This window comes from Leptodactylus fuscus, chromosome 1 (genome assembly GCF_031893055.1).
Source record: "Leptodactylus fuscus isolate aLepFus1 chromosome 1, aLepFus1.hap2, whole genome shotgun sequence".
NCBI lineage: Eukaryota > Metazoa > Chordata > Amphibia > Anura > Leptodactylidae > Leptodactylus > Leptodactylus fuscus.
In genome coordinates this window covers 241818671-241890759 of record NC_134265.1, presented here as the reverse complement: position 1 = coordinate 241890759, position 72089 = coordinate 241818671, and the positions used below count along the sequence as shown (strand labels likewise).

Below are 72089 nucleotides of genomic sequence, written 5' to 3'. Positions count from 1 at the left end.
TAAGGAGGTTGGGAGCTGAAGTTACACCTCTGAGTAATAGGAATATTGTAAGGTTACATTCATATGTCATATTAAAATCCAATGTGTATTTTCATGAGCCTGTAGCTGCAGATATACGTTGCAGAGTTGCTGTGGATGTGTTACAAGTTTGCAACAAATCTACAGCAGATTTGCACAAGCGACTAATCCACTTTGACATGATGGTAGCAATATTGGGTGGTTACCTTGTTGGAAGGTAGTCATGGAGTCTGTGAAGTTCTCTTAGAGTGAGATAGAGTTGGTATAAGAGCTCAGAGAGTTGCTGGCGAGGGCTATGGTTAGGGGGTGGAAGCTGACAGTCCTGCTGCTCCGAGACCTAAAAGGGAGATAATATATTCCAGTGATATGAAAGAAAAGTATGTAATGGAAGAAAACAACATACCGCAGAGTTATGGACTATTCTAATATATATACCAGCTCCTCCAATTCCTCAAAGGTCGGGCTGAAAACATCCACCTTAATAGTACTGAAATAAAGGTGACACAAAGTAAACAAGAAAAATATAGATTATACTGATATAAAAAGCACATAACAGAAAATCATTATTCCATTACTCCCTGAGCACCGGTTCTGCGTCACAGACCATGTGACGTCACATTCATCAGTAACATGATTGCAGTAAATGTGCCGAACTGCGATACCAAATGTACGGCACTGTGCTTGCTCAATATTTTAGATATAACATTTAAGCCTCTATTCACACAGACAATGATAACAGCCATGTGACTGCTGTTTTTTATAGGCCACCACATGTCAACTGTAAAATCAATTCAATTGAATGAACGATTCTTTTAATGGGCCCTCATAAAAAAGGATATGTCCTATTTTTGCCCATTTTCATTGATCCCTCAATAGACCCAAGTGGAGGCAAAACAGCCTTGAAAATCTCCCTTTTTCACGGCCAATTTGCATTGTGGTTGTCTGAACAGAGTCTTAGATCTCAACTGTTATTCCAATAAAGGACCAGAAATCCCCCCCCCCCCTCATGCAACATGAAATACAACCTGTAGTGTTTTTTCTTTCCTTACTTGTCAAAACACTTGAAAGAATTTGGCTTTGAAATTCTTGAATGCCCCACGAACAACTATTTCCAGTAAAGGACACCACTTCTGGCATGAGCACGTGAAAATGGAGACTCTTACTTAAAGGGGTTGTCCCATCACAAGGATCCTATCTATACTGCTTGTTAATGTGGATGTAAGACTTTTCCTAAATACATTGCTTCAGCAAAACTGCTTTGTTTGTCCACTATCTTACTTTATTCAATTCATTGTTGACACAGCCCTTGACTTATCTGCTCAAAAGTCAAGTGATGTATCTGCCTGCTCTCAGGGGGGAGGGAGGAGGGGCTAAGTGCACAGGAGCGAGCCTGTGTATCTAGCTATTCCTTTGTCTACACCATATGACCTAGGTCCTGCATTCAGATAGGGGAGAGGAGCTGCTTTCATTTCTTCTGTTCTCCCAGTTATCAGGCTAGCTAATTCAATTGTGTTCATTATGGCAGAGACAGGCAGTCTCTGTATGTAACACAGAATGGAGTTGCTCCTGCCTGTACTTCATAGTCCAACATTGTGCATATAGTGTTCTTTGAGGACATTACAGGCCCTTCATCCAACCTATAGGATTACGCTATGCGGTGGGCGGAGCTACACACTAATTTGGGTCAGAGATAAACATCAGGTTGCATGTGAAACCCCGCCCACCAAATGACACAAGAAACCAGGAAGAAAGAAGATTTTACAGCAGTGAAGACTGGTGAGTATGCAACGTGGGAATACCCCTTTAAGACGTCTTCCACTGTCTCTCAGCTGTGTTTAGTGGTGAATAACATTGAGCAGCTGCGGCTGGTGGTGCGTTCTCTACCCCAGAAATTGAATTGGGCAGCTCTGGAGGAGCAAACACATAAGATCATAAGCGAGGAGCAGTTTCAGCACACGCTCTATGACCAGCTGAAGAGTGCTGTGGCGTGCCTGGATCGGGAAATTCGAGGTGTAGTGCAGGCTCTTGCTCAAAAAGTAAGTTCCAGCTTGCATTGATCAATTTTATTCCTTGTCTTCTACAATTTTTTTTATTTATACTTTTACTTCATTACAGCTGGACTCCGGAATTGCCAAACACCTTCATTCCATAGCGAACGAAAGTGATTCGCGGGATCCCAAAGATGTGAGTCTCTCTTCTAGCTAGCTCTTCTTATGCTGGGTTCATATTTGCACTGTGTGTCTTTCCACCACAAATCCGTCAGGAATCGCCCCAAGCCTGATGTTTTGTCCAGTGATTCCAGTTAAAACTAACGGACACCCGACAGATTATTGTCAATGGGATTTCTTGGGCCCCGGTCGTGTCTGCTCTTTGTGAACCTAGCCTTATTAATGTATCTGTGCGTCATGTCCTTATTCTACCAGAGTATACTTTAGCTTGTATCTAGTGGAATGTATTACAATGGCACACCGTACACTGATTTTAATATTGTCAGCCATAGCAGCAGCTGCACCAATAAAGAGGCTTTGACCTCCTAACAATTCTGGTGCACTAGGGGAGGTTCCTTGCACCAGAATCGAAATCTACAGTGGTCAGGGACTGACGTATATATCTTAGGTATAATTGGGTCATGAAAAACTTCCAAGTAAAAATACAGACGATGTGCACAAGGTAGAAAAAACACATAGTGACAAAAGATAAAAAGACGCATCTGACGCGTTTCAGGATAGTTAATCCCTTAGTCATAGGATGGCTGAAATTTTTTTTTCAACCATGCTATGACTAAGGGATGCGTCAGTTGCGTCTTTTTATCTTTTGTCACTATGTGTTTTTTCTACCTTTTACACATCGTCTGTATTTTTACTTGGAAGTTTTTCATGTAATAAAAGTTAAATTTTAAGGAAGCCGGGATGTGGATACGTACCCTCTTTATCCTGCACTATATATCCAGCTTTGTGGAGTCCCAAAGCAAGTATCGTACACCCCGAAGACTTTCTCCAGTTCATGGTGAGTTACAACCGAAACAATATTCTATTTATAACTTGGGTCAGTTTTCTGGCATGACTAAATCTATCGGGCTAAAGCTTCCCCACCCTGACCGGCTTTCGTTTCTGCTCTGCCCCACACAAATGGCAAGCAGGTCGGAAAAGAGAGACAGTGGCACATTTCTGGCACAACTTGGCAAGCTTAATAAATTCCCCCAAATATGTTTTCTGTCATACAGAGTATTGTGCCAATGATGGAGTTCTTGGAATCTGAGTTACAATATATGAACCAGAACCTAGTGCAAGAAAACTTTAACTGGTGAGTGAAATACATTCAATTACTTAAATAAATTGTGCTATTTTCTTGAAAGGGTCGTCTGGTTACAAATAAAAGTCAAACACACTATTAGCGAGTCCTTTACTTTGGACCTGACCTCAGATCGGTTACTATATTTGACTCTCTGAAGGGCTTCTTCTCTCCATGCAGCACACAAACAGTTCATTGGTTTCAACGGACACCATGTAATGCTTTATTTCTCCCGTGGTGGCACTACAGGAAAATGAGACACTTGCTGCCATGTTCTCCCACAGACAGGGAAGGGGGCAAACTGGGCAACTGCCCAGTGCCCCACCACTATTGTCGCTTCCTGTACTTCTATCCTATAACTACCATAATGCTTTGCTCTCCCCCCTCCCTCCCTCACACCCCCCTCCCTCACACCCGCTCCCCGTCTCCCTAGCTAGCCCACCCATTATTAGCCCTTCCATCTGGATTTTTTACTTTCCTGATGGAAGAATGCATGGAAAAGTAACACACATGACAGAAGAAAGCGTCTGCCGTGTTGTTTCCATTATAGTCAATGAGAAGAGGCCCACAAGGAAGGGGCTCCACCTGAGTCCGTCACAATATCGCTGGTAGAGTCTGTTACTTTCATCCTATGACGAATGTCAGTAATGAGCATTCACAACAGTAGTGTGAACATCCCCTTATTAATGTGTGTAGTGAGCAGTCCTGCAGGTGGTGTCACCATCACAGTCACTTTCCTCTGGATTTCAGACCACATTGAGGAAATGTACTCATTTATTAGACCACCACATGGACATCCCATAGGAATAAAGACATGGACACAAAGATATAAGTGGGAAATTAACATTTTATTTCTAGCTAATACTGGGGCAAACAGGGAATTTACCTAATGTACCTGGTTATTTTATCATTCTATATTACTATAAATCTGTTCTAATACTATATTTATAGATCTGTTTCTAATCTATAGACTTTATTTTATTACTCTAAACCTATTTTCTGCCATGTATTGCTATTATATTAGAAGTATATAACATTTCTATACAGTATATGTAAGTACATGGCTAATGCCAGTATCTAATCTATCTAGTAGATATTTTTTTTTAAATATTAGTTTTACATTTTTTTTCTTTTATACATATATACTAAATTACTATATTTATATGTACAGTATAAAATGTGCCAAACTAAACTTATTTTTTAATGTATTTATATTATTTATGGGTGTCCCTAGCAAAAATCAGTATCTATCCTATGTATTTTTTTTTCTTTTATAAATGTATACTATATTACTGTGTATATGTGTATAACATAAATTGTGTCATACTAAACCTATTTTTAGACTGTGTTGATACAGAGGAAGGCGAAAACCCCCCTTGAGGAAAGAGCCAATTGTCCTCATGTAAGGGGGGAAATTCCTTCCTGACCCCAAATATGGCGATCAGAGCAAGTCCCAGGATCAAAAGCCAGTCTGGTGTGAAAAAAAGTTTATTATTAGTATATAAGCTTTACATTATATGAAACTAAAACTATTTTTTCTTTTTTTCTATTTTTCTATTCTGTTACAGTCCTATGAAAAAGTTTGGGCACCCCTATTGATCTTAATCATTTTTAGTTCTAAATATTTTGGTGTTTGCAGCAGCCATTTCAGTTTGTTATATCTAATAACTGATGGACACAGTAATATTTCAGGATTGAAATGAGGTTTATTGTACTAACAGAAAGTGTGAAATATGCATTGAACCAAAATTTGACCGGTGCAAAAGTATGGGCACCTCAACAGAAAAGTGATATTAATATTTAGTAAATCCTCCTTTTGCAAAGATAACAGCCTCTAGTCGCTTCCCGTAGCTTTTAATCAGTTCCTGGATCCTGGATGAAGGTATTTTGGACCATTCCTCTTTACAAAACAATTCAAGTTCAGTTAAGTTTGATGGTCGCTGAGCATGGACAGCCAGCCCTCAAATGATCTGAAAACAAAGATTGTTCAACATAGTTGTTCAGGGGAAGGATACAAAAAGTTGTCTCAGAGATTTAATCTGTCAGTTTCCACTGTGAGGAACATAGTAAGGAAATGAAAAACCACAGGGACAGTTCTTGTTAAGCCCAGAAGTGGCAGGCCAAGAAAAATATCAGAAAGGCAGAGAAGAAGAATGGTGAGAACAGTCAAGGACAATCCACAGACCACCTCCAAAGAGCTGCAGCATCATCTTGCTGCAGATGGTGTCACTGTGCATCGGTCAACAATACAGCGCACTTTGCACAAGGTGAAGCTGTATGGGAGAGTGATGAGAAAGAAGACGTTTCTGCAAGCACGCCACAAACAGAGTCGCCTGAGGTATGCAAAAGCACATATGGACAAGCCAGCTTCATTTTGGAAGAAGGTCCTGTGGACTGATGAAACAAAGATTGAGTTGTTTGGTCATACAAAAAGGCGTTATGCATGGCATCCAAAAAAAACAGCATTCCAAGAAAAACACTTGCTACCTACTGTAAAATTTGGTGGAGGTTCCATCATGCTTTGGGGCTGTGTGGCCAATGCCGGCACCGGGGATCTTGTTAAAGTTGAGGGTCGCATGGATTCCACTCAGTATCAGCAGATTCTTGAGAATAATGTTCAAGAATCAGTGACGAAGTTGAAGTTACGCCGGGGATGGATATTTCAGCAAGACAAAACACCGCTCCAAATCGACTTACAATTACAATGTTCTGGAATGGCCATCCCAGTCCCCAGACCTGAATATCATTGAACATCTGTGGGATGATTTGAAGCGGGCTGTCCATGCTCGGCGACCGTCAAACTTAACTGAACTTGAATTGTTTTGTAAAGAGGAATGGTCCAAAATACCTTCATCCAGGATCCAGGAACTGATTAACAGATACAGGAAGCCACTAGAGGCTGTTATCTTTGCAAAAGGAGGATCTACTAAATATTAATGTCACTTTTCTGTTAAGGTGCCCATACTTTTGCATCGGTCAAATTTTGGTTTTAATGCATATTGCAAATTTTCTGTTAGTACAATAAACCTCATTTCAATCCTGAAATATTACTGTGTCCATCAGTTATTAGATATATAAAACGGAAATGGCTGTTGCAAACACCAAAATATTTAGAACTAAAAATGGTTAAGATTAATAGGGGTGCCCAAACTTTTTCATAGGACTGTATATGAATTATTACTTATCACCTTAGGATCTATTACACTAAACCTATTTAAAGCTTAGTTGATCAAGAGGAAGGCAAAAACCTTTTTGAGGAGTGAGCCAATTGTCCTCAAGGGAAAAAATTCCTTCCTGACCCTAAATACGGCGATCGGATCATGTCCTAGGATCAAAGCCGATATCTAAATCTAACTTCTATCTATCTATCTATCTATCTATCTATCTATCTATCTATCTATCTATCTATCTGCCTACTTGTATCTGTGTGTATCTATACTTATCCGTCTACCTATCTATATGTCTATAAGTGGATCAATGTGTCTATAGGTCCAGGACAACAGCTTGATGGAAGATCTGCAGCCTTGAGATGGTTAGAGAGGATGTTGCAGGCAGCCGAGGTCTCTTCCAGCAGCAGAGGTATGGGTCAGGAGGCGCAACGTTCTGGGCATTAGGCGCAGGCTGATCCGGGTCCAGCTTGGTGACTTGTATGAGAAACTGGACACATGGTGAAGGGTCTGTTCCTCCGGCCACAGAAGATGTTGGTTCTCCAGAACTGACTTGGGTGGTACAAATGGCGGTTGTGCTCTCCTCATCTCCAGATCCTCCCAGCAGATGATGTTAAAAAAGGGATGTTCTCTGATGTTACCGTTCACACCCAGCGGCTTCTTAGGATTTCTCTGCAGCAGTCCAGTGAGCAGGTGTTGTAAATTGGTGCCCAGCAATGTTGAATTTTCTGGTTTGGCTTCTTTGATGGATAATTTCACCTCGGGGAAGCATCCTGATGACATTCTGGATACAATAATCCCCAGGCTCCACCAGTCCACTGCTGCGTCATAATCCTCTCCTAGAAGTATCTCTGGAGCCAGATAACGTTAATGTGCCCGCCGCTCCACGGATCTTTTTGGAGGAGGTGACATCATCTCGGGCAAGCCTCAGGTCAATAATCCGGATGTGGCCATTCCGGTCCAGCTTGATGTTGGCTGGCTTCAAATCTCTGAAATAAAAGAAGACACATGAAGTGTAAATGAAAGAGAATGGGAAATCTGTCCAAGGTTGTAGTGATATAAAACACACGGCATATACCTCAGCAAAACCAAGCATCATTCAGGACTCTGGAAAAACTGGGTACATTATTCCACCATTTCAAATGACATCTGCTTACCTGTGGATGATGTTCTGTCCATGGAGGAACTGGAGGCCGCATACCATCTCTGCTGTGTAGAATCTGAGAGAGAGGACAGAGTGTAGTATCAATGACATGAAATCGTTCCCTAGTAATCCCCTAATATCCTGCTATTATCAAAGCGTGAACAGCAGTAGGAGGCGCTGTGTATGGTCGTCTGTATTCCCTCCAGTCTCTTCTAGATCTGACCTGACATGTCACCACATATTTTCCACCCTTCAGTCCACTGTCACTCGTTTCCCATGTCATTCACGTACCTTGTAGTTTCGATGTTCAGACTGCTGCACTTTCTCAGTAAATCCTCAAGGCTGCCGCCGGACAGATACTCCATGATGTAGTATGCTCTGTCCTGAGACTGATGTGCGGCATATAGATGGCAGAGGAATGGGCAGTCTTGGACCTTGAGGAGTATCCGTCGCTCTCTCATTATAATTGCTGCGTTGTTCCTTGTTCTGTTGACCATCTTGACAGCCATGAAGATGTTTTGGCCGGGGACTGATGCCAGGACCACCTGAAGAAAAAGATGGAAAAGTCATTGAAAGTGGTCACAGGGGAAATTCTTACATATTTATTACATGGGGGATTTTATCTACAGGGGTTTCTGGCTATACTGCCGCCTGTGACAGAGGGGTGGACCGAGTGGTCAGTCAGCTGGATCCAGACCCTACAGATCAGAAGAATATAATGTACCATATACACAGGCATAACTAGAGGAAACTGTAGATAGGAACAGTGAAATAATGGTCAAGTATATTTACAGATCTAGGTGGACATTGGTTGTAATACGTGTACAGACGTCAATATATACATTGTGTTCTTACTGCAGCCTACGCAGACCAGGGCAGGTAAATAACAATGCACATTTTCCAATCTCTTCAGTCCCTGAGACCAGTGCACCATCCCACGGGATATCCCTTTCCATGAGAATAGACTATGTCAAGGCTTAATACACTGCAGCTCTATAGAAGGAGTCACATATATATATATATATATATATATATATATATATATATATATATATATATATATATACTGTATATATATATATATATATATATATATATATATATATGGAGGTCCTCAGCACTAGAGATACAGAGGAGTTATCATGGAGGATGGGAACTTTCTGGATATCATGTCATTTACTTCATTAAAGGAAAATGCAGTTTACCTAATTGGCTGATAACAGAAAACAATAGTTTTCCAAAGGGAAATAAGAAGGAATTTGGTTCACTGTCCTATTAACAAAAAATAAAAAGTTTTAAAACTTACTTGGCCAAAGGCGCCCCTACCCAACTCCTGATGGATGAGGAAGCTCTTGATGTAAAAGTCAAGGTAGGGGATGGATGTTCCGGGGTCCTGGCTGCTGCCTGGTCTTGAGCTGTCATCCTTCAATATACTGGCCTCCCCTCCTCTCTTCTTCTTCATACATCCGCTCTCTCCATCATCTTCTCTCTTCCTCTTTTCATCTTTCCTCTTCTCATCTCCTCTCATCTTCTTCATCCTCATATATCTGCTCTCTCCATCCTCTTCTCTTTCCTTCTTTTCATCTTCCCTCTTCTCATCTCCTCCTCCTCTCATCTTCTTCATCCTCATAAATCCGCTCTCTCCATCCTTTTCTCTCTTCCTCTTCTCATTTTCCTTCTTCTCTTCTTCTCTCTTCCTATCACCTCTTCCTCTGTGTCCAATAAAAGGCACTTTCCGCAGTATTGCTGAGATCCAGTGGAACAATATAGTTGCCGCCATCTTCAGTGAATACTAAATGACAGTTGGTCGTGTGCAGGTCGCATGCTGTCAGAGGTCACAGAATCCTCAGGTGTCACCTGCCTGCCAGTACTACATGTACCAGCTCTGCCATATGTGATGTGGGCATTATGGCTGATAATCTAATGTCCAGAGGAATGGAGGATGTCATGGCTGGTTCTGCTAGTGCTCTATCATCTGTAGATGGGCAGGAGATGTGACTCTATGGCTAGGCTTGTAGTGGTGTCCATAGTTCACCAAAATCTCAGCTGTTATTGTAGAATAAGTACAGTTGTGTAGAAATTCAATGATCCAGGTGAAGGAATGTTAGGAAGGGGTCATCTAGAAATTATAGGAGTGGTTTTAGCTGTAAAATGTTTCAGTCCAGTGGCCCCCTACCCCATCCCTAAGACATATTCTTGATAGCAGCAGTTATGGGGGCTGCAGCGGCATCCAATAGACTTGAAAGGGATACAGGTATAGTACCCAAAACCAGTATTATCAAGAATACAGGGAGTGAGTAGCCCATGCCCCGTATGTAAACATTACTGGGAAACAGCTGATTTGCGGGGGTCCTAATAGATTGGTCTCCACTGATCTAAAATATTAATGTTAGGCCATCAAGTTTTAAAAAGTTGATTACTGATTTAAAGGGGTGTTCCAATAGATTTGTATTTGCGACCTGTCCTCAGCGTTGTGATTGCCACAGTTCCTTCAAGCAGATGATCAGCATGGGTCCCCACTGATTTTATATTGATGACATATCCCAGGCTGATGCTGAATAATTTTCTATTCTACATTGCACCTATTGGTTGACTATGTTTGAGGAAGAATTATTTTCTGAAATTTGAAGTGTACACTAGTTTATTTCCTAGGGGTTGTTGGAGGGTAGGCCATTTTAGATTGCGAGCCCAGGATACCTCAGTCTTACACTGTCTGCTCACTTATAATGATATGTAAGCTGAGGGTAGACCTAATTTCCATTACAGTGAGGACAGATTGCATGTGAATAATAAGACTTGTCTGGTACTTGATATACACCATGCACTAAATAACACCTGATCAGGTTGGCCATACATACAGTATAAGATAACATTCAGTCTCAATCTCACCATGAACATATCCTTACTGCTGGGCTGGCCTAACCTGTTTATTTCAGTGGGAACATGAAAATAAGCTTATGTTCTTCCCATGTAAATAAACTATTTTATAAACTGCCTCGGATGACATTTCTGACCACATTGAAATTTTTATACTGATGACAACCCACAGACCATACATGTCTGATCTATGATGGTCCAACACCCGAACCCCGTGAAAATCCGCTGATGCGGCTATCTCTGGGCACCAGAAGTTATAGTGTTCAAGCAATAGGTGCAGAGCTGCAGCATCGTCCACTGTATAGCAGTGGCTCCAGGGAACTGTATATCTGCTCCTATTACTGGAATACGAGCATGGCTGATTCTGTTCCCCAACCACTGCTCTGTAGTATCTGGTGCCCAGAGGCAATAGGGTCTGGGGATGGACTCCCACATATCAGACACTGGTGACCTTTCCTGTGTATGAGTCAATAGTACGAAAGATACACCTAGGGCGAGAAATGTCATGTGGGATCTAAACAAAGTTTACTTAGATGTGATATATAAGAATGCGTTTGGGGACACAAACTGATGAGCTGTTTTAGACACTTTGGGAGGGATTCATCATTCCCTATATACCAGTTTTCTGGCACTGAGGGAAGATACCGAGGCATACATTTGGTGCAAGGCCCTCTGTGCCAGTTTCTTGGCAAGACTAAGAATGCAAATCTATGCCAGGTCCGACCTAACATAGACTTCCATTCTGGTGCCAGGACGCCACAGCCTCTTCATAAATCTCACATTCGCTTCGCTTGTCAAGCTGTTTATTAAGACTGATATACTATATCAGTATAAAATTTGCCTCTTTGTGCATCATCTAACAAGTTTGCCTTGGCTTCATATGAAATAACGTGTTCCACAATACCCAGTGTAGGTTTTAGACAAACTGTGGCCCTGGGTAAACTAAAAGCAGGGACCCCATATCCTGACATACCAACACTATCATATTCAGTCATTTCAGAAGTCAGGGCTGCACTTCCAGCGGCAGTGATATTGTCTCAAAAAATCAGGAATCCAAAAAAATTTGTAAACATGTATATGGTTATGAAACTGCTATTTATGTACCGCTATACTGGGGAGAATTATTACTACTATACAGACAATTACCAAACAAAACACATCATGTATAGACCAACAGAACCTCTATACAGGCAGTATACGACCTCCACACTGTGACTACCTCCATTACATTACATAGTGAATCAAAGTCCATAGCCGGGCACTACACAGACTTCTAACCTAATAAACATCACATCAATTAAAGTGTTTTCTGGCCCCAAATAGATTTTTTGCTATTCTCATAACACAGGACAGCTCATCAGTATATGATCTGTCAGGGTTCAACCCCCGAACCCCACACTTATCAGCTGTACTAGCAGCTTCCAGGTACCAGGATGCTGCACCGTTACTATCAGGGGAGGGGGGGGGGGGTCAAACTGCGCAAATGCCCAGAGCCCCGGCTCCAAAGGGACCCTGGGATCCACAGCACCAGACCTTTATTTACCTTTAGGCTGTATTCACTGAGTAACGCTGGCGGTTTTTGTGCTTATTTTTGCACGTAGAGCCGCGTTAACGCCGCGTATACGCCGCATTAACGCCGGGCAACGCCACCACAAAATAGTGCGGCGTTAACGCGGCGTACACGCGGCGTTAACGCCGCGCTATGTGCAAAAATAAGCACAAAAAAACGCCAGCGTTACTCAGTGTGAATACAGCCTTATTATTTACCTTGGTTTATTTAGAAAAACAGGAAAATAAATTAACCTTGACTTGATGCAGCACCGCAACTATTCAATTAATAGGACTGGCACAGCAGCGACATCCTCTGTATAGTGGTGGTTCTGGGTAATTGCAGCGCCGATCCTATTTCTTGAATAGTAGCGGTGCGGCATCTTGTCCACAAGCAGCGTTTGGTACCTGGAAGCTGCTAGTACAGCTGATCTGTGTGGGGTTTGGCTGTTGATCCCTGAAAGATATACTGACATAATGATGAGTTGTCCTTTATAGGTTATCAGTATAAAAATCAATTTGGGGCCAGAAAACCCTTTAATTGATGTTATGTTAATTAGGTTAGAAGTCTTTGTGGTGCACGGCTATTGTCTTTGATTTACTATGTAATGTAATGGAGGTAGTCACAGTGTGGAGGTCAGGTACTATCTGTATATAGATGGTGTTGGTCTATACATAATGCATTTTGTTTGGTAATTGTCTGTATAGCAGTAATAATTCTCCCCAGTATAGCAATTCATACATAGCAGTTTCACAACTATACATACATTTACAATTTTTACAATGCTGCTGGAAATGCAGCCCTGACTTATGAAATGACTGAATATGATGGTGCTGGTATGTCAGGATATGGGGGCCCCGCTTTTAATTTTGCCCAGGCCCCATTTTGTCTAAACCCGGCCCTGCCCACAGATTAAAGCTGATCATTGGGGCTCAGAAGCAGGGCACTGTGTTATCAGTTCATACATGGGGGTCCCTTACAATGATAAAGTGCTGACAGCTCTGTTTAATCTATTCTCCAGTACGTTCAGCTCCATATTTCTCAGGTGACATCTATTGTCACTTCTTATTTTATTTTACAGCCTCCTGTCTCTGCTTTGGTCTCACAACCTCACAGTCATCTCCAACTTGTCCAGCCAGGTCACCCCTTCTGTCCGATACTACCAGAGACTACTCGCAGCGCTCAAGGTAATAAATACATCACTCAGGGTATTCCTCTTCTCATGTCACCTGTCCCTAGTACCTGTCACTGAACCAGTAATGTCATACTGATGGTGGTCAGGGTACCCAGGTGCCCCCTGGTCATTGTCATGTTTTAAGAAATTGCAATCTTGAGTGCAAACCCAGACACCTAGTGATGCGAAGGTGAGAGGTTTAACCCCCTTTGGACAAATGCATACCCATGGCAATGAAACTATTATTGTAGGATATTATAAACCTTCTACATAATTTTACATATTTGATCAGAGAATCTTATGTCCATCTACAACTTGGAGTCTTGTTTCCATGCAGAGGGTTGCGGACTGAAATCCTCCACACTGCCACATTCATTTTAAGTAGAAGAAATGTTGACGGATGTTAAATATAAAAAAAAATGGTTGTATGGAACTGTATTTGGTTACACTGTGGGCCTCATACAAACTAGATCAGGCAGAGGAACAACAAGGATAGTATTAAAGGCAGCACTAGTTCACAGAATAGGGCCAGCGTTAGACTACTGTCATGTAATTTTAGGTCTATAGTTCTGTGCTGAATTAATATATCTTCATAGTGGGCTTTATTTTTCTGAGACAGGTCTAATCCTCTGTACAGATACAGGTTTAAAATATAACATACTGGCTGCTTGTAGTCACCACTAGAGGGAGCTTGCTGTATACTGTGTTCCCTGTCGTCCATACCAGCGGCACAATATGGGGTATTTCTGCCCCTGTGTGCTGATAGGACAGGCGGATGTTTATTTAGCCAATAAACGCATGGCTTGCCCTATAAAAGGGCCCAAGCACCTCCCCCTGCGTGTTCTTTTCTGTCCTGTCTGACCGGACAGGTGGTGAGGAGGCCTGTGGCCTCCTGTAGGGGTTGGAAGAAGGTGTTAACCCTTCTTCTTTCCTTCTTTCTCTTTCCCTTTTCTTTCCTCCTGAGAGAAAGATTTAGGTTTTGTCTTACCTGCTCTGCAGGGTGTTCTGATGGTTCAGCTGTGCACAGCTCATTCACTGCCCAGTACGGTAAACTGAGTCCTAGCTCCAGATTTCCTCCGTGTTTAGTGCACAGTCTACAGTGGACCAGGATGTTGATGGGGAAGCCTCCACGTTTGCCTCTGGGGGTCATATCGCCTTCCATGCGGACGCCACAGTGGCCGAACTTATGAGTCAGCAGTGGAAACAACCGGAGAAGGGTCACTCCTTATCCAGGATTTTCAAGACACTGTTTCCAATGGGGCCTCCCCCGAAGGTGGACCTTGCAGTGGCAAAGTGGTCACGAAGAACCCTGGTGCCACTTGAAGAAGGATCAAATCTGCAGGACACCTTGGATCATAGGGCTGACTCTAATCTGCGAAATGTTTATCTCTCTCACACAAAGAGCATCTGCTAACCCCGCTGAAGAGGGCGCCACAGGTGATGACATATCTGAGTTTTGATGACATCACCTGAGGGGTTCCAGGCTGGTTCGAACTTGGGTCATCTCTTTCAGAACCAGCACTTGGCCCTTGGGTTGCTCCGCCTCCTCCCTCCTCTCTGTGCTATAGGGGCTGACTTTACTATAGTTGGGCGATAGGAGGTGGAGGCAGAGGGACTGAGGGGACCAGGTGCTGGTTTCGATCAGGTGACCCAGGGTAGAAACCAGCACAGAACTCCCAGGTCCAGCTTGAAAAAATCCCCAAGGAAAGTAAGTAACATTACTCCTATAATTACTTCATATACAGAGAGAAAAGCAAAATATTAATTGGTTATATATTATATATGGTGAGAGTGACACTGTATATGTAAGTGTTATCTAACCAGGGTATAGAATTGTTCTTTGGGCACTTTTGTTATGGTTACTTGTACACTGTATAACATATGTAGAGCACCAATACAGTGCACCATACAGGACACCTTAGATCATAAGCCTTCTCTGACATTAGAGACTTCTCTGATGATAATATTCTCTGTGTTCCATCAGCCTGGTGACCCCGGAGCAGTGTGAAGTTCCTGGAGCTTGTCTCTTGCTGACCGTGTTTGACTACGATGCTATTCTTTCTAATGAGCTGGAGGGAGAGGCGTTCTTATCTCTTGCAGAAGTTCCGGGGTTAAAAGAAGAGACAAATAATGCCGTGGCTAATATCCCTCAAATACGACTAGCCCTCACCCATCCAAAAATCACTGGTTAGTGTAATTATTTTTTTTTTTTAAACTGTAATTTTTATTGATTATTTTTTCAAATAGAGTAAACAAACCCAAAGAAATGTAGGTATAAGATAATAAAAAACATAGAAAACATTAGAAAGCATTACTGAATTGAATAAAGGAAAAATGGGAGGGAAGGGGGAGGAGTCAGAAACCACGTAGTGCACAGTAATAGTCCCAGGATGACCAGAGGGCCTGGAAAGCATCCATGGTATGATTAAGAGATGTCGTTAAGTACGCCATACTAAGGATATCCTTAATTCTAGCGATAAGGTCGGCTTCCAAGGGTGGAGAGGACCTCTTCCAATGGAGGGCTATGAGCGTTTTAGCTGCGGTGCAAATGTATAAAAACAATTTATAGGTCTGTTTACCTAAATGCTTAGGAGGGAGATTAAGTAAGTAAGTAAATAAGTGGGTCAAGTGGGACTCCCTGGATAAAGAGAGCATTGGTAAGGGAATGAACTTCCAACCAAAAAGGAAGGATAAAGGCACAGTCCCAAAAGATATGGCATAATGTACCTACACTCGACTGGCAGCGCCAGCAGAGGGGAGAAACACTAGGGTTAAGGGAATGGAGCAGTGCAGGGGTATGATACCAGTGCATGAGTATTTTAAACTGAGTCTCACTAAATGAAATACAAGTGGAAGATTTATTGGCGCGAGACCAAATTACCTGCCACTGGCCGGGTGAAATCTGACTAATGCTTCTGACCATTTAGCCATGTACTTGTGAGAGATAGGGGTATTCCCCTCAAAAGAGGAGAGAAGCCTATATATAAATGAAATCGAGCTGGCGGTAGGGGTACCCGCTCTGCAAATCTTCTCGAAGGCAGCAGGCGTGGATACCCGAAGAGAACCAAACTGGGACAAGATAAAATGAGCAATCTGTTGATAGTGAAACCACTCTGAAGCTGGCATCAGCAAGGTGGAGGTAAAATAATCAAAGGGCCTGTGCTCCAAAGTCAATGGGTCAATTAAATCTGCTACATGAAACAGGCCACACGAACTCCAAGGACGCACGGTTAGTGTAATTCTAACAAAGCTGCAACTTCATATATACATATTTACATACATGCAAGCAATAACACCCCAAGGCAATTCATATGATCACTGTTTATTTGCACACTATAGTAAATATCCCTGAATAATCTCATATGCAACTGTAAGCCGATGGTTGGTCAGATAATGGAGGGGGTGCACATCTCACTCAGACTACTCCAGAAAGAATGGTTCTCAGCAGATAATTTTGTCTGCTGAGTGTTATTTCAAAGTTCTGTTTACTGGGCTGAATTTTTAGGAATGGCAGGTAGGTTGGTAGTGGGACCTGTCATTCCACCCCTCTCCAGTCCACACTTTGGGGATGTTCCGGCAGCGACTCAGCTGCAGAGAGTCTGCTCATCAAGGGGGCTTAAGAAGTTGCTCCAGCAGCAGAATTTGGGCAGAGTTTGGCTGGAGAGCTGAAAGAGAGGTCATATTTTTGGAGCTGTGTCCTGAATGATTCTACTGGCTTTTGGATTTCTGTTATTCTATGTGAGGTAACCTATTCTATGTTTAGTTAGAACCTAGCCGGGCAGGTATTTATTTTGGTATTGTTTCCTTTTGTTGCTGCACTATGTTTTTGAGTGAGAATAAAACTCTACCTTTGTTTTGGACTAAAGAAACTGGACTTGTGTGTCTATGCCACCCCACCTAGCAACCAGTCAGCCAGCATGCTGGAGAGTGAGTGTAGAAAACATAGTGAATAAATGTAACTGTAATACTGCATATACACATTCAATAGCTGTCGCTGAACAGGTATTCCTTCCCAGCCCCAAGGACACAAGCACGCTCAGATCAGACCCATGTGCACGTGTTTTGAATGGAAAGAAAGGAATAACTGACTGCCAAAAACTTGTGGCGCCGCTTATCTTCATTGAGAACATAGTATCAGGTATATTGAAGTTCAGCATGCACTATGTAGAGATGGGCAACCCCCTGAAGATTTGTTTCATTTCGAGTTCAGACGGTTCAGCCCAAATATTCAGTCGAATAACTTTACTATAAATCAGAAGTGAAATTATTATATCTGAAGAGACCCCAGAGTCTAATAGATGAAAGCCCAGGGGAGGTGTAAAATATAACCCTAAAAGGGAGCACGCAACACTTATGTATTTGGTTTTTAACACGGTAAGGTAAGCATCACTGATTTCATGATTTAACACTATTTTAGGTTGTTTGTAAAATGTTTCATAGGGTCGGACAACTCCTTAAAGGATTTTACAGGAAAAATGGAAAATCTGGGATCCATGGGTATGGTACAGGAAAAAAAAAGCCATGTTCACATATATAAGTTATACTGACCTTCCCTCATATCTTCTGGGTATCCTCAACACATCTGGGTGCTACTTCTGGGTCCTCTTTTGGCCTCCTGGATGATGTCATATGCCCGGGTCACTAATGACAAAGATAAAAAATGACAAAACACCGAGCAAACCGTAGTGTAGTAATTCTTGGATTATGGTGTGTTTCTAATTAAGCAAAGGAGCTCACCTTGGAGGGTTGTGGGTCTAAGCCACAACGCTGTTTGCAAATGTTAAGCCACAAAATGCTTCTCCTAGGTCGAGGCAGCAATATTCCTCACACCTCGTAGGTGTGAATGATAGGGGTGGAGGACCAACAACTCAAATTCGGTAAGAATCCAGGAGTAAGGAACTGCGCTCTCTTGTTTGGTAAAATAGCAGATTCGATTTTATTCACTTCAAAAAACTCTCACACAACGCGTTTCGGGCGCTATACTACGCCCTTCTTCAGGTGTATTGGTTTCTACAATTAAAATATAGGTACAACACATGTCTAAGCGATATGCATTCAAATACATAAATACATTTAAAAATATAAAACTGCATCTAAAATGCACCAGAAATTGAATAAAACATGACATTTGAAATATAAAAGCACCATTAAAAACTGCAGTTCTATTGATCCACAATCCAGTATACAAATGCCTTTTAACACAATGTCTCAAATGCTCAGCATCCTGTCTAGCTTAGTTGTGAAGCAGCCGCATCGGACGCATTCACCGCTCCAAGCGGTCCGCCTGAGCATCGGGCGGCTTGCGAGAGCGGATGTGTTGCGCATGCGCGCCCATCGGAGCGGGCGCATACGCCGTGCGTTCTCACAGACGCGATCCATCTGTCCGACACGGGCGCACGTGCGCCTTAGAGCGCATGCGCCCGCGCGGGAAGCAGTAGCTTCCCTCTCACCACTCCCACCAATGATATAAATGGTCTTGCTTTCCGCCGGGCTGTCAAGGTATCAGCCCAGCAGCGAGAGGTAAGACTGTCATTTTATTTATTTCCTTTTATTGGTCCTTTCAATGGCATTTGGTTGTGCAGACTGTAGTCTGGGTTCAAGTATAAAGAGTGATGGGGGACAGCTCCTGACCAGAGCATCAAGTTGTACCCATTGCCCTACATTATACAGAGGATGCTGAGCATTTGAGACATTGTGTTAAAAGGCATTTGTATACTGGATTGTGGATCAATAGAACTGCAGTTTTTAACCCCTTCCCGACATGCGCCGTAATAGTACGGCGCATGTCGGGTCTGTAACTATGGCGACCGCCCGGGAGCCGGGCGGCCGTCATAGCCGCCGGGTGTCTACTGCTTTAAGCAGTAGACAAGCGGCTCTAATGCCTCCGATCGGTCTGACGTTGCCATGACAGCCGGGAGCCTTGTACAGGCTCCCAGGCTTGTCTGCAAAGTGTCTCTTTTGCAGGCTGGTCTATGCAGCCTGCAAAAGAAAGGATGCTTTTTTGCAATGCATTAGCATTGTAATGCATTGCATTAGTGATCAGACCCCCTGGGGTTCAACACCCCTAGGGGGTCTAATAAATGCAAAAAAAAAATTAAAAAAAAAGTTTAAAAAAATATAAAAAAAAATTAAAAGTTCAAATCACCCCCCTTTCCCTAGAACACATATAAAAGTAGTTAAAAACTGTGAAACATATACATGTTAGGTATCCCCGCGTCTGAAATCGCCCGCTCTACAAATCTATAAAAATATTTTTCCTGTTCGGTAAACGCCGTAGCAGGAAAAATAGTCAAAAGTGCCAAACCGCCGTTTTTTCACTGTTTTGATTCTGATAAAAATTTGAATAAAAAGTGATCAAAGCAATAACATTTCCCGAAAATGGTAGAACTAAAAAGTATACCTGGCCCCACAAAAAAAGACGCCCTATGCATCCCAGTACACTTACGAATAAAAAAGTTACGGCCGTCGGAATATGGCGACTTTTAGAAAAAAAATTTTTTAACACAGTTTTGGAATTTTTTTAGGGGTCAAAATGTAAATAAAACCATATAAATTTGGTATCCCTGGAACCGTACCGAAACACAGAATATAGGGGACATGTCATTTTGGCTGCACAGTGAACGCCGTAAAACCAAAGCCCGTAAGAAAGTCGCAGAAATGCATTTTTTTTTTCAAATCCACCCCATTCTGAATTTTTTTCCTGCTTGCCAGTACATTATATAGAATAATTAATGGTAGCATCATGAAGAAAAATTTGTCCCGCAAAAATTAAGACCTCATATGGCTCTGGGAGCGGAGAAATAAAAAAGTTATGGGGTTTAGAAGGAGGGGAGTCAAAAACGAAAATCAAAAAATGCCATCGGCGGGAAGGGGTTAATGGTGCTTTTATATTTCAAATGTCATTTTTTATTCAATTTCTGGTGCATTTTAGATGCAGTTTTATATTTTTAAATGTATTTATGTATTTGAATGCATATCGCTTAGACATGTGTTGTACCTATATTTTAATTGTAGAAACCAATACACCTGAAGAAGGGCGTAGTATAGCGCCCGAAACGCGTTGTGTGAGAGTTTTTTGAAGTGAATAAAATTGAATCTGCTATTTACCAAACAAGAGAGCGCAGTTCCTTACTCCTGGATTCTTACCGAATCTGAGTTGTTGGTCCTCCACCCGGGTCACTAATGAGGTTTATCATTGGGCCTAATGGGTGACCCCAGGGTGCATGATGTTACCCAGAGGATGAAAGAGGACACATGATTAGGAGGCTCAGGAGAGATGAGGGAAGGTGAGTATACATATTTGTAATATTTTAAACTTCACCAGTGTTTTCACCTATTATACTCTGGCACCCATGAAATTCATCTCCCATGGACTTCAGGTTCATGGATGATGAACCCCCATAGCTTCTATTTAGGGTCAAACCTGAAACTTTTGGAAAATTCTCCAATAAAATAGCAGGCATGTACCAACGGACCCCACTGACTATATTGGGGTCTGCTGTTTTTTAACGGAAAGCACCAGACAAAAAAAAGTTATGTGGTCAGGACTTTTACGTCCAGGACTACGATGCAAACACTGACAGACACTGTGACACAGATGTGAATGTTTCCTAAGTCAGACCTAAGCACGACCTAAGCACAGGGCTGGCATCAGCACACGGCATAGTCAGGCAAGTGCCGGGGCCCACAGAGCCTCTGGGGGGACCCCCGGCACTTGCCCACCCCAGCACTTGCCTGTCCCGATTTCAGCTAGTCGGACGCCGATGAGCTGAATACATAGGCGATTAAAGCAGGAGCTGTCACAGCTCAGCTCCTGCTTTAACGCTGTGGTCCGGCTTCTGCATTTGTAGGCGCGATGTGATAACGTCACATCGAGCCTACAACTATGTGAGTGGAGTGAGAGCGGAGAGAGGAGCGGCGGGGGAGCGTTGGAAGGTGAGTGTGTTGTTTTGTGTTAAACATTAAGGTGGAACATAATGAAGGGGGCCCATGAAACTGGGGGCAAATAAAGGGGAGGGGAGAACAGCATGACACTGGGGAAGATGAAGGGGGAGGGAAAACAGCATGACACTGGAGCAGATGAAGGGGGGGGGAGAACGGCATGACACTGGGGCAGATGAAGGGGGGGAGAACGGGATGACACTGGGGCAGATGAAGGGGGGGGGAGAACGGCATGACACTGGAGCAGATGAAGAGGGGGGGAGAACAGCATGACACTGGGGAAGATGAAGGGGGGGAGAACGGCATGACACTGAAGCAGATGAAGGGGGGGAGAACGGCATGACACTGGGGCAGATGAAGGGGGGGGAGAACGGCATGACACTGGGGCAGATGAAGGGGGGAGAACGGCATGACAATGGGGAAGATGAAGGGGGGAGAACGGCAAGACACTGGAGAAGATGAAGGGGGGGAGAACGGCATGACACTGGAGAAGATGAAGAGGGGGGGAGAACAGCATGACACTGGGGAAGATGAAGGGGGGGAGAACGGCATGACACTGAAGCAGATGAAGGGGGGGAGAACGGCATGACACTGGGGCAGATGAAGGGGGGGGAGAACGGCATGACACTGGGGCAGATGAAGGGGGGGAGAATGGCATGACACTGGGGCAGATGAAGGGGGGGAGAACGGCATGACACTGGGGCAGATGAAGGGGGGGAGAACGGCATGACACTGGGGCAGATGAAGGGGGGAGAACGGCATGACACTGGGGCAGATGAAGGGGGGAGAACGGCATGACACTGGGGACAGAGATGGAGGGGGGGCATATAATTTATGGGTGACTGTAGGAGGATTATACTGTCTGGGAGCACATGAAAAATGAATGAGAACGGGCGGAATCAACATGAAAGTGGGCGGAGATGAATTTGCCCCTCTTTCTACTCTGCAAAAGTTGGTTGGTATGTATGCAGTAATACTAACACACATTGCCATGCATTTCACCTATATATGTTATTATTGCATTATTGCATGTCTTATACACATAAATATATATATATATATATATATATATATATATATATATATATATATATATAACATGCAAAAAGTGTGACTAGCTAATATCCGTTTCCTGGCACACTCTCATAGCCCGGCCTGAAGCCCGAGACGTGGCCATCTGTATTGTAGCACTGTTTATACGCCATGTTCTGTAGATATCGCTGCTGTGTGACTTCCCGCCATCACACAGGCGCTGACTGAGCCCTAGCAGGGTATATCGGCGGCCAGGACGTGTGCCCGTGTATACACCGCAGTCTCCTCCCCGGTGTTTCCGCTTCCTGCGGTCACACATGGCTGAAGGCTCCGGGGACATGGAGGTGCCAGTCGGCTGTGAGCACTACACGAGAGGCTGCGAGCTAAGGGTGAGGGGCACACGACTCAATATTGGGGGGAGGACATGAGTTAGGGTCTTCTCAGGTGAACTGCTCAGTTACTTCCCTGCCGGTGTCATAGTAGTGAGGTAATAAGGCCATGTATTAGCAGACGAGGACAGCCTGCTCCCTGCACAGTCACCCCTGCTCACTATAGTGGGCTGCTGACAGGAACAGGAATCCCTATTATCAGGTGAAAATGGGGGGCAGTGATCCACCTGCTATGCCAAGATGGTGTCATGAGATTCTGCCTCAAAGTAAAGCAACTATAAAGCAGTATACACGTAGGCTGGGCAGTTTACAAATACGCCAGTTCTGTCCTCCAGGATCAGTCACTGTGATAAATCTGGTGTATTCTCAGACAGCCTAATGCCAGGTTAACACTAGTGTTTTAGTCTCTGTCCCAGATTCTGCTTAAAACCAGCAAAGAGAAGCCCTACAAGGAGGACTTTTCTCTCCAGCAGTTCAGTATAAAATTGGCAAACCCGGGTGACCCCATTATAGTCTATGGGTCTACGTGTAAAGAGGGTTTCCATCTTGTCCCCATGCGAACCCAAAAGATGGAAACCTGAACGTTATTGTGAACTTAGCATATACTTGTACGGCCATAGGGTCATTAAAAAAACAACAGAAGTGCTACAAAGTATGCGAAATAAAGCAAAACAAAAAACATGAATCTGCATTTCATAGATGTGAAAAACTGATCAAGCACGCACAGGACACCACCCAGAAACGTGCAGGGCGGGAGCTGTGCTTGAATATCCTAGAAATAACACATCTTTATGTGCATAAGGCCTTTACTATTAGTAATTCTGAGCCATAGACTTCAATGTGGAGACCTGTGCATGTGTCTGTCCCATACTGGCCAGCTTTTACATATAAACAGATCATGGGATAGGTTAGAATCATCTTATATAATCTTCAGGCCATCTATATTATGGTTCCGCAACTGTGGGTCTATTGTTCCAAACTGTGAATTTGATAGTGACCTTTAATGTAACAAGTTCAGGTGAGGACTTGGAGATGTGATATGGGTGTAGAAATGTATGTATGTATGAAATCGGGCTAAGGGTCCATTCACTCGGAGGCAAATGGTGAGGAATTTGGTGTGGAATTTCAGCGCTGAAAAAAAAGCTTCCCATTGACTTCAATGGGTGGAATGGACCCTTAAGCTGGTCTTACACGACAGTAAATTTAGTCTGCAATTGTGGGTTCTCAATTGCAGACCATTTGCGGACACATTGTATTCAGTGCGGCCTCGTACACCTTTATCCGTGGTGTGCCGTACCGTGACCGACGTCCGCACTGAATACCACAGGTCCGCAAAGACCGTGAATTCATGGCACTGCACGGACTGTCCCATAGAACTCTATGGGCACGTGCAGCTGGACATGGACATCTGCGAAATGACTATTTGGAGTGAAATATTAGAGTTGGTAATCAGCAACGTGCAGACCACAAAACCGCTATGGTCGTGTAAGACCAGCCTTAGGCTAGATTCACACTTGTGCTGGGCTCTCTGTTATTCCAGTTTGCTGTGGGACCCTAATGACAGAGGTCACCACAATCACATGTTGGGTACCAATGATGTGATAGTTGTGACATCACAGGTACTTGTCATGTGACCATAGGGTCAATCAGTGGCTGCAGTGGTCACCTAATTCACTTTACCCCTGACTCGGGGAGTGGGGGCTGAGGACCAGGTGCAGATGTTTATTGCTTTTTTTTTCCCACTCTGTCTGGAAAAGCCCTTTAGTCTGAGACCACAGAATAAAGGTAGTACTTCTGATTCTCCCTTCTGCTAAAAAAATTAGGTACTTTACAGTCCCAGCAAAGTAAATAACCTGTAAATTAAAAGGGTCATCTAGTACATTTTTGTAGCACATAGGAAGACCTAAGTATAACACTGCACATACTTATCTTAACTTGTGGCCAGGGATCCAGTGGGAATTATCTTTGTTGTTATCCCTGCTTGTGCAGGAGGACTGTTTCAGCCTATCATTAGTGGCCGCTGATACTCACTTTGACCAGAGCATCCGTGCTCAGCCACCAATTGGCTCCAGTGCGGGCCACAGGTCATAAAGAGCGGCACCTAATGGACATGTAAGTATATATTTGTTACTAGCCTCTGCCCATGACTTCATCTACACGTAGCTGTAATTTTAGCTCTTTAGTTTCTTGTGTTATCTTGGGCCTCAATTTATTAATAATCTGGACCGTGTCCGAAGGAAAATTGTTGCAGATATATGACGTCATGTTTCCAGACTGTACTGTACTTTCCTGTGTCATGACTGCTATTTTGTACTAAGCATATACTACCATTTCTTCCTCCAGGCTCCTTGCTGTGGTAAATTTTACATTTGTCGTCTTTGCCATGACAACCAGGAATCACATAAGATGGATCGCTTCAAGGTTACGCAAGTCCAGTGTCTGAAGTGCAAGTGTGTTCAAAAGGTACTTGACTTCTACACATCATCCTTATATAACCATATTTACTAGACATCGACTCCTTCACTCTGTTCACACTAGCGCCATGGCTTCTTTTTACATTGGGTCTGTTTTAGTACAGGATAAAGGAAATCCTAATAGACCATTCATTTCTATATGAATCTGTCAGGGTTCACATATTTTTGACTGCATAATAGCCCTGCTAGGAACCGTATATACTCGAGTATAAGCCGAATTTTTCAGCACAGTTTATGTGCTGAAAAAGCCCCCCTCGGCTTATACTCGAGTCAGCAAAAAAAAAAAAAGAAAATTATGGGGGGGGGGAGGGGGGGTGTCTATGACCAGCCAAAAGTATCAATGTATAGAATCTCCCATAAAATAGTGGGGAAAAAAAGAAGCCTTAAAAAAAATTCTAAATCCCTCCTTTCCCTAGAATACATACAAAAGTAGAAAATGACTGTGAAACACATGCACATTAGGTATCCCTGTGTCTGAAAGTGCCCGGTCTACTGAAGGGTATCTTATAGGGTATCTGTAGTGCTCCTGTTCTGTCGGGAAGGGGTTAATAGGAGCACTCCAGATACCCTATATTCAGCCAGACTGAGTTCCAAGTGGGGGGAAAAAAAAACCCAGTCCTCAAGCTCAGGGAAGGGGCAGACAGACAACCAAAACACCCCCTCCCCTTTCCCAGTACTCAGCATCTACTGCACCCAAAAACTCCGACCATTTTACATTTCCAGTAGCTGCTGCATTTCTCCCCCTCGGCTTATACTTGAGTCAATAAGTTTTCCCAGTTTTTTGTGGTAAAATTAGGGGCCTCGGCTTATATTCAGGTCGGCTTATACTCAAGTATATACGGTATGTTATTTTTGCTGGAAACCTCAGTGAAAAATTGAGCTAAGAGCAGAAACATATATACTGGAAGTTACCACTTCTGCTGGCTGTATACGGGTTTAATCCTGCTATAAAGCTCTTTAGTTAAATATCTGCAACATTTTCTGCAGTGGTGTACAGGTAATGATTCTGGTTCATGTTTGTCACAGACACAGAAGCCGAGCCCATCAGCATTTTTTGGAGTGTGAGAGGAAACTTGAGAACCTGTAGTTCTTGTTTTGCTCCCACACAGACATGTAAATGTAGTCCTGGTAAGAGTCCTTTTACAGCAGCAGATGCTCATAATGATTTTTAGTCCAGCAAACGACATTGTACAATTGGTCGATCATTGCTATATTTACATAGGGAAATGGTCAGGCGTAATAGTCATATCATGAGCCTGAAAGCGCTTCCCACCTAAGGGCTCGTTCACATCTGCGCCCGGTCTCCGTTCATACAGGTTTCAGTTTCCTGCACAAAACAGAGCAGGAGACGGAAAGCTGCAGGAGTCTTTCATACCCATTCATTTGAATGGGTTTGAAAGATGTCCGGCCGTGAGCGCCGGTGAGTGTTTTATGCTCTCTGCCATGAAACCGTTTTTTTTTTAACTGGACACAGAGTCGGACATGCAGTACTCTGTGTCCGATTTTAAAAAAAACGGTTTCGCAGCAGAGAGCATAAGGTGCTCAAGGCCGAACCCGGTCTGACAGGATTCTGTTTTCTGCATGCAGAAGACGGAAACCTGAAAACGGAGTCCGGGCGCTAGTGTGAACCCAGCGTCAGACTACACTGCAACTTTTTGTAGCTTTTCTGATTGATTTAGTATTGAGTATTGATCGACAGCTGCAGCCTACAGGATTACATGCAACTTGTTGCATTTATTTGCACTGCCGTCGTACTTCAATAGTTAAAATCAATTTGTAGCTCTACTGACAGCTGCGGCATAGTCCTGTAGGCCATAGTAAAAAAAAAAAAAAAATTGCAGGCCTTACTACAGTAGTTACATAGGCATTCATGTTACCTGCTTCTTTACTTGTGGCGATTGATACTTTCCACAATACACAAGTGACATTTACATAAGTATAACTTTCTGAAAGTGAAAGTAATCCATAAACCAACACGCATCCATGAATCATGAACCTAGCATTTATGCAGGTAATATTTACATATGACTTCTCTTCAGTTCTTAGCTGACACTTATCTGGCAGTGCAGAATATGCTCTGTATGGCCACAAACACTTTTTGGCTGTCTCACTTATGCATAAATGTAAATGTCTGTATGCTGCTGCTGCAAGAAATATATAGGCATGAAGACACTGGAAACACGGACTTCTTATTTTTTATTGTTGAATTGGTTTTATTAGGTCCTCTTATGTTTACTCTAGGGGATGACATACTCTATAGCAGGGGTAGGCAACCTTCGGCACTCCAGCTGTTGTAAAACTATAACATCTAGTATGCATACTTACGCTGCTCTTCTCCCATGGTAGTGAATGGAGCATGTTTGGCGTTGTAGTTTCACAGAAGTTGGAGTGCTGAAGGTTGCTGACCCCTGCTCTATAGTATCAAACCCCACAACATATGCTCACACTGTGTAATGCACATTTTGTTTTGTGTGTTGTCCGCTACTACATGAACTTGTTACTGGCAATAATAAGCATCCTACAATCAACCTGTATCACGAGGTATTTGTTTTTAATGTGAGCTTGTGGATTATATATACCACTATATGGGTGGCATACGTTGGGTAATGTTCCCAGTGCATGGCTGGTCACTTAGACTACAAACACAGTGTGAATGAACTTAGTAGTAGCTATAGTCAAAAGCTTATTACAAAGTACACCAAATTTTGGTTATATGGGTTGATAACTTTTAAGGAGTTCTCCTGGGAGTGCTTCACCATTTACTTTCTCCTTGGAACAATGACTTTTCCAACCCTGGGTCACTTGATTCAAACCCAGCCCCCGTTGCTCCTCTTTCTCCCTCCTGTTCTGTATTCAGTGCTAGTTACTTGTACTATGGGTATTGGCTTTATTATTATAATGATCTATTCTGCCATACCCCATACTATAATTAACTATCGGTGAACACAGGAGAAAATAGAGGAAGAGCAATTTAGGGGCACTGTGCTGGTTGGAATTAGCCTGGAAACCCCTGGTTCATCCAAAAAATACCATGGAGAAAGTATTGAAGCACTCCCTCGAAGCTCTTTTAACCAATGACCTATTGATCTGTGACTAGAGACTAGGTGGGACATCAGTCTTGTTTGCTAAAATATCACACATTTACTGTAAATTTTGGTTGTGATTCCTGTGCTTATTTTCAGGCTCAGCAAACTTGTGAACACTGTAACAATATTTTTGGGGATTATTACTGCAATATATGTCATCTGTATGATAAGGACAAGAAACAGTATCACTGTGATGGCTGTGGTATATGCAGGTATGACCTAATAAAGTATGGTGCAATTACAATTATTTGTCCAGTTTGTGGCAATTTGATGAGCCAAAAGTCTCATATCAATGCAGGCCTTCTCCCTTCTGTTAGATTCATATCTGGCCTAAAAACTGCTGTGTTTTTTCTTCTTCTTGGAGAATGCTATGATAATTTTTGATCATTTCATGGAAAAGCAGATATAGATAGCGAAAAGCTGAAAATAATTTTTCACATCTTGATGGAATAGAACAGCTCAGTTACTTTAATAATAATTTATTACTCTTCTATTTACAAACATTCTTTAACCTTTTAGGGCCTGTTCACACGGGCACAGAGGGAGCGGATTATGGTGCGGAATCCATGTCATAATCCGCCCCCTCACAATGGTGGTCTATGGAGACCGCTAGCCGCTTGCGGAAAAAAGACATGACCTTTCTTGAGACAGATTCCGCCTCAGGAAGTCAATAGAAGTGAATGGGAGGCGGAAACCGCATCACGTTTTTTTGCCAAAAAACGTGACCAAAAACCGCAACACGTTTTTTTTTTTACGGTCCATTCACTGTCCAGGAGGGGAAAACCGCCTGGCTTTTTTCTGAAGCGGTTTTTACTCTGAAGTATTGCTGCATTTTGAAGATTACACTGGGCCAGATTTATCAATTATGTACCAATTAGGTAGACAGTATAAATTTAAAATATTCAAGAATTATCACATCTTTAGACTGTCTAGTCTTAAGTTTATACTGTAACTATTTGTTAGCTTCCCTTCTGCCAGAATTTTGTCTCCGTTCTAGCCCACATTGTTGCATCTTAAAGAAGACCTTTCATGGTCAGGGGCACAAGCAGTTCTATATACTGCTGGAAAGGTGACAATGTGCTGAATTCAGCGCACTGTCGGCTTTCCCGATCTACGCCCCGGGTAAAGAGCTTTTGGTACCGGTACCGTAGCTCTTTACAGTCAGAAGGGCGTTCCTGACAGTCAGTCAGTTACGTCCTCCTTCAAAGCAGCGCCTATCGCGCTGTACTGTGTGGGTGGGGAGGAATGTCTCGAGCACTGTGAGCAGAGGGAGGGGGCGTTCCTCCCCGCTCACATTGTACAGCGCGATAGGCGCTGCTTTGAAGAAGGACGTACCTGACTGACTGTCAGGAACGCCCTTCTGACTGTAAAGAGCTACGGTACCGGGACCGAAAGCTCTTCTCCCGGGGCACAGATCGGGAAAGCCGACAGTGCGCTGAATTCAGCGCACTGTCGCCTTTCCAGCAATATATAGAACTGCCTGTGCCCCAAACCATGAAAGGTCCTCTTTAAGTTTGGATAAGTCAGTCCCTTGTCCCCATATCACATTTAGGGTTTGTTCGCGGATTTTGGCGCGGAATCCGCCTCAAACTCCTCCTGCAAAATAGGCTCCCATTCACTGCAATTCCCATTCATTTCAATGGGAGCCGCTCATTTTTTTCCCCGCTAGCGATTTTTTTCAGCTAGCGGAAAAAAGAAGCGAAATCCACCATCTTCCCACAGCTGACTCAGCAGCACGAGTCTCACTCCTGATTAGGCCCATTCATTCGGGCCTAATCAGGGGTGGGATGCCGCGAAGGGATCCAGATGCATTGATTCGGCATCCTGTTGTGGCCAGCCGCGTGGAGAAATCACACGGCAGAAAATGTTTCCGCCGTGTAAACTAGCTCTTAGCTTAATAAATCTTCCTCACAGTTTGAAAAAGAAAGTCAGGAATGTGAAAGGCTCATTCACACGGGGCAAGTGTGGGCGTATTTTGGCCCGGAATCCACGTCATAATCCACCCCCTCACAATAAAGGTCTATGTAGACCGGCAGCGTTCTTTTTTCCGCTACACTCTTCCATTTTTGCTTTATCTTAATGCCTGTATATAATAGAAAAGAGGGGGAATGTTAATTTAAGAGGAGGCTCCAAAATTAGACATGGGCTATAATTTTGTAGCCTAACCATAAAGAACCATAGATCTGCATATATGATTTTTTTAGGCCTACATGACAAGTTGCTTTTACATATATTCTGTTTCCAATGTAAATGTTTTGTGGTTTCCATTTAGAATATTGTTTTCTGTTTTATATGTTTTTGTAGGATTGGCCCAAAGGAGCTGTTTGAGCATTGTACAAAATGTAATTTATGTCTGCCGTTAAGCTTCAGAGGAAACCATAAGGTGAGAGATCAATATCTATTTCTGTCTATTTAGTGTGTAATAAATATGTTTGATTCATGTGACAATACAGTACTGCTCAGTTATGGATTTCTACTAAACTGGACACAACAATAATAAAGTTAACACTCTTGAACCTGCAAGTGGTGACGTTTATTAGATTAGATTAGTCAAACTTATTTTTAGCCATTGGAGTGTATAAAATATATTTCTTGGTCACCTTTATTTGTAATCTTTCAATCTGTGTTTAAACACAAATATAATATGCATTGTTTGATTTGGGCCCTTTGTAGAAAAACCCTTCGTAGAAATAGAAAAACCATTGCGTAGTGTTGTTTCTCAGGAACTGCAGTGCTGCTCCTATTAAATGAATAGGAGTTGTGCTGCCTATCCACAGATCACATACTGATCCTTTGGATAGGTCATTAGTATGAAAACTCAATTTGGGGCCAAAAAAGCCCCTTGTAGAGAGTATTGTAACATTTTGGCCTTTGCAGAAACGTTGCGAGAAAAAATACTGACATTTACAGTACCTGTAAAGTGGATGGAATTCTGGCTAATCCCAACCACACATTGCAGAAAAAATCTGCAGCAGAAAAGCTCTGTTTTCAAAAATGCTTGCGTTTTTTGTAAATCACAGCATGTCAGTTCTACCTACAGAAACGCTGGCGTTTTCCATATAGGTGTACTGGGGCAGAAAGTTTACTTCTGCTGACTTCCTGTGAAAAACACTGTGGAAAAAAACGAAATGCGCCTCCGCTGTGTTATTTTCTACAGTATTTTTTTGACTGTGTCTCGCTACATGGAGCTTTAGCCTGAATGGAATTTGTCATTAAAAAATGATCTACTCTTTAAATTAAAGGGATTCTATCATTGGGGAAAACTATTTTTTAACTAAGCATATACACTGTCTACCAATAAGTATTTGGACACCCATGCAAATGAAGATATCTGGGGTGTCATGTCTTCCACTGTTAAATATCTTATAGGAAACAGCATTGGCATTAGTTACATGCAAGATGCCACAAAGTGCAGAGTTGTCCGATTTCGAGAAAGGGGTAATTGCTGGGCATCACAGAAATGGTCGATCCTTAAGGGACATAGCAAGCGAACTGAATTACCCAAAATCAACAGTGGCCTATGTGATTACGAAGTGGAAGGTGAACGGTGATTGTTGGAATGTGTCCTGAATTAGCAGACCCCCAAAACTGGAAGATACTAGAGACCGACAGGTGCTGGCCAGAGAAATTCGGAAGAACCGCAGCCAACCGGTGGCTCACATACACCTGGAGTATCAACAGGAATCTGGGAGTATTGTGTCGATCAATACCATCTGTTGGGTTGGGTTCTACCAACTACTTAATATGAATAAATGTTGTTTTTCTATTCTACCACAGAGGTCCAAATACTTATTGGTAGACAGTGTATTTGCATAGCCGTTAGACAGGCTATTCCAGACATACCTTTAATGTATTAATACTCAGTCGTTTTCAAATTAACCCGCTTTTATGGATATGCTAATTAGCCAGCAAGGTGCACTCAGGAAGTTCACTGTATGTAAACAGGTGGAGGTGAGAGCAGGGAGGCTGCTGCTGATGATGAGCGAGTTAAAAATGAGTTTTCCCAGTGATAGAATCCTTTAAAGGGATCTTCCAACCAAAACTCTTGCAGGTCAGTAAAAGCTCAACTGCTGAGGTCTCTTCTGATCAGGACAATGGGGGAGTTTTGGTGATTGGGCAGCGTCCACACAACTCCATTCATTTTAGTTTCCAAGTTTTTTATTGAAATAATGCGGCAACAGAAAACAGACCAGGTAAAAAAGACAGTCACAATACAAGAAAGAAAGCTTAGAGCAATACAAGTATAAAACATGAAAACTATCAGGTACAGTATCTGGAGGCAGTAGATAATCCCTCTATCATTCTCTCAACTATACCCCAAATCAACATTGGGAAATGGGGAGGAGGGTACAGCGTTATAATACAGGTGGAAAGGGAGTGGGTAGAGGGGGTAATCCTACCTGAGAGAAGGAAAGTGAGAAACATACTCAACCCAACCTGAGAATCACAATTGTAAACAGCACCTGGGATGTTGGTCCTATTGAGCCAAGGAGCCCAGACCTTATCAAAAAGCGGGCGGGTATCATAAAGGCATTTATTTTTCATGAAGCATACATCGGGCAATGTGAGAAATGGTTTTCTCCTGTTGTAAACGATGTGGATCCAGGCAGCCAACAAGATGTATTGGAACAATTTAAATTGGGCATATTTGACGTTGGCAGGCTCTAGGTTAAGGAGAAAAATGGGGCTCACAATGGAAAAGACTGTCCAAAAAGTCATTGAGTTATTTTGTGAATGGCTGACCAAAGCCAGCAGGCATCAGGGCAGGACCACCAAATATGGAAAGTTGTGCCTAAAGCATTGCAACGCCTAAAACATAGATGTGAGACTGTGGGGTAAAAAGTATATAAACTTTGGGGAACCAGGTAGGTTCTATGAAGGAAGGTTCCATAACGTTGAACTGCCAATTGCCTTTTCTTATAGAAGTTCAGCAGTCAAGCCTTTGAGCTGGGGTTAGGATAGAGTCAAAGTCTTGTTCCCAGGCTGCCATAACGTCAAGCTTAGTGTCGGGGGGGGGAGTGTTAAGCAAGCCATATATAAATGAAAGAGAACCCTTTTCACACAAAGTCTCTTAAATCTTGTAGGGTAGATCTCTGGATTGAGTAGGAGTGAGGGAATGGAGAAAATGGAAAACTTGTGCAGTCTGAAAATCCTCTGAGGGAGTCGGGGAGAATAAGGTGGTAAAGTATTCTTTGGTGAAAACCCACCGGTAACAGAGGAAATCATCAAGGTGGTGAAACTGAGCGTGCATCCACCAAACAAGCACTTCAGGGAATAGACCAGAGGGGAAGAGAGGGTTAAATAATAATGGTATCAGAGGTGAAACTGGACTTCGCAGTTTATGTTGAAAACGAACCCTTCGCCATGGTTGCAACATGTAAACGGTCACCTTGGCTAAAGCCGGAATAACAAGAGCTGCTGACCTTGGGGCCCAAAGCAGAGCATGTAAAGAAGTCAGAGCTACTTGTGCTGATTCCAATTGCGTCATATGGATAGAGCTAAGCTGGGAAAGCCGAGCTGCACCATAGTATTTGTACTGATAACCCACCCACTCTCTTATGGTAATACATATGTCTTTGTGAATTCATGGTCAATTATACTCACAAATAAAATCAAAGATTCGCTTCTAAAGGTGGTAAGCGAAGCAGAGGTCACTGGAGTTCCGATGATGCGAAAGTAGTATGGAATAAGCGGTAGGTTAACCAATCCAAGAAAGGGTGAGGTAATGCCTCAAGATCTTGTAGAAACTTTGGGATTAGTGTGGCATAGTTCCATTTAAAATGGGTTTCTATTTTATTACAAAGGATAACACCTAGCTAAGGTAAATATTTATCCGTAGACTGGAAGCTGAAATTTAGGGCAATCAGTTTAACAGTGGCTGAGGGGACATTGCAATGGAGAATCTCTGACTTTAAAAGTGTATATATAACGTTTGTCTGTAAAGTGGAACAGATCTCTCCCTTAACATTGGAGTAAATCTTGTCTGCAGAGGGGACAGACCGATCTAGAGTAGCATTAACAGTGAGATTAAAGTCTCCAAGATCCACTTCTTTCATTTTATTGGGAAAGTCCCCCATTCTTCTGACAATTGTGGCCTGAGCATTCGGACCCCTACTAATCTGCAAGTTATACCCTATCCTATACTGCCATCTTGCTGTACTGTTTCTGAAAATGGATTATATCATTTTATACCGACTCCTATCTTTATATTGGTTTGAATTACACATACTCATCATGGTTTGGTTTTGTTTTTTTGCTTTAGTGTATAGAAAACGTGTCAAGGCAAGACTGTCCTATATGTTTAGAGGTGAGTAATGTCAGTAACACATTATTTTACAGACCATTAAAGGGATTCTCAAGGTCTATGCTAATAAAGTTTAGTTGCCATAAGACAAGAAATGTAGGTGTTTGTACTATGTAGGATCAAGCTATCAATCTAAATGATACATACACATGTTACATACATGTATTTATTTCTTGTTCATGAGCATTATTTATGTAGATAAGAGCATAGAAAATGGGCAGGCTCCTTACAGCGGAGGGCATGTTTGCTTGACTTTATCCTGATCAGTTGCATAAAGAATAAAATGTATTTTTGAAGAATTCTGGTATCACTACAATGTTATAAGGACAGCACTGGAAAAGTTATCTGATGCCCTTCCCGGTTCTAAGCTTGGTTTTATTAGCATAAAAATGGTTTGTCAAAAAAGTGTTTTGGCTGAATTGTTGAAACGAGACAGAACCAGCCCAATCCAACATGTAATTGACACAGAGAGGAAGAAAAGCTTCTTGTGTAAGAACATCACCTTTAGGCCCTTGCATATGGACTGAGGAAAGAAGCAATGACTAGTACCAACATTCCTTGGAGTGTCTGTTCCCGATCATTGCCTACTTCTTTGCTGCATTTAAAGGAATAAACCATTAATGGTCCTATCCTTGTTATAGGCCGCCAATTGGTAGGGGTCTGACACCCAATACTCCCACTGATCACTTGTTTGAAGAGATTGCAGCATTTGGACAATTCCTGCCGTCTCATCACTACTTACCAAACACAGCACTGTACATAGCGGTTCTGCTTGGTACTGTTGTTCAGCCCTAGAATGAGACTGAGGTACAAATGGTTTGTGTGACTGATGGACATGTTGTCACATGGTTTGTAAAGTGAAAGCCGTGCTCATCAGAATGCCAACCCCCATTGTTCCTGATCTTTGCCTCGCACATGAGCGCTATAGCCAATGAGTGGCTGAGCAGTGTTGCTTTGTTCAGATAGAGCATCACCGTTCAGTCACCAATTGTCTGACAAGGTCATGTGTGGGCAAAAGATCAAAAAAGACTGAGGATCTGAAACTCTCCACTGGAACCACACTTTATTGTAAGCCTTTATAGGGGAAATAAAATGACTTGCAACACCCCCTTTAAATTTGAGCATCAACAAAGTCCCTTAACCCTTTCACTGCCAAGGGTCTCTGGAAAATTTGCACCTCCAGTAGCCAGAACAATTTTCACAGTTTTGAGATGGACAAATCAAACCTAAATTGCAACATTAAAAAATCATCCAACGCCCCCATACCTATATATTTTCTTAAAGTAGACACCTGCAGCATTGTCAGAATGCCACTTGGTACTGTATACGAAAAAGTACCGTCATGCAATTTTGATTTAAAGTGAATGTTTTATTAAAAAAAAATGCAAATAAATTATATTAGTTACTAAAAGCGGAAACCAAACAATAAATTAAATGCACCAAACCTCCTAAAAATAAGAGTTCAACATGTGCAGAGTTCATACATATCACTATAGTCTGCACCCGCATGCACGTGTCTTCAGAAAATCGCTAGAACTGGAAGGAACAAAAATCTGCTTTGAAGCTGGAAATGTTAAAAAAGTATCATCCTATAAAATGTAGGGATTACACACCATGAAAAGTAAATGAACCCCTAAACCCTATATATTTTTTGAAAGTAGACAACCTGAAGATTACAAATGTCTTAATGGGTCATCGATAGCCAAACCCACCTTCATGCAACTTTGTGACAAACACAAAACATTTTTTTTTTTTTAAATGCTCTAAAACACATATTTGCACCTAAAACTCATGTTCCATCTCAGATTCATATACAAAATACATTTAAAATAATATCTTATGGTGTAGACAGTGTGTGTGTGTGTATATATATATATATATATATATATATATATATATATATATATATATATATATATATATATACACACACTCACCGGCCACTTTATTAGGTACACCTGTCCAACTGCTCGTTAACACTTAATTTCTAATCAGCCAATCACATGGCGGCAACTCAGTGCATTTAGGCATGTAGACATGGTCAAGACAATCTCCTGCAGTTCAAACCGAGCATCAGTATGGGGAAGAAAGGTGATTTGAGTGCCTTTGAACGTGGCATGGTTGTTGGTGCCGGAAGGGCTGGTCTGAGCATTTCAGAAACTGCTGATCTACTGGGATTTTCACGCACAACCATCTCTAGGGTTTACAGAGAATGGTCCGAAAAAGAAAAAACATCCAGTGAGCGGCAGTTCTGTGGGCGGAAATGCGTTGTTGATGCCAGAGGTCAGAGGAGAATGGCCAGACTGGTTCGAGCTGATAGAAAGGCAACAGTGACTCAAATAGCCACCTGTTACAACCAAGGTAGCCAGAAGAGCATCTCTGAACGCATAGTACGTCGAACTTTGAGGCAGATGGTCTACAGCAGCAGAAGACCACACCGGGTGCCACTGCTTTCAGCTAAGAACAGGAAACTGAGGCTACAATTTGCACAAGCTCATCGAAATTGGACAATTGAAGATTGGAAAAACGTTGCCTGGTCTGATCAGTCTCGATTTCTGCTGTGACATTCGGATGGTAGGGTCAGAATTTGGTGTCAACAACATGAAAGCATGGATCCATCCTGCCTTGTATCAACGGTTCAGGCTGGTGGTGGTGGTGTCATGGTGTGGGGAATATTTTCTTGGCACTCTTTGGGCCCCTTGGTACCAATTGAGCATCGTTGCAACGCCAAAGCCTACCTGAGTATTGTTGCTGACCATGTCCATCCCTTTATGACCACAATGTACCCAACATCTGATGGCTACTTTCAGCAGGATAATGCGCCATGTCATAAAGCTGGAATCATCTCAGACTGGTTTCTTGAACATGACAATGAGTTCACTGTACTCCAATGGCCTCCACAGTCACCAGATCTCAATCCAATAGAGCATCTTTGGGATGTGGTGGAACGGGAGATTCGCATCATGGATGTGCAGCCGACAAATCTGCGGCAACTGTGTGATGCCATCATGTCAATATGGACCAAAATCTCTGAGGAATGCTTCCAGCACCTTGTTGAATCTATGCCACGAAGAATTGAGGCAGGTCTGAAGGCAAAAGGGGGTCCAACCCGTTACTAGCATGGTGTACCTAATAAAGTGGCCGGTGAGTGTGTGTGTGCATATATATATATATATATATATATATATATATATATATATATATATATATATATATATATTACAAACATCAACTACAACAAGAGCTCCGACTCAGAAAAACATGAATACAGAAGACAAGCAGGATTTTGCTGTTGTTCGCTAATATGTTAAAAATCTATACTGCACCTAGCAAACTGTTATTGTGATTCCAAAATCTAACTTTTTTCAGATTACACAGCATCCCGTATATAAAAACACAATTTAATAGTGTTACAGAGATTACAAGCAAAAATTGCACAAAAATTCAAATCTGCCACTAAAGTGCGACTCAAGCAATCCCTTTCTGCAAACAAAATGTACTTTCTAAAAAACTGCAATATGTGAGGAGTTCAACATACCACACATGTATATATTTACAGGGGTGGGTGCTAAGGAATCGCCAAAATCGCAGAAATGCGCCATCTCATTTTGTGCATGCAATTTGAATAGGACTTTACATAAAAATGTTATTTTCCATCCCCCTATAAAAATGTTAGCAATCTATACGTTCATCTCTAGTGATAATCGTTATTACTATTATTTTAGTTTGTAACGGACATCACTAGAAACGTATTTTACTGTAGAAAGCTCAGGTATAGACAGGACAGGGATTGGGTGAAATGTAAACTTTATTCATGACTTTGTGTATATGTTGTGTAAGTGTTTTGAGTGACTTTTTTTTTGGCACTGCGACCTGGACAATGGTAAATGCCTGGGTCACAGTGCCAATAAACTTCCTGGTTATGTTTAGAGGGTATTACATAAGAATACCCCACTAGTAAGGCTCGGGGGAGGGGGGGAAATTATATTATACCTGTATGTGACAATCAGAAAAAGTATAGTATGCGCTTTGATTGGCAGGTGAGGGGTTAATAGGGACTGAATCCCCTTCTCCCCCCTCCTGGGGTCACATACAGGTGGTGCACAAAGATCAGATTGCTTCTCTGTGTTAGGAGTATTTAGGTTCATTGCTTTCTATTTTTCTTACCTGGGGAGTTTTTGGCTGCGCGGTGTCTGGGGTGGCATCCTGGCACTGCGGGGTTGTCCTGTCGTGGGTATTGGTGCACACCTTCTGACTTGCACGCGCGCACTGTTGGTAGGCAGCTTTATTTCCTGGTTGATTAGTCTGTCCTCCCATTTGCATCTGGGAGGAGTGGTCTCTACTCTGTATTTAAACCCATGCTACTGTGGTGCCACGCTGGGAGGACGTAAAGCTGACGTCCTCGGCGAGAAAAGGGTTAACAGCTGTAGTAGTGAATGTTGTTACATTTACAAGCAACCCTGAAGCTCTAAATGAGGAAGTTGGACTGAAAATAACAGTGCTTTCACTTTCATGGGGAGTTGCGTTTTCTATTACATGACCCTCTTAGCCGGTTAGCCATTCTGAAGAGTCATACTCCACACCCCAATACAAGAGACATACTCTACACCCCAAGATTTGTTATCTGTAAACAGGCATATGTCTGTGAAGTGTTAACACCTACGGGACATAAAGGAAAAATTTATTCTGTTCTAAAACTCAATTGGTTTCAATCCAGATTTATCAAGGGGCTATAAAATCTTGCCTTGTGCACTGTTTTATATTTTAATGATCTTACAGAATATTCTGGAACAAACAACTCTTTAGTTTGATGGCATGGGACTAATAACTGGGGATATAAGCTGAAATGATTGTACTGTACAGATTGCTGTTAAAGTGCTGAGCATAACATTTACTTACATTATACAGTCCTATGAAAAAGTTTGGGCACCCCTATTAATCTTAATCATTTTTAGTTCTAAATATTTTGGTGTTTGCAACAGCCATTTCAGTTTGATATATCTAATAACTGATGGACACAGTAATATTTCAGGATTGAAATGAGGTTTATTGTACTAACAGAAAATGCGCAATATGCATTAAACCAAAATTTGACCGGTGCAAAAATATGGGCACCTCAACAGAAAAGTGACATTAATATTTAGTACATCCTCCTTTTGCAAAGATAACAGCCTCTAGTCGCTTCCTGTAGCTTTTAATCAGTTCCTGGATCCTGGATGAAGGTATTTTGGACCATTTCTTTCTACAAAACAATTCAAGTTCAGTTAAGTTTGATGGTCGCCGAACATGGGCAGCCCGCTCTCAAATGATCTGAAAACAAAGATTGTTCAACATAGTTGTTCAGGGGAAGGATACAAAACGTTGTCTCAGAGATTTAACCTGTCAGTTTCCACTGTGAGGAACATAGTAAGGAAATGGAAGACCACAGGGACAGTTCTTGTTAAGCCCAGAAGTGGCAGGCCAAGAAAAATATCAGAAAGGCAGAGAAGAAGAATGGTGAGAACAGTCAAGGACAATCCACAGACCACCTCCAAAGAGCTGCATCATCATCTTGCTGCAGATGGTGTCACTGTGCATCGGTCAACTATACAGCGCACTTTGCACAAATAGAAGCTGTATGGGAGAGTGATGAGAAAGAAGCCGTTTCTGCACGTACGCCACAAATAGAGTTGCCTGAGGTATGAAAAAGCACATTTGGACAAGGCAGCTTCATTTTGGAAACAAAAATTGAGTTGTTTGGTTATAAAAAAAGGCGTTATGCATGGCGTCCAAAAAGAAACAGCATTCCAAGAAAAACACTTGCTACCCACTGTAAAATTTGGTGGAGGTTCCATCATGCTTTGGGGCTGTGTGGCCAATGCCGGCATCGGGAATCTTGTTAAAGTTGAGGGTCGCATGGATTCCACTCAGTATCAGCAGATTCTTGAGAATAATGTTCAAGAATCAGTGACGAAGTTGAAGTTACGCCAGGGATGGATATTTCAGCAAGACAATGATCCAAAACACTGCTCCAAATCCTCAGGCATTCATGCAGAGGAACAATTACAATGTTCTGGAATGGCCATCCCAGTCCCCAGACCTGAATATCATTGAACATCTGTGGGATGATTTGAAGCGGGCTGTCCATGCTCGGCGACCATCTAACTTAACTGAACTTGAATTGTTTGTCCAAAATCCCTTCATCCAGGATCCAGGAACTGATTAAAAGCTACAGGAAGCGACTAGAGGCTGTTATCTTTGCAAAAGGAGGATGTACTAAATATTAATGTCACTTTTCTGTTGAGGTGCCCATACTTTTGCACCGGTCAAATTTTGGTTTAATGCATATTGCGCATTTTCTGTTAGTACAATAAACCTCATTTCAATCCTGAAATATTACTGTGTCCATCAGTTATTAGATATATCAAACTGAAATGGCTGTTGCAAATACCAAAATATTTAGAACTAAAAATGATTAAGATTAATAGGGGTGCCCAAACTTTTTCATAGGACTGTATAGGCTGCATCTGCCTCTATCTGTTTTTCTAATTCATATCTATCTAATCTATATCAAAGCCTTTTGGTTTTCCATCTCCTAGCTACATCTGTGGGATTATTTATATACACAAGGGGTTCTAAAACTTCAGGCTGCGCGCCATTGTGTGCCTCTCACTTGTATGTATCCCAGTACAGCTGTCTGAAAACCAAACAGCATCTTTATGATGCAGAAAATTATGTGTCAGTAGCTGTGTTGCCTGTTCCCCACACTGCCGGACTTGGAAGATGCACATGAGCATCCAGGTCCTATGTTTCCTGACAGAGGAGCCACATGGGAGCAGGGTAAGGTAAGTGGTAACACAGGCACTCTGGCTGATGGCGATAAAGGATGTCACTGGTGCTAAAAGCCTGAAGGATTAACAAGGGGCACTAATGCAAGCATTGTGATTTACATGGGCCACTGTGGACGTCACTAATATGGAGACCACTGTGACTGTCACTGCTAAGAGAAGACATATTGGCTGTAACTGTTGTCATTTTAGGCTGCAATATGTAAAGGAGCACTCTGGTCACAACTGATACACTTTGTTACACCTAGTACAGGGGCTGAGAGAGCAGCATATAACAGAATCTGCACTAGAGATAATAACGTTTGTAGTCATTGTATTTTTACTACTTTGCTACTCCTTTTTTTTACATTGCAAACCTGTTAAAAGGGGTTGGCCATTTTCAGACCAATATTGAGAGACAAATGTTATTGTTGGTATAATATAAAGTTGTACAATTTTTCCAATATACTGTCTGTATGATTTCCTCACAATTTTCTAGATCTCGGCTTGCTGTCATTCATTCTTCTTAACTCTAGTGGATAAAAGTCTGACCATGGTCATGTGATATACAATCAATGGTCATGTGATGGACACACAGCTCGTTATAGTCACAGCACACTAATTAGACTTCTGACATAACGAGCTCTGCACCTGTGTTTATCACATGACCATTGTAGAATTTTATCCTTTAGTGGTAAGCAGAATGAGTGACAGCAAGCAGAAGTCTAGAAATCCATGAGGAATTAATTCAGAAAGTATATTGTCTAACTTTTTATTATAAATTCAATAACATTTGCCTCTCAATATTGGTCTGAAAATGGCGAAACCCTTTAAGGGAACGTTCACACTAACATTCGGGGGATTCCGTTCTCCATTCTTCTTCTTGAAATAGGCGGAGAAAAAAGTCCTGTAAGCATTTAAATACTGAAATTGGCTGAAACTTGTGGGTTTCCGTGGGTAACCGCTTTTTTTAAACAGATAGGGTTTCTGTTTTTCAGGTCCTCAACCAGACCCGAAGAATGAAAACCCTAACGCTAGTGTGAACCTAGCGTAAGTCAGACAGAATTTTTCCACAGTGGATTTTTTTGCAAATCCACAAGAGAAATACAGTGGGTGACATTTTCTCACCATAATATGAAGGTGTGACCGACACCTACAAGGATCTATAGGATAGGGTCCCACCCCAGTGCATATAGTAAATAAAGGGATCCCAATAGATAAATAAAATTTGTTGTTTTTATTGAATTGCAAAGGGCATTGTGCAACACGTGGGTATTCAGAGTGTCGAGCAATGTTTCGGCCTAGTCGGCCTTTATTGAGCTCTTAGCTGGTTTGTTTCCAGTTGTAAGGTGTCAGAGTCCTCCCGAGGTTTGTGTGTGGCCTGTGGGGCTTATGCGGGAGAAGGTGTAGGCTTATATCCCACCTTCTGACACCTTCCAACTGGAAACATACCAGCTAAGAGCTCGATAAAGGCCGACTAGGCCGAAACGTTGCTCGACACTCTGTATACCCACGTGTAGCACAATGCCCTTTGCAATTCAATAAAAACAACAAATTTTATTTATCTATTGGGATCCCTTTATTTACTATTTTCTCACCATAGTGATATTGTGCGCATTTGAAATCTGCTGAACATACCCTTCCACTATTTAAAGGTGTTGTCCAGGATAAACTAAGAATTAACCCCTAAACTAACCCCCTGCCTAATTTACTTCAATTTTTAAAAAATCTATAATTACTAGAGATGAGCGAACACTAAAATGTTCGAGGTTCGAAATTCGATTCGAACAGCCGCTCACTGTTCGAGTGTTCGAATGGGTTTCGAACCCCATTATAGTCTATGGGGAACATAAACTCGTTAAGGGGGAAACCCAAATTCGTGTCTGGAGGGTCACCAAGTCCACTATGACACCCCAGGAAATGATACCAACACCCTGGAATGACACTGGGACAGCAGGGGAAGCATGTCTGGGGGCATAAAAGTCACTTTATTTCATGGAAATCCCTGTCAGTTTGCGATTTTCGCAAGCTAACTTTTCCCCATAGAAATGCATTGGCCAGTGCTGATTGGCCAGAATACGGAACTCGACCAATCAGCGCTGGCTCTGCTGGAGGAGGCGGAGTCTAAGATCGCTCCACACCAGTCTCCATTCAGGTCCGACCTTAGACTCCGCCTCCTCCGGCAGAGCCAGCGTTGATTGGCCGAAGGCTGGCCAATGCATTCCTATGCGAATGCAGACTTAGCAGTGCTGAGTCAGTTTTGCTCAACTACACATCTGATGCACACTCGGCACTGCTACATCAGATGTAGCAATCTGATGTAGCAGAGCCGAGGGTGCACTAGAACCCCTGTGCAAACTCAGTTCACGCTAATAGAATGCATTGGCCAGCGCTGATTGGCCAATGCATTCTATTAGCCCGATGAAGTAGAGCTGAATGTGTGTGCTAAGCACACACATTCAGCACTGCTTCATCATGCCAATACAATGCATTAGCCAGTGCTGATTGGCCAGAGTACGGAATTCGGCCAATCAGCGCTGGCCAATGCATTCTATTAGCCCGATGAAGTAGAGCTGAATGTGTGTGCTAAGCACACACATTCAGCACTGCTTCATCACGCCAATACAATGCATTAGCCAGTGCTGATTGGCCAGAGTACGGAATTCGGCCAATCAGCGCTGGCTCTGCTGGAGGAGGCGGAGTCTAAGGTCGGACCTGAATGGAGACTGGTGTGGAGCGATCTTAGACTCCGCCTCCTCCAGCAGAGCCAGCGCTGATTGGCCGAATTCCGTACTCTGGCCAATCAGCGCTGGCCAATGCATTCTATTAGCCCGATGAAGTAGAGCTGAATGTGTGTGCTAAGCACACACATTCAGCACTGCTTCATCACGTCAATACAATGCATTAGCCAGTGCTGATTGGCTAGAGTACGGAATTCGGCCAATCAGCGCTGGCTCTGCTGGAGGAGACGGAGTCTAAGATCGCTCCACACCAGTCTCCATTCAGGTCCGACCTTAGACTCCGCCTCCTCCGGCAGAGCCAGCGCTGATTGGCCGAAGGCTGGCCAATGCATTCCTATGCGAATGCAGACTTAGCAGTGCTGAGTCAGTTTTGCTCAACTACACATCTGATGCACACTCGGCACTGCTACATCAGATGTAGCAATCTGATGTAGCAGAGCCGAGGGTGCACTAGAACCCCTGTGCAAACTCAGTTCACACTAATAGAATGCATTGGCCAGCGCTGATTGGCCAATGCATTCTATTAGCCCGATGAAGTAGAGCTGAATGTGTGTGCTAAGCACACACATTCAGCACTGCTTCATCACGCCAATACAATGCATTAGCCAGTGCTGATTGGCCAGAGTACGGAATTCGGCCAATCAGCGCTGGCTCTGCTGGAGGAGGCGGAGTCTAAGATCGCTCCACACCAGTCTCCATTCAGGTCCGACCTTAGACTCCGCCTCCTCCGGCAGAGCCAGCGCTGATTGGCCGAAGGCTGGCCAATGCATTCCTATGCGAATGCAGACTTAGCAGTGCTGAGTCAGTTTTGCTCAACTACACATCTGATGCACACTCGGCACTGCTACATCAGATGTAGCAATCTGATGTAGCAGAGCCGAGGGTGCACTAGAACCCCTGTGCAAACTCAGTTCACGCTAATAGAATGCATTGGCCAGCGCTGATTGGCCAATGCATTCTATTAGCCCGATGAAGTAGAGCTGAATGTGTGTGCTAAGCACACTCATTCAGCACTGCTTCATCACGCCAATACAATGCATTAGCCAGTGCTGATTGGCCAGAGTACGGAATTCGGCCAATCAGCGCTGGCCAATGCATTCTATTAGCCCGATGAAGTAGAGCTGAATGTGTGTGCTAAGCACACACATTCAGCACTGCTTCATCACGCCAATACAATGCATTAGCCAGTGCTGATTGGCCAGAGTACGGAATTTGGCCAATCAGCGCTGGCTCTGCTGGAGGAGGCGGAGTCTAAGGTCGGACCTGAATGGAGACTGGTGTGGAGCGATCTTAGACTCCGCCTCCTCCAGCAGAGCCAGCGCTGATTGGCCGAATTCCGTACTCTGGCCAATCAGCACTGGCTAATGCATTGTATTGGCGTGATGAAGCAGTGCTGAATGTGTGTGCTTAGCACACACATTCAGCTCTACTTCATCGGGCTAATAGAATGCATTGGCCAGCGCTGATTGGCCGAATTCCGTACTCTGGCCAATCAGTGCTGGCCAATGCATTCTATTAGCTTGATGAAGCAGAGTGTGCACAAGGGTTCAAGCGCACCCTCGGCTCTGATGTAGCAGAGCCGAGGCTGCACAAGGGTTCAAGCGCACCCTCGGCTCTGATGTAGCAGAGCCGAGGCTTCACAAGGGTTCAAGCGCACCCTCGGCTCTGATGTAGGAGAGCCGAGGGTGCACTTGAACCCTTGTGCACCCTCAGCTCTGCTACATCAGAGCCGAGGGTGCGCTTGAACCCTTGTGCACACTCTGCTTCATCAAGCTAATAGAATGCATTGGCCAGCGCTGATTGGCCAATGTATTCTATTAGCCTGATGAAGTAGAGCTGAATGTGTGTGCTAAGCACACACATTCAGCTCTACTTCATCGGGCTAATAGAATGCATTGGCCAGCGCTGATTGGCCAGAGTACGGAACTCGACCAATCAGCGCTGGCTCTGCTGGAGGAGGCGGAGTCTAAGATCGCTCCACACCAGTCTCCATTCAGGTCCGACCTTAGACTCCGCCTCCTCCAGCAGAGCCAGCGCTGATTGGCCGAATTCCGTACTCTGGCCAATCAGCACTGGCTAATGCATTGTATTGGCGTGATGAAGCAGTGCTGAATGTGTGTGCTTAGCACACACATTCAGCTCTACTTCATCGGGCTAATAGAATGCATTGGCCAGCGCTGATTGGCCGAATTCCGTACTCTGGCCAATCAGCACTGGCTAATGCATTGTATTGGCGTGATGAAGCAGTGCTGAATGTGTGTGCTTAGCACACACATTCAGCTCTACTTCATCGGGCTAATAGAATGCATTGGCCAATCAGCGCTGGCCAATGCATTCTATTAGCGTGAACTGAGTTTGCACAGGGGTTCTAGTGCACCCTCGGCTCTGCTACATCAGATTGCTACATCTGATGTAGCAGTGCCGAGTGTGCATCAGATGTGTAGTTGAGCAAAACTGACTCAGCACTGCTAAGTCTCTGCATTCGCATAGGAATGCATTGGCCAGCCTTCGGCCAATCAGCGCTGGCTCTGCCGGAGGAGGCGGAGTCTAAGGTCGGACCTGAATGGAGACTGGTGTGGAGCGATCTTAGACTCCGCCTCCTCCAGCAGAGCCAGCGCTGATTGGTCGAGTTCCGTACTCTGGCCAATCAGCGCTGGCCAATGCATTCTATTAGCCCGATGAAGTAGAGCTGAATGTGTGTGCTTAGCACACACATTCAGCTCTACTTCATCAGGCTAATAGAATACATTGGCCAATCAGCGCTGGCCAATGCATTCTATTAGCTTGATGAAGCAGAGTGTGCACAAGGGTTCAAGCGCACCCTCGGCTCTGATGTAGCAGAGCTGAGGGTGCACAAGGGTTCAAGTGCACCCTCGGCTCTCCTACATCAGAGCCGAGGGTGCGCTTGAACCCTTGTGCAGCCTCGGCTCTGCTACATCAGAGCCGAGGGTGCGCTTGAACCCTTGTGCACACTCTGCTTCATCAAGCTAATAGAATGCATTGGCCAGAGTACGGAATTCGGCCAATCAGCGCTGGCCAATGCATCCCTATGGGAAAAAGTTTATCTCACAAAAATCACAATTACACACCCGATAGAGCCCCAAAAAGTTATTTTTAATAACATTCCCCCCTAAATAAAGGTTATCCCTAGCTATCCCTGCCTGTACAGCTATCCCTGTCTCATAGTCACAAAGTTCACATTCTCATATGACCCGGATTTGAAATCCACTATTCGTCTAAAATGGAGGTCACCTGTTTTCGGCAGCCAATGACTTTTTCCAATTTTTTTCAATGCCCCCGGTGTCGTAGTTCCTGTCCCACCTCCCCTGCGCTGTTATTGGTGCAAAAAAGGCGCCAGGGAAGGTGGGAGGGGAATCGAATTTTGGCGCACTTTACCACGTGGTGTTCGATTCGATTCGAACATGGCGAACACCCTGATATCCGATCGAACATGTGTTCGATAGAACACTGTTCGCTCATCTCTAATAATTACCTATATCCCTGGGGCGGTCATGTGACAGCCCTAGGGACACTTTCTGATAATCCGGTGACGTTCGGTTTCACCGCTTCCGAAACAGAACATCACCATTACTCTCTCTCCCTCTAATCCCCATCAATACTTACCAAGCCTTCTTGTGTCCGGGAACGGCTCCTCCCTTCTTCCTCTCTGCTAATAGAGGGATGAATAGTTTAGCTAGGGAGACAGTGGGAGGAGCTAGTAATGGGTGGGATAGCTTAGCTAGTGACACACAAGGAGGGGGGGTAGCTAGTCGTGGGCGGGATAGTTTAGCTAGTGAGACAGGGAGGGTTTTGTAATGGAGTGAGAGGGAACTAGTGTAGAAGCTGCACAGCAGGAAGTTACATCATGTAAACAAACACAGAGGATGTCAGCGGCAACCAGAGACACCCAGAAATCACTCCAAACACTGCAAAAGGTATATGGGTGTACTTATTAACCCATTAATAGCACCAATTGAAAGATTTTCTGCCTGGAAAATAAGTTATTCTATATTAAATCCCATGTTTAATCCAGAAGGACACATTTTACAATCTCATATCGGAGATTTGTTGTTTGTTACTTGTTCCTAGTTTTAAAATGTTAGTGCTAATGAAGTCTTTTTTTTTTTTTGGTAGGATATACATACCTCAAGAGTTGGTGCCCGGGTGCTCCCTTGCGGACATCTCTTGCATAGGTAAGAATGTCCCTGATTGAGGCTTTTTTTTTTTTCTAGTATGTTGTTCAATAAGCAGTTTATCATATATCAGTCTTGTCAGATTGCTTTTCACATTTCTCTTGTATTTTCGAGTGTGAACAAAGGGAACAGTTTTTGTATTATAAGAAATGTATTCCTCTTTTTTGGTGTATTTGGGAGATTCTGGTGATGTGCTGTGAAATCTAATTTTCTGTTATTTTGTTGTGTCCCTCCAGTACATGTTATGAGGATATGCTGAAACAGTAAGTATATTACAGTACACACTAAATGACATTTGTACATCCTGGCAGAATGGTCAAAACTGAATCATAGCATTGTGCACTGCACAGCAACCAAGTAAATCTGCCCTGCCATTTACGTCTGTATTTTAAATCTGGCCTTTTCTGCATACCAAAGCGATGATACAGTTGTTCTAATCTGATTTAAGATACTAATTTCTCTTTGACCTCACTTTTGATATGGGTCTGACCTTCATTTGGCGTGCCTGGTCTGCAGAATTGAATTTCTTAAGAACAGAAACCATTAGGATGCGACGTTAGTTTTACTGTTTTGAGATTACTTATCGATTATGGTAATGTGCTCTCTTTTTCTTATCTGCATATCATATTGGGTAAAATTATCCAGATATAAATTTTCTACATGTGGATTAGGTTATGTAGCTCAGTATTAATATAGTTTGTACATAGTGTTGTTCAGTATGTACACTGGAGTAAAATCTTCCTTACACACTGGTTATCTGTTAGTTGATAGCTCTGCTGCCCCAAATAACATACAACTTTGCTCAACCAAATATGCAAATTATAGTCTATGGAGGCAAGCAGCTACCAAATAATGGAAATCACACATCAGCCATCCCCTTTGTTCTGAGAATGGTTGGTCACTAGGATATACCGCTATAGACATTTATTTTTTTTTAACTTGTTTTATTGAAGGAGATGCAACAAAACAAACAGGGTAATCAAGAAAAACATGTACAGAACAGCAAAAAGAATAAAACATAGAAAAAAACAACACAAATAAACAATCAAAGAACTGCCACGCCACAATACCACCCCCTCCCCTCCACCACGAGCAGAGAAAAGTGTAAAAAAAAAAATGGAAGGGCACTACAGTGTCAGCAAAAACAAAATTTCACCTATAGACGAGGGGCAACGGATCCACCTGGCAGACGTCTCTCCTCAGGGTGTATAAGCGCCCAATGCTGAATGAATGGAGGGAGCAGAATATTGGGTGGCGGAGGAAGCACACCACGCCCCTCAAACCTTAGTAAATTTCTGAGGGCAGCCCTTGCCTTTATATATAATTTGGTTAAAGGGGAGGATCGAATTAACCAATTTGCGCCATTGAGACACCGACGGGGGCCGAGGGGCCATTCACCGCAGGGCAATAGCATTCCTGGCATAAAATAAAATTTCTCGGAGAAATATCCGTACGTGATGGTGCCAGGTCTCCTCATCCAGAACGCTAAATAAGCAAAATTCAGGAGAAAATGGGACTGGACAGCCCAGGACGTCTGCCAGGAGATCCACCCCCCGCTATAGACATTTAAAGATAACCTGTCAAGTTGAAGAGGCAGTATGTTTGGAGCAGAAGGAAAAGGTTTTGTGGGAAAAGATTCGGTATATCTTACCTTGTACAGGTGAATATAAGAAACTTAGTAATATCTTATAGAAACATACTACTTTTTCCAAGCATCGAGCTGCTTTCCTGCCCTGCCCCCTCTTTTAAATTGTCTTCAGGCATGAGTTTCAAAGACAAGATCAAGTTACATAAAAGTCTATGATGATGATATGGGAAGGAGGAGCTGAGTTAGATATTCTACACTAGATTACAGTAGGTTTCTAGCAGTACTGAACTGTACTGGTGTAACCTAATCTAAGAATAGCTATGAATATTATAGTATTAGACTCGTGTCATATCTGGTGACATTTTTGGTTAGAAGAATGTAACAATAAAGCTTCACTTCATTTTATTACAGGGGATACCGGTGTCCACTATGCATGCGTTCTGCCCTGGATATGTCCAGATACTGGGCCCAGCTGGATGATGAAGTTGCCCAGACGCCGATGCCACCAGAATATCAAAATATGAATGTTGATGTGAGTGAATCAAAAGCCCCATTATATAGCAGTTACACACATTGGATTTAAAGAAGTTGTCAAGGAACTGGAGCAACCCATGGGACGGCCGGGGCAGGTGTAAAATAAAAATTAGAACAAATAAAAATGTACTCGCCTGTCCCCACTGCTCCAATGACGTCTGCCAGATCCCTTTAAGTCTCATTCTGGTGTCATGTTGCTGTAAGCTGTGACATCACCAGTGCTTCTCCAGCAACCACTGAGTTTCAGTAGTCATGTAAGACTCAGGATCTCTGGCATTAGACAGAAAGGGAACGCCGAACGTCGTCATTTTTTTTTTCATGGCTGCACCACGGGTTCTTCCACTTTCTGGACAAAAACCCCTTAGTTGTTTATGCAGGCACATATCTAAGAAATTGTTTACTCCAATTATAAGTTTCATACTGATAAACAATTCTCAAGATAGGTGATCAATATCAGCCTGACACCCGGCCTCCACACTGATCAGCTGTTCCAGGCATCCTCTGAGCGCCAGAACTTTACAGTGTACAGAGCTAAATGCTAGTGAATAGAAGTAGAGCTGCAGTACTCTGGCACCACCACTACACAATTTACAGAGCCTTCCGCTCCTGGCTCCGTACACTGTATAGTTTTGGTGCCAGAGGCTGTTGATTGCTGTGGGGACAGTTGCCAGAACTTCATGGATGCCCTTCTCTGTGATAATAGGTCATCAGTATCAAAAATCCCCCTATACAAAGAAAAGTCTTTTATCCTCCTTTTCTCTTTAGGCTCCATTCCCATGTTACGCGCCGCTCATTCTGACACGTAAACACGTGTCAGAGTGAGGCGCTTCAAAAAAGATCCCATTGACTTCAATGGGTGCTGGCGTACGTGCGCTACCCATTTAACTCAGTGGGAGGCTTTTTTTTTACCTATTGCTTTCAATGTGATACGCGCATATCACATTGAAAGCAATAGATAAAAAATCCTCCCATTGAGTTCAATGGGTGGCGCACATAAGACCGAACCCATTGAAATCAATGGGATTGTGTTTTACTGTGCTCAATCTGACACGTGTTTATGTGTCAGAATGAGCGACGCGTTACTCCATGGGAACGGAGCCTTAGATTGGACTTGTAACTTCTATTAATGAGATATCTTGTCTCCTTTCAATGTGTTTAATTCTGTTTTTTTTTTTTTCAATTCACACAGATTCTCTGCAATGACTGCAGTGCAAGATCAACTGTACTTTTCCACATTTTAGGAATGAAATGCGATAGTTGTAAATCATACAATACCACTCAAGAAGGGAAACCCCTATCACAGACACAAACTCAGTAGGCAGCAGGAGGTCTGCATGTTTGCATCGATGCACAAGTTGTTAGAGCCTTAGAAAACTGGTTGTCCTAAAACAATGAGGAACAATAATACCATAGCAGAAATAGAGTAAAAGAATGATAGGTACCGTGTGCTTAATGTTGATGATTGATACAATAGCAAACTATTGTAAAAATTGTTCAATTTCAGATCCAGTTATATTAGTTTCTTATGACCTTTACATCCGTAGATATAGTTGAGTTAATAACAATGTGAATATCAGTTAAAGAAATGTCATATGCAGTATGCACAGTATTATTGAAGCTGAAGGACAAAAGATGTAATAGATAAATGATATGGTGTGCCATATGTCTTCTTTCCTAAAATTCCGATAGAGAAAATGAGAAATGCAATTGAACAAAGTTGATCAGATCACACTGCCGGAATTGGCACTGTCTTTCCAGTTCAGGAGTGTGTCTTAATTCACTGTGCACACTTGTTAGGCTTTGTTCACACAGGGCATTTTGGGGTAATTATCTTTTATCCAAAAACAAGAGTGAATCTTAAGATGGATTAGAAATTACTTATAAGTTTCCTGTTAATTTGATGCAGTCGTGATTTTTGCAAAGATTAGTGCACAAAGATTGGAGAACTTTTAGCTAAAAAATCTGGCGTACATTTAGTACGTGTTATAGATGCTTTTTGTACTTCACTTGACAAGGGGCACTAACATGCATCATAATTGCCCCAAAGTTTTGGCACATAGTCGACCAACCATTAGGTGGTGAAAAATTAGGCAAAATTGTCTAAAGATGCATCAGATTTCTCATACAGCGTGAGCCAATTTTGCACGTTTATAGATTACATATTAAACAAGGTTATCAAAGCTGCTCTGTGTGAATAAGGCCTACAAACGACTCAGGATTTTGTTGCAGGGGTAAAGTACGGATTCTGTCACCTATATAGGAGAATTAGATAACACATTCTTTTTCATATATTGTTCCTTTATGGCATTTCCTACTACAGTTACATTTAGTGTAAAGCTTTATTTTGTTTGCAAAGGTTCATTTATAATAAATATTTATTCAGGAAACATCATCTCGGCTTCTCTTGAAGTACTGATGCCTTTACTCCTTGTTGATATAGTTTACATTCAAAAGAACATAAAAATAAAGACACGAAGACATAAGATGCGAACAAGTATAAACCATGATATTCTCTTCTTCATTGTAGCCTGGTTCACATTTCAATCAAAAGAGTATAACATTTTCATAAAAACTGCTCTATAGTGTCCTGCAGATCTGAATGACATTAATAAAGTATTCTGTCCTTGTAATGTCAAGGCATATGACTAAAACATCCTATAATATTAGGATCAGAGGGGCTTCATTTTAGAAGAGGGGATGGTGCTTCAGCAGGTGGTCTGGTGCTTGGCTGTACAAGGATTCACTAAAAGAGCCATGGCACTTAGTTAATAAGCGTTATAAAAATGTTAGGGGACATGGCACTTAGACCACCCACTACGCTGAATGGTGAGACAATGCTTTTTATCTGTTATGAACCTCGCTACTTTTGCAAAAATAGAAATACAAAGCATGCAGACAGTTACCTGGCAGAATGGAGGCTTCTGTGCTGAAAAGAAATTCTCATCTTCCAACACCACGGCTAAACTGTTATAGGGGCTGTTAATGGCACAGTGAAAATGCCTTTTTTTTTAATATTACTGTTGAGAAAATAAACCTTTAATTGGTATGCAAATGAGCTGTCCATTCTCCTGTACAACACCCGTTTGTGCACTGTGATTGCCACCTGGTGCCACCCCCAAACGAAAACATTAACAAGTCCCAATATGCTGTGACCACAGGTGAAAATAGATATTCTTGCAGGCACTATCACATCCCATATAACAGCTTCTTTGCATATGGATTAATAGTTGGTTTTCTCCACTTTATCACGGTAAGTTCACTGTGCCACCGGTTGACCCTACAATAGCATATAAGTGGTTCAGAAACAGACTGGCAGTGTGCCCCTACCAATTTTGTTTTGTTGTGGGTAGAGGATTTGAAATTTTTATCCTTGACTACAATCGCGTTGACAGACATTGTCTCCTCTTCTTCCTTTGGTAAATACTATTAAGTCCATGGCCACTCAATAGACAAAGCCTGCATGACTTCTATCCTGGGCGTATTTAATAAGCTTAAATTATCCTTAGGATAGGTCATCAATATTGAGCTGTGTTGCCTCCTCGCAGATCTACTGCCCTTGGACAGTGCAACGTTTGATAATCCTTACATGCCAGGAGCCTTGCGGCCCAGTAGCCATATAAACTGCAGCAACACTGAAGTCTATGTGGGCAGCACTACTGTACCTCAAGTCACCACTACAAATCATATGCCAAGTGAGCAGTGTTGCTCCTGGCCTGCCCTGTCCCAGAACAGTTGATCTATGGAAGTCCAGGGTCACAGATCTAATATCGATTGTCCATCCTAAGGATAGGCCACCAATATTCGAAAGAGGATAACCCCTTTAATATCATGAGGTTTCTTCAATGTCTGAGTAGGCTTTGGCATCTGTTGCTTTCTCAATTAGGTAGCCCTGCAGTTAGGAGTATCTACTGTGAGAGAGTGAAGGGTGTGGTCTGGGAAGACAGGTATGTCTCAGCCAGGCAGCTAAAGGGTGTTTAGTAAAGACTCACACCAGTGAGGTCAGCTGACTAATCAAGGCCTGATAATAGTCTGTATGTGAAGGATGGCACCACACTGACAGAGCTGACCTGTCCAGACCGGACCTCCAAAGGAGGTACTGTGCCACCCGTTGCTGTTGCCAAGGTGGGACTGGTAGCCAGTCTCCTGTATAGACAGGGAAAAGTTTCCTTACGTTTAAGTTAGTTTCTCAGCCGAGAAGGGTTTTGTTTTGCTTATTCTGTGCCTCTGCAAAGGCAGTGTATGCGCTACAAGTGAATAAAGCCTGAACTTGTGTGTAATCCAGTGTCTGTGTCCCTGTTTCCTGCACTGCTACAAGCATCTACCTGAGCGATTCCCCACATATGGTGCTTCGGATGTGGGCATAAGTGCAGTGAGACATACACAAGCTGAAATAGAAAGCCACAGCTATGGAAGAGATTGTGAAACAGCTGGTACTGACTAATCAGCAGCAGCAGAGACATGAAAAGAAATAAGGGACTACCCAACTATGATTGTCTCCATCCAGACCCCCTGTGGAGAAAGCCGACATGAGGTAGGGGTTGTTAAGAACTTTCCCCATGACTTCATTCTGGGACGGCACTTTCCCCTGTTTTGGACTCTGTGGTGGGGAAAGCAAGGGTCAGAGGATACAGCCCCAAGAATGCCACAAGTGTTGTCTGGTCAGGTCCTGGAGCCTGAACTTAATGACCAGGACTCTAGGGTTTCTGCCGTAGGGGTGACCATGGTAAAAGAGGATTGTGGCTCTATGTCTCCCCTAGAGGTAATGGCAGGTGAAGGCTGGTACTGAACTTCAGATGTTAGATTTGAAAGTGTCTCATGATAACTTTGGTACTGCACAACACCAGGTTCCCACTTTGCAAAGGGCCTGGGAAAATGTGATCAATGGTGTGTCTCAGCGCCCAGGCACTGATGAGGTGTTACCCCGCATGGTTGTCAACCAGGAGTTGTTATACTGAGTTGACAGGGTGTGAGGTGAGACCTTAGAGCAATTACTGGTACCCCAGCCTTATCGCCGGACGGTGCTGGAGTTGGCACATAAACATGTGCTAGGGGGTCACCTAGGTGCCACAAAAATGCTGGACCGCATATTGCAGCATTTTTATTGGCCGGGAGTATATCATGAGGTTAAAGTGTTTTGTAAAACATGTCCAGAGTGTCAGTTGCATGCCCCCATGGCACATTTTCGAAGCCCCCTGGTACCTCTACCCATTATTGCCCTTTGAAAGGCTTGCCATGGACTTGGTAGGTCCTTTGTTTAAGTCCGCTCGAGGGCATCAGCATATTCTGGTATTCATGGACTATGCTACCCGATATCCTGAAGCCATCCCTCTACGGCACACGTCGGCAAAGTTGATAGCCAAAGAGTTGTTCGCCATGTTTTGCCGAGTGGGTCTACCCAAGGAGATCCTCACAGATCAGGGTACCCCGTTCATGTCCAAAGTCACCAGGGAATTTTGTAAACTTTTTAATATCAAACAGTTATTATTATTTATTTATATAGCACCATTAATTCCATGGTGCTTTACATTTGGGGGTTACATACAATACACAATATACAGGTAGATATAATACTAACAATGATCGACTGGCACAGTGGGGTAGAGGGCCCTGCCCGCGAGGGCTTGCAATCTATGAGAGAAGGAGGGTAGAGACAGAGGGGGAGACAGTACAGATGGTGGTGCGGTGATAGTGTTATTGGAGGTTGTAGGCCTTCCTGAATAGGTGAGTCTTCAGGGCTTTCTTGAAGCCTGTGATTGTGGGGTCAGTCTTATGTATCGTGGGAAGGAGTTCCAGAGTATGGGGATGCACAGGAGAAATCTTGGAGACTGTTGTGTGAGGAGTGGATGAGAGCAGAGCAGAGTGAAAGGTCGTTGGAGGATCTGAGGTTACGTGTGGGCAGGTAGCGGGAGATTAGTTCAGAGATATATGGAGGGGACAGGTTGTGGATGGCTTTGTATGTTAGCGTTAGTAGCTTGAACTCAATTCGCTGGGCTATAGGTAGCCAATGGAGGGACTGGCAGAGGGGAGCAGCTGATGAAGATCAGGTGGTGAGGTGGATTAAGTGAGCAGTGCAGTTTAAGGTGGACTGGAGGGGGGCGAGGGTGTTAGCTGGGAGTCCATGGAGAAGGGTGTTGCAGTAGTCTAGGCGGGAGATTATGAGGGCCTGAACGAGCATCTTGGTAGTTTCCTGGGTGAGGAAGGGGCGGATTCGGTGGATGTTCTTGAGCTGGAGGCAGCAGGAGGTGTTGAGGGTTTGAATATGTGGCTTGAAGGATAGTTCAGAGTCCAGGGTTACCCCAAGGCATCGGGCCTGTGGGACAGGGGTAATTGTGGTTCCATTAACTGTGATAGATGGGTCAGGTGGATGAGCCATACAAGATGGGCTGAAGATGATAAACTCTGTTTTCTCCATGTTGAGTTTGAGAAAGCGGGAGGAGAGGAAGGAGGCTACGGCCACTAAACAATCTGGAACTCTGGCCATCAGGGAGGTAATGTCTGGTCCAGAGATGTAGATTTGGGTGTCATCGGCATGGCAGTGGTACTGAAAGCCATGAGATTCTATGAGTTGGCCCAGGCCAAGGGTGTAGATGGAGAACAGGAGGGGTCCTAGGACGGAGCCCTGGGGAACACCTACAGAGAGAGGGCGAGGTGAGGAGGTGGTACATCTGTTTACCATCCCCAGACAGACGGGTTAGTGGAACGGTTTAACAAAACCTTAAAAAATATGCTGAAAAAGGTGGTGAGCAAGGATAGAAAAGACTGGGATGTTCTGTTACCCTACTTGATGTTTGCCATCTGTGAGATACTGCAGGCTTCCACTGGGTTTTCCCCTTTCCAGTTGGTTTACAGCAGACATCCTAGGGGTCTCTTGAACATCGCCAAAGAGACGTGGGAGCAAGAACCCACCCCCCACAAAAGTGTTATTGAACATATTGCTGGTATGCAGGAAAGGATAGCGGTAGTCATGCCCATGGTTAGAGAACATCTGCAGGAGGCCCAAAAGGCTAAAAGCCGTGTTTACAATAGGTCGGCGAGGGTAAATACCTTTAAACCCGGGGACCGAGTATTTGTACTCATTCCCACAGTGGAGAGTAAGTTTCTTGCCAAATGGCAAAGCCCCTATGAGGTAATGGAAACGATAGGGGAAAGTGAACTACAAGGTTTGTCAACCAAGTAGGAGAAAACCTAAACAGGTTTATCATGTAAACCTGCTAAAGGCTTGGAAAGACAGAGAGAGTCTGCTTACAGAAAGGTCTCCAGCTAAACTGTCTCCCGTGAAATCCCCACAGATTGTAGTTGGGACTACAGAGGTAGCAGCAGGGGTAGGAATATCAGAGACCCTCACGAAAAGCCAGCAACAAGAGTGTAAAGAGTTTGCTGATAGATGTGTTCTCTAAGCAACCTGGGCGTACATCTCTAATCAAGCATGATATTGTTACTGAGCCCCATGTGAAAGTACAGATGAGGCCGTACCGGGTCCCCGAGGCTCGCCGACAAGCCATTTTACGGGAGGTGCAGAAAATGCTGAAATTGAGAGTCATTGAGGAGTCCAAAATTGAATGGGCCAGTCCCATTGTTCTAGTTCCCAAACCAGATGGGACATTGCATTTCTGCAATGACTACAGGAAGCTGAACGAGGTTTCTAAGTTTGACACCTACCCCATGCCTCGGGTAGACAAACTTATTGAGAGGTTGGGAGGGGCCCTGTACTTCTCTACGCTTGATCTCACTAAGGGATACTGGCAGGTACCCCTGACAGCGCCAAAGAACAGACTGCCTTTATCACCCCTGAGGGACTTTTTCACTATGTCGAGTTACCGTTCGGGCTCCATGGGGCCCCAGCTACATTCCAACAGTCAATGGACATAGTGTTGAAACCTCATAGAAAATACCCCTCAGCGAATCTGGATGACATCATCATTTTCAGCAATGACTGGGAGAGTCATTTGGCCAAGGTACAAGCTGTAGTGGATTCTTTGAGAGCAGTCGGCCTGACTGCCAACCCCAAAAAGTGTGCTTTGGGGATGGAGGAGACACGCTATTTGGGGTGTGCAATCGGCCGTGGTATAATCAAACCCCAGGTCAACAAGGTTGCCTGACGAAGTGCGTTGAGCACGAAACGATCGTCGCTGTTTGTTTCTTTACATCACTCCATCTTCTGTACCCCGATGGTCAAGATTTGACCTTTTTAAAGAGGATGAAATAAATAGCGAATTTTTTACGTATCCCGTGGTGGGTGAGTGCCCTGTTTTCTACATCGACATTGTTACTGCCTATTTAGCATTTTTCACAGTGAGCACCACCCCGGGATGAAATTGATTCCATGGCTCTTGGTTGCTAGCTAGCCAGAAGACTTGCCGGTATAGATATAAGGCTGTGACTACGAGTTTTATTGCAGTAGTGCCGCTGATTACTTTGTTTCTTCTTAAACCCAACTTTGCCACAGTATCTGCTTTCCTGACGGACCTTATAAAGGGTAAGAAGTCCGTTATGGTGCAGTGGAATCACCAGGCTGAAAGTGCTTTTCAGGCGCTAAAGGTGGCCCTTTGCGGATTTCCTGTCCTAATTATGCCCAACTTTAGGAGGGAGTTTGTGGTCCAGATGGACGCATCAGATGTAGGGCTGGGAGCTGTCCTGTCTCAGGAGGTGAATGGAGAAGAACATCCGGTCACCTACCTGAGCAGGAAACTCACACCAGCAGAAAAAAACAACAGCATATTGGAGAAAGTGTCTGGCCATAAAATGGGCATTAGAGGCCCTGAGGTACTACTTGCTAGGGAGTTCACTTCTGCCTAGTGACCAATCACTCGCCCCTCACTTAGATGAGCAGGACCAAGGACAAGAATGCCAGGGTGACTAGGTGATTCTTGTCACTTCAGAATTTTAAGTTCACAGTGGAGCACAGAGCCGGGAAACTGCAAGGCAATGCGAATGCCTTGTGCCGGGCTTATTGTTTGGTGTCTGAAGTTCGCCCCGAGGGCTCAGAACTGAGGGGGGAGGGGTATGTGAGAGAGTGAAGGGTGTAGTCTGGGAAGACAGGTATGTCCCAGCCAGGCAGCTAAAGGGTGTTTGGTAAATACCCACACCAGGGAGGTCAGCTGGGTAATCAAGACCTGATAAAGTATGTGTGTGAAGACTAGCAGTGTGGCACCACACTGACAAAGCCGACCTGTCCAGACTGGACCTCCAAAGCAGGTACTGTGCCACCCGTTGCTGTTGCCAAGGTGGGAGACTGGTAGCCAGTCTCCTGTATAGACAGGGAAAAGTTTCCTTATGTTTAAGTTAGTTTCTCAGCCAAGAAGGAGTTTGTTTTGTTTATCCTGTGGCTTTGCAAAGGCAGTGTATGCATTACATGTGAACAAGCCTAAACTTGTGTGCAATCCAGTGTCTGTGTCCCTGTTTCTTGCACTGCTACAAGCATCTACCTGAGCGATTCCCCACACTGCCAACAGAACAAGCTACTGGAGTGCAGTAAATGGCACCCGTCCAGTAGATTGTGATCAACTATTTATATAAGTCTGGTCTCACACACCTGAATTCTCCACGTTTTATATCACGTTTCAGATTCTGCTGGCTTTCAACCCATACTTCACACAGTGACAGTTTGTATAAGCTAATGTCCATAACAATATAATTGTAAACCACAAGGTTTAAAACAGAGTTTTATCAGGCAACTAGCACATTAATTCTGAAGAAGAGCCTCAATAAGGAGAAGCTTGCTTGAAATATTGCATTTCTATGTATATCAGTGCCTTGCCAGCGATGGCTTGTGGCATTTGTTTTTCAACTACTTTCAAGCAAACAGAATTCCAGAAGAAGACAAAAAAATCTTTATCCTCACCCACTATTGAATCTGAATAAACAAGGGGAGTGCACTTTGACATTTAATCCATGCTTGCTGAGCATTCTTAGTGTGCAGTGTATCATATTATGATATCTGATATAATCTCTAAGTACAGAAGCCATCCTAGTGTGGCTGTGTGACTTTCTACTGCTGATTTCTGTGACACTCTGTCGGGTTTACATCCAGCAACTGCATTATGTTGATGGAAAAAAAATCTCACCTTTTTAAGAAAATATAGATGTTTGATATACGCAGTATATTATAATTTACATAAATTAATTACTGCATAGGGTAGATGTCCACAGCACTCTGAGGGTTAAGAGGTTACTGCCTTTATTAACTCAGACCACACCATTATTTATGGTGTAAGTACTCTCCTGCTGTAAGTAATTCATCATACATAAGTGCTTTGTAGTGTTAGGAAGACAAGATCTCAATGGCCCTGGCAGGAGTCTACAACCACCAAAACTGCTTCTAACACCTCATCGCTGTTGTAGGGATGGTTAGTGGCAAAGTGAAAATCCCTTTTATTTTTTTGTTTGTCAAAGTGTCATCATGTTGCTGAGAGAGTCAACTTTTAATCCATATACAATTGCGCTGTTCGGTGCACCTTTCTTAGAGGAATGGCGGCTATCGATTCTACTGCCTATGGTTTTGGATGTCCAATAAGCATAGAGAGGTGTAATACTGTAATAATAAGGTGTTGTGTCATTTTATCTACTCCTGAATGTTCAGAAAGCTGAAACGTAACACGTGATGATTAAACCTAAGACCTTTTGACACTGATAAGTGTGCAGTTAGACATTAGTGAATGTTCTAAATACGTATATACTCGAGTATAAGCCGAAATTTTCAGCACAGTTTTTGTGCTGAAAAAGCCCTCCTCGGCTTATACTCAAGTCAAGCAAAAAAAATATATATATATATATTTTTTTTTTATTTTTTTTTTGGGAGCGGCAATAGTAATTTATAGAATCTCCCATAAAATAGTGGGGGAAAAAAGCTTTAAAAAATAATACAAAAATAAAGTAAATAAAAGTTGTAAATCACTCCTTTCCCTAGAATACATATAAAAGTAGAAAATGACTGTGAAACACATACACATTAGGTATCCCTGTATCTGACAGTGCCCGGTCTACTGAATATAGGGTATCTGCAGTGCTCCTGTTCGGTTGGGAAGGGGTTAATAGGAGCACTGCAGATCCCCTATATTCAGCCAGACTGAATTCCAAGTGGGGGAAAAAACCCAGTCCTCAAGCTCAGGGAAGGGGCAGACAGACAACCAAAACACACCCTCCCCTTCCCCAGCACTCAGCATCTACTGCACCCAAAAACTCCGACCATTTTAATTTTTGAGATTTTCCAGTAGCTGCTGCTTTTCCCCCCGTCGGATTATACTCGAGTCAATAAGTTTTCCCAGTTTTTTGTGGTAAAATTAGGGTCCTCAGCTTATATTCGGGTCGGCTTATACTCGAGTATATACAGTAACTCAGCACAACCTGCAGTAAGATTTAGCTGACCCTTGAATGACTACTATGCAGAAAGAATACTTATTTTATGATGACAATATTATAGTGTGGGGTCATGGTGTAGCATAATACTAGGTGACCATTTTGCCAGTAGTGGACCTCATAATTCCTGATGGCAGCCCTGTGTGCTGTGGCTGCATTACAGCTTCCTCATTAAAATCTTTCCCATGTGTGGGATGCTTCATGGCCATGTCATTCCCCATAAAGTACTGTGCATGGCCATGGAGCTACTAAAGCATGTATAGTACTATAGGGGATGACGATACAAGAAAAATGCTCAGTATTGTGCAGCATTTGTTTTTAAAGAGTCAGCAAATATGCAAAATTTCAGTGAAGGAGCCATGGTGTAAGCAATTAGCAGAAATCTGTTGGGAGCTGATGTCATGTGTACGGGGGCTCACATATCCACTAAGGCCCAATCACATGCTTAGTTGTGACCCTGAGGACTGAAAATGGCCAGAAGATGACATTGAACCACCGGATGCCCAGGAGAGGTGAGTATAAATGGACACACATGATGCCGGGTCCCTTTCCATTAGAGATGTGGCCAAGGCCCTGGCCCTGCCAGCCCAAAACTGTTCATCTCTACCACCTCTAAAGCCAAAAAAATATCTAATTTTGCCCAACTTATCAAAGAGAGGAAGATATGATTGACACAGCATGGTAAATTAGATGTTATAATGGAGGTGTAGGAACACACAGAACATTTTTATTTTTCTGGTGACAGAGCAGGTTGAGGGCTTGTTTTTTTGCAGAATGTTCTGTCTTTTTATTGGTTTTTACCCTGTTGTATGCTCACACATCTTATACTCATCTTTGTCAAGTTCTATTATGAATATTAATTTACAGAGGCAGCAACAAGACATTGACTGGCATTGTGGATATGTACTGATGCATTAGCTGGCATTATGGAGGAACAATGACTGGCATTGTGGAGGGGCACAGGGGCCACTATGGAATTGTGAAGAAGCACTAATGTTTTCTTCATACAGGGAGCACTTTTGTAAAGCAACAAATTAATATACTTGAGATACCAATGTCTGATATAGGTAATAACTATTCATCCACAAACATTAGAAACAAACGGTTATCTTCATAGTTAACTGAATTTAGTTCTTTGCGTATCATAGTGGGGATTTTCTATGCTACCGTTTGACTTTTATGAGACTGATATATAACATGTCCACTAGAGGGCAGTCAAGAAACCTTATTGTTTGATCATGCTAGAATCATAAAAATCCTTATATGTGTTGGTGAATTGTTTAATGGATTTATAAGCTTTTCTAAGAAATAAAAAACCAACAATGTTGCTTCTGGAAATAATGCAAAATAAAGCAACAAAAATCTGTCTATTATAGAGATGAGCGAACAGTAAAATGTTCGAGGTTCGATATTCGTTTCGAGTAGCCCCTCAATATTTGACTATCTTGACTAACTTGAATATCAAACCCTATTATAGTCTATGGGGGGAAAATGCTCGTTTCAGGGGTAGGCAACGTTCGATCAAATTATACTTACCAAGTCCACGAGTGAGGGTCGGGCTGGATCCTCCGAGAAGTCTTCTCCATGCAGCTTCCCCGCGGCGTCTTCCGGCTCTGAATTTACTCTGCTAGGTATCGGGCCTGGGCAGAGCCGACTGCGCATGTCCGCACTACAAGCGGACATGCGCAGTCGGCTCTGCCCAGGCCCGATGCCTGGCAGAGTGAATTCAGAGCCGGAAGACGCCGCGGGGAAGCTGCATGGAGAAGACTTCTAAAGGTAAGAGAAGAACCAGCATTGATTGGCCGACTGTATAGCATTCGGCCAATCAATCCTGGTTCTGCATCGAACTTTTACATTCGAATAGCGAGTGGTACTCGATCGAGTATGAGTATTTCGAATATCGTAGTATTCGATCGAATACCTACTCAATCGAGTACTACTTGCTCATCTCTAGTCTATTACAATGTTACATAACCTGAAACACTAAACTGTGCCCTGGTGCAACCAACTCATATGAACCTGGACAAGGCCTTTAAAAGATTCCTTAGCAAATTTTGCCACAGTCAATGGTTGAATACTTAGGGCTGTGTTGTAGATATATGTTACTTTTATGTACCTCCCCTGGTTATAACTTTATTGGAAAGTTCCCAGAGACACATGACGCTAGGTCCCTCTCCACCACAGGACCCTCAAGTCCTCCTTTGGGGCAAGTTTGACACTGCTCCATCTCTATCTCCCCTAAAGCCAAAAAACTATCTATTTTTATCCAACTTATCAAGGAGAGGAAGATATGGTTGACATAGCATGGTAAATTAGATATTACAATGGAGGAGTAAGAACACAAGCATTTTGTATTTTTCTGGTGACAGAGCTGGTTGAGTGCTTGTTTTTTGAGGAATGATCTGTGTCTTTTTATTGGTACCATTTTGGCCTTTAAGTTTGCAGTATACCTTGATGTATGCACATACATCATATACACATTGTGAGAATGTGGTTATAGGCTGAGTGCTGGAATCACTATATCTCCCCCAGATTTTTAACTTTTGTGTGGTCCAACGTGGGTCTTGGGAAGGCTTCACCTCCAGGTGTAGGTCCTGGGCTCATTACGGGGCCAGAAAAGGCTGCAGATCCTAAACTTCAGGGAAGATCCAGGGAGTGAGAGGAGGCGTCTGGGTCTGTCCTGTTACTCTGAGTCCAGTGAGACTATATCGTGCTTATTGGTTTGTTCATGTGGCTGTTAGTAAGCCGCACGTATAGTTAGTTTATTATTACTGTTTAGTTAGTTGCTCAGAGCAGCCACCTTTCTTTTAAAGACCCTGCATCAGTGGTTGCCACGAAGTGGTTAAATATGAAAAATTTATGAGTGGCACCATTATAAGCTAAACAGAAAAAAATAATATGTGTAAGCTTTCAGAATACATGTAACACTTCATCAGGCAGTAGATAATAGAGGGAAAGAATTTTTTTTTTTTTTTAAATAAAAAAATAAAAAAATAAAAAATAGCCTTGCTGTCAGTAAATAGTATCCCAGTAGTTAAGAACATTATTGAGAGTCATGCCGTCAGATCACATGAATGAGTCGTAGCCATAATACGTTTTACAATCGCAGGCATATGATGTCGCACCACTTGACGATGATTTGGAAATAGACACAAATGCAAATCAGATTTTCCTCTGGAAAGGCTTGTTCATATCTTCATGGGAATAGTATAATATCCAACCAGATGCTTTTAATGAAGTTGTACGGTGCTACTCAGTTCAACTTTGTAACCTACTTGTCAATTTCCCGCTTTCAGTTCTATTTGCTAATGTATTGTGAAAGGAGTGAATTTCCATTGTAAAATAACTTCATTGTAAAGTAATAATTTCTCACATGTAACTGTGGGGCAATGACAACCTGCTGGGATTATCTAGAACATTGTTCTAATTTTGGAGAGCCTTCGCTATGTCTAAGCACCACTGTGGAGCTGTGCAGACCGTTTCTTTTTTCTTTTCGATTGAGGATGTTTTAAAGGGCTATTTCCATTTCTGCAAATCGCTGCCAAAATGGGAAAAACTGTTCTCTATCCTAACCCCTATGGCTCTTATAAAGAATGACACTGTTTCCTTAACCTCAGAGTTACATAAACAGTATAGCTAGATGTGGTACGCTGTTTCTGTCGTTTCCATTCTCCTCTATGGAAGTGACGGGAACAATGTAGAATAGCACTGCTCGGCTGTTACTATAAAGGGAGTCTACCACTTCCCCAACAATATTCAACTGTCCCACCTTGTTACAGGGTATTTTACAAGGGTAAGCAACACACTTTTGTTATGTATGCCGCTTTTGTAGATTTGAAGAAAAATAACATTGAAGTTTTATGCAAATAAGGGAGTTGGTGCACTGGGGGTTGGCCTTCAGTTCCCTGGAACGTTGTACTTTCCACTGAGCTCCCTACCATCTCCTGCACGTGCCACTTCCTACAGTGGGAGTTGATCTTCCCATTGCTATGACATAATCTATTCTATTTGAGCAGCAAGAGCAGTGCTCCCAGGACTGAAGGCCCGCCCCCAGTGCACCTACTGCTTCATTTACATAAGACTTCAAAGTTACTTTTCTCCAAAGCTAGAAAAGTGACAAACATAAGAGAGGTATGATGTTTATTACTGTAATGTCTTCGGTAACACAGTGGTAGCAGTCGGATATGCTTAGGGTAGGTAGTAGACCTAGGTGCTGGCAATTTTGGGTAGATATTCCCATCTTGTTAGTGACTTGCTGAGATGGGACTAACCCTTTAAGAAACACCTAACATAAGTTTGAGTATGCAATACATTTCTTAAAAGTTACAATGTTAAAGTGTAGGTAAATCTCTATTTATATTTTCAGAAGTGAATAATACAGGTGAAGGGAACGATCTTTGCAATATAATTGCCCATGTCTTTAACAATTAGTTATGTCTTTACTTCTTACCTGAATGATTCTGATCCCTCATATACAAGCAGTGTCAGTTTAGAATTATGGAGAAGGGAGTGGGGAGGAGGAGAAGGAGATAGACAGAGTTATAAGGGTGTCTACAATGAAATGCATAATTTCTTTCAAGAGAAGGCTTGTAAGTAATTCCTGGAGCTCTCGCCTTCCTCGTCCTCTCCTCTCCTTAGGATTGTATTGTTCATATAGGATCAGTGGCACAAGAGGCAAATAAATAATAAAACAGGCCATTTTCTTTTATTACGTGTAGAACAAAGTTTGTCATCTTCTTCTGTACCTTGGATTTTTTTTTAGAGAAAATAATAGCGTGGTTGCTGGAAGGGAGAGATGGTCTTGAGATGGGACGTTGTGAACCATAAATGAAACATGTCAAACATTTATTGATAAGCAGAGCACGTGTCCTTGGGTAGAATGTTCAGTTACATGTGTAAAGATAAGTCATATCAAGAATTTACAAACAACTAAGCAAAGGTGGAGACACCTAGAGGGAGTAACTGGGAGTGGGAGCAGGTGCTGATGTGCTGGTTGATTGATATTTGGAGTAGTAGTGTGAGCACATTAGATGTCTAAGGCAAGGTTCACACGCTTGAACTTTGTTCGGGGTTTCTGCCCCCGAACCCACTTAAAAAATGCGAAGAGAAAAGTCATGCAAGTAGGACTTTTCTCTTCGCATTTTTTAAGTGGGTTTTCTCTCTGTATTTTTTTGCATTTTTCAGGCAGAAAACGGGTATAAACCCAGCAGACCCCATTATAGTCTATGGGGTCTGTAGGTTTCCATGGGTAACCACTTTTTAAGCCCAACCCCAAGTGGACCTGAAGAATGGAAAGCCAAATGCTAGTGTGAACCTAGTGTAAGACTGTCATATAGGTTTTTTGAAATGTATCAATGTTGGGTTATTAGTGTCCTGGCTGACTGTTAATGATCTGATATATAGAAAATCAGCTTATCTTTAGCAAATCAAGAAACCTTAAAGGGAAAGTGTTCCCAGGAAGTGACCTATTGTTTTCTGCTGCAAAGAAATCGCTAACAGAATACAGGAAGTGCCAGCGTATTATTTGTCTCAGTGACCAGAGTCAGAAGTGCAGGATTTTTTAAATTATATATATATATATATATACTGTATATATATATATATATATACTGTATGTATATATATATACTGTATATATATATATACTGTATGTATATATATACACTGTATGTATATATACACTGTATATATATATATATACACTGTATGTGTATATATATATATATACTGTATGTGTATATATATATATATATATATACTGTGTGTGTATATATATATATATACTGTGTATATATATATATACTGTATATATATATATATATATATATATATATACACACACACTGTATATATATATATATATATATATACTGTATGTATATATATACTGTATGTATATATATACTGTATGTATATATATATACTGTATGTATATATACTGTATGTATATGTATATATATATACTGTGTATATATATATATACTGTATGTATATACTGTATGTATATATATATACTGTATGTATATACTGTATATATATATACACTGTATGTGTGTATATATATATATATATATATATATATATATATACTGTATGTATTACACATTAGATTTTGAAGGGCTGTACAATTCCATCACTGAACAAGGTATTTTCATAAGATAAGATAATCCTTTAATAGTCCCACTATTGGGAAATTCAGTGTGTTACAGCAGCATGAATAATACAATAATAATATAAAATACAAAATGCAAATACAAAAAGCTCCATGGTAGAGGCATTAGAGTGTCAGTAGGTACAGATAAAAACATAAAGGCAAAGACGATAGTAAGAGGGATAACACAACTTTAGGATCTTTCAGTTCTGTGTATGGAATCATCTCCGCTTAGCCTGGTGTTGATTGTACAGCCTAACCGCAGCAGGGAGGAAAGACTTCCGATAGCGCTCCTTCTCACATTTAGGGTGAAGCAGTCGGTCACTGACAGTACTGCCCAAAGCTATCATGGTCTCATGCATGGGATGGGAGTTGTTCTCCAGGATGGAGCTCACCACGGACAGTATCCTTCTATCACCCACCACCTGCACTGGGTCCAGGAGTCTCCCCAGGACAGAGCTGACTCTTCTAATCAGTTTGTCCAGTCTATTTCTATCCCTGGTTGATATGCTACTCCCCCCAGCAGGCCACTCTGAAGAAGATGGCAGAAGAGGCCTTAAGAGGTGCCCCCTGGACTCACTATCTTAATGCCCATCCCCTGGATGTCCACTGGTTTTGGAGGATAACTACACTTGTGAAAGTCCACTACAATCCCCTTGGTCTTCCCAGCATTAATGCTGAGGAGTTTCCGCTGGCACCATTCCACAAAATCCTGATTTAAGTCTCTGTACTTCCTGTCGTCTCCATCTGTGATGAGACCTACTATTGCAGAGTCTTCAGAATACCTCTGTAAGTAGTAGCTAGATGACTTGCACCTAAATGCTGCAATGTACAGTGTGAAGAGGAAAGGGGTGAGAACTGTACCTTGTGGTGCCCCTGTACTACAGATCACAGTGTCTGACACACAGCCCCGGGCTCTCACATACTGAGGGTGGTTTGTGAGGTAGTCTAGGATCCTGTTGATGAGGTGATGGTCCACTCCATTAAGGGCCAGCTTGTTCCTGATTAATCCAGGCTGCATGGTGTTAACCCCTTAAGGACCAGGCCATTTTTTGGTTTTGCATTTTCGTTTTTCCCTCCTCACATTTCAAGAGCCATAACTTTTTCATTTTTCAGTTCACAGAATCACATGATGGCTTATTGTTTGCAGGACAAATTGTACTTTGTAATGGCACCATTCAATATGCTGTGCAATGTACTGGGAAGCTGGAAAAAAAATTCAGAATGAGGTGCAATTGGAGAAAAAATGCATTTGCGCCATTTTCTTATGGGTTTAATTTTTACAGTGTTCACTGTTTGGTACAAATGACATGTTACCTGTGTTCTACGTGTCAGTACGAACACGGTGATACCAAATTTATATAGTATTTGAAATGTTTTGATACTTTTAAAAAAATGATAAACTTTGCAAAATAGAAAAAAAAAATTGTGTCATCATGTTCTAACACCTGTAACTTTTTCATATTTCCATGTATGGAGCTGGTTGTGGTGTCTTTTTATGCGGGACAAGATGATGTTTCTATTGATACCATTTGGGGAAAGATCTGATGGTTTGATCACTTTTTATTCAATTTTTTTATAGGAGGCAAAGTGTTGAAAAAAACGCTTTTTGGCTGTTTTTATTTTTTTTGCCGCTACGCCGTTCGCAATACGGGATAAATGTTTTAATATTCTAATAGTTTGGGCATTTTGGAGCGCGGGGATACCTAATATGTTTATGTTTAATGTTCTTTATTTACTTTTATAGCTAATCTAGGGAAAGGGGGGTGATTTGAACTTTTATATTTTTTTAATTTTTTAAATACTTTTAAAAACTTTTTTTTTTCTTCTGTTACATTTATGATCAGACCCCTTAGGTACCTTGAAACCTAGGGGGTCTGATCGCTCATACTATTCACTGCAATACTACAGTATTGCAGTGAATAGCAAAATCCCAGCACTTCTATTAGACGATGCCTCTGGCATCGTCTAATAGATCTAGTGCAGAGACAAGCCTGGAAGCCTTCAATAGGCTTCCAGCTGTCATAGCAACCGATCACCGCCCTCATGTGACGTTCAGGAGGGCGGCGATCGGCGAAACATGGCGGCACCCGTGCCGCCGGCGCTGTTTACACACTGCGGTCACGTTTGATCGCAGTGTGTAAAGGGTTAACAGCAGCGATCGGCTCGGGCACCGACCGCTGCTGTTAGTGGCAGGTCCTGGCTGTATTATACAGCCGGCATCTGCCCTGTATGGAGCGAGCTCAGCGTGTGAGCTCGCTCCATACATCCCCATGCGACCCATGACGTACAGTTACGTCAAGGGTCGCTAAGGGGTTAAAAGCACTGGAGAAATCAAAGAACATTATTCTCACAATCTTCCCTGGTTTCTCCAGGTGAGAAAGGTGGATGATGGCATGGGATGGGAGTTATGGCATCATCCAACCCAATGCCCGGCTAATAAGCAAACTAGAGAGGGTCCATAACTGATCTCACTAGAGGGCGTAGGTTGCCAGAACCAGTCTCTCTAAGACCTTCAGCAAGTGGGATGTCAATGCTACAGGTCTGTAGCAGTTAAGGTCCATTGAATGAGGTGTCTTTGGAACTGGTACCACACAAGATGATTTCCACAGTTGTGATACCACTCCCAGCTTCAGGCTCATATTGAACATATGTGTAATAACACCACACAGCTGGTCCCCACAAGTCATGGCTGATCATTTGCTGAAATAGTCATACTCAATGATCAACCAATGTCTGGTAGTCAGAGATATTTTCTCATTAATGTTTCCTGATGAGGTGGCGATAAATGGGACAGAATTGTGCCAGTAAACTTAGACAAACTTAACTTATACTATCCAAAAATTGACCGACTTATTCCCGAAACCATGTCAAAAAGACATGTCTGCTAGAGAGAAGAGTACTCATTACACAGGACTGTGTTGCTGGCAATGAAGCAAACTCATAACTAAAAGACGTGTGACTTCTTAAGGATTGCGGTAAGAACAGAGGTGAAGCCATAATACCGGTACGTATTAGTTTTTAAAAAGTTATTCCGTCGCATTATGGAGGATTGTACTGCAGATTTAGACAGTAGCAGGCAAAGTTCCTTCTAAAAAAAAAGAGTGACTTTTACAGAATATAAAAAGACACCAGACAAAATCAAAGTTGTACAGGAAAAGATAGAAGCTTCTTATGAGAACCCTCAATTGGCCAAGTTGTGAATGAAGAAAGCTTTGGAAGAAATTGTCCAGATCTAGAATCCTCAACAGTGAAATTGCAACAACAAGAAAGACAAGTTTTGGGATTATGGAAATCACAGAATAAATAGACTTGTTAAAGATATGCAAATGATAAATAAAAGAAAAAACAAAATATTTAAAACATCTCAATTTATTCAGTATTGAGAATGAGGCCATGCACAGAAATGCACACACTTACATGCCTTGGCATGCTAACAATGACACTCTTAATGGTTGCCTAAGGAATATCTTAATACATTTGGGCACACAAATCTGGCAGCTCCCTTTGTGATTGTTGACCAATGACGTCCCAGATGTGCTAGATGGGTCACAGGTCTGCTACGGGCCATGGTTGCACATTTAGGCCATGCAGACTGCTCACAGTAACACAAGCACCATATGTCCTGCCATTGTCCTGTTGTAGGACTTTAAAGAAACAGCTGTACCATCACGTAACGCTGAGTTGTTAGTATACCTGAAATGAAGACTAAAGGGGTCCATATATTGTACTGCTACACACCATAATCTCAGGAGTAGGACCAGAGTGACTTTCCCTTCTGAAGGTCTGTTCATGGCACTTCCCACATGGTCTCCTGATTTGTCTCTAGCTGTTATTTCATCCATGACAAAAGCAAGATTCATCTAGAGTTCTATTCCATCCTCCACTGGTATCCTGTAGTGCACCATGATAGCCTTTGAGAACCAGAGCATGAAGTCAATGGAACACCTGCAGCTGGACCTCAGGCTTGTTGCCCAAACCTACTGATGGCTTGTGCCGACACTGCTTGACATGCTAGGCTTGGGATGTCACATCCAATTTCATTTTCAGTACATAATCTCAAGCCTAGGCAAGTCATGATCTGCCAGAGTGATGTACCAAAGATCTCTCAGTTCAAGGATTGTGTCCCACTTAGTTTGTGACAAGTTGCGATATCTGGAAACACCACACAAACATCCCAAAGCACTTGATCTAATTTTTGGGTATTTTATGTGGCTAAAATACTTTGCTATAAGTTGAATCGTAGTATTCTTTAAACAGACAATGTAGGAATCT

The 72089-nt window shown here is 42.7% G+C and overlaps 1 protein-coding gene across 1 annotated transcript; it reads left to right on the top strand.

Moving 5' to 3' along the window:
* The first annotated feature begins 22499 nt into the window (after positions 1-22499).
* Positions 22500-52700, top strand: RCHY1 (ring finger and CHY zinc finger domain containing 1). The gene is made up of 9 exons (XM_075285315.1): positions 22500-22582; positions 24926-25045; positions 28239-28354; positions 30447-30525; positions 34405-34449; positions 48128-48186; positions 48423-48449; positions 50186-50306; positions 51498-52700. Exons 1-9 carry the CDS (start codon positions 22511-22513, stop codon positions 51624-51626), a joined length of 768 nt encoding a protein of 255 aa, XP_075141416.1. The 5' UTR covers positions 22500-22510; the 3' UTR covers positions 51627-52700.
* The last annotated feature ends 19389 nt before the right edge of the window (positions 52701-72089 follow it).

Coding starts and splice junctions, on each gene's coding strand:
- RCHY1 (XM_075285315.1), top strand. CDS start 22,511: ATGGCTGAAGGCTCCGGGGACATGGAGGTGCCAGTCGGCTGTGAGCAC. Junction 34,450..48,127: donor ACTGTCCTATATGTTTAGAG/GTGAGTAATGTC, acceptor TTTTTTTGGTAG/GATATACATACCTCAAGAGT. Junction 48,450..50,185: donor TATGAGGATATGCTGAAACA/GTAAGTATATTA, acceptor ATTTTATTACAG/GGGATACCGGTGTCCACTAT.